The following is a 70,627-nucleotide window of genomic DNA, read 5'->3' as shown; positions in this document are numbered from 1 at the left end:
CTGACAAATAATAATGTACAACTGGAACCTCACAATGTTATAAACTATTATGACGACAATAAAGACAATAACAACAAAAAAAATTATCTGAACTAAATATATCCGTAGGCTAGACATGATCATGGTCCCCCATGTGCAACTTTTGGTCAGCACTTTCTTATATAACTAATCTGCAAATATAGTGGTGGACATGTGAAATGGGACAAAAAATGATTCACTTTTAAGTAGCTAACTATTTGAAATAAATAAAATTAAATTTCTATTTCTTACATTACACCAAATGAAGTCCACAGGGTAAAGACTTAAATGTGAAAAATGAAACTAAACAAGCACTAGAAAAAATATATGGCTAAATATTTATACGATCTCGGGCTGGGGACAGCTTTCTAAAAATAACAACAGGGGCCTGCCTGGTGGTGCAAGCGGTTAAGTGCGCATGCTCTGCTGTGGTGGCCCGGGGTTCGCCGGTTCAGATCCCGGGCGCGCACAAACGCACCGCTTGGCAAACAATGCTGTGGCGGCGTCCCATGTAAAGTGGAGGAAGATGGGCATGGATGTTAGCCCAGGGCCAGTCTTCCTCAGCAAAGAGAGGAGGATTGGCAGATGTTAGCTAAGGGCCGATCTTCCTCACAAAAAAAATAAATAAATAGAATAAAAATAACAACAAACACAGAAATTATAAAAGGATAAGACTGACCTTGATTACATATACTTTTTAACCATTTCAAGTCAAAAAATAAATGGCCAGTGGCAGACTAGGAAAAATATTTAAAACACGTAGGATCAACGTCCCTTCTATAGAGAGACTGGTCTTAAACATCAATAACAAGCACCTCCAGAAAATATCAAGCAGACGATGTGGAGAAGCAAGTCACGAAATAAGAAATGCCAATGGCTGATGAGTATAAGATAAATGTTCAACCTCACTAGTAATGAAAGAAACAAATTAAACCAATGACGCAATGTCATCTTTCCCTATTGACTTGACAAAGATTTTCAAAAATTGTTTTTGAGGGTCAGTGTTGACAAAGGTATTTATTGTTGGCACATTGATTTATTGTACATGAATACAACTTGTAGAACAATTTGGCAATATGTGTCTGAACCCTTTGACTTAGCATTCTATTTCTAGAAGTTTAGTCTAAGGAATTAAGAATATATACAAGGATTTAGTTGCAAGGATGTCATTATTGATATAAGAGCAGAACACAAACACAATAACAAAACCAGAACAATGCAAACACTGATTGAGAAATAGCTAAATTATTACATTCATACTGTGAAATTCTTGGTAGTCATTCAAAGTCTGAAGAAGTCTTGAAAGATATTTATTATTATTGAAAGATATCCACAATACATTGCTAAGGATTTTTTTCTAAGTTTATTTTTAATTAAATTTATTTTAAATTAAAACAAATAAAATTAAGTTTATTTTAATTTTAAATTAGTGTGATGCCAAACTACACAGTATATAGAAAGATCAGAAAGGATATATACCCCAAGTGGTTATCTCTGGATTGTGGCGTTATGATTATTGTGTTCCAAATTTCCTGTTTTAACATTTTGTTTTTGTTTTTCTATAATGAACATATTGTTTTGATAATAAGGAGGAAAACTTTATTTATTTATTTTTGTGTGTGTGTGAAGAAGACCATCCCTGAGCTAACATCCATGCCAAGCCTCCTCTTTTTGCTGAGGAAGACTGGCCCTGGGCTAACATCCATGCCTATCTTGCTCCACTTTATGTGGGATGCTGCCACATCATGACTTGACAAGCGTTGCCTCTGTGCGTGCCCGGGATCCGAACCCGGGCCACCAGCAGCAGAGTGCATGCACTTAACCGCTACACCATGGGACCAGCCCAAAACTTTATTTTTAATTAAGAAATAAAGAAAGCTGAGGTCCTCAGGTAGACTCATTTAGTTCCTTAGCTGTATTAGGAGCTAGATATAGTTCATATGGTTTAGTTTGCTCTGTGTGTGTGTGTGTGTGTGTGTGTGTGTGTGTGTGTCTGTACAAATATATATACTGCATATAATCAGCAGGCTTACCTTTCAACTTATGTTTTGCTTGGACTGCTTTTAAAATAAAGTCATATGCTAAACGCTGGTAAAGAAAGCCACCCCAGAAATACGTAAAATGCTAGAAGAGAGCTTAGGCAGATTTAATTGAACACTCTGAAAAATTAAATTTTATTGCAAATAATCCACTAAGTGGATATTCTTATTAGAGCTGCCTATAAGTACCTGGTTTATATGGCAACTTAATACAGTTAATGGACCTTATACAAATATTTACAGGCCCAGAGAGAGATTTATTGGCAGACTTGGCCTTCCTTCCAGACTCATTTAACAGTGAATTCCTGCCAGTCCCTCAAATACACAGAAAGAGAAGCTGGAAAGATTTTGCCAATGATTTAGGCAAGGAGAAGTGTGGAGCTATGAGTGTGACATTTGCTAGATGAATCTGAGAGTGTATTCATAAACAAGAGAGCAAGTGTCCAAAATAAACTCAGAGGTACATGTAGAACCTAAAAATTAAGAGTCCATGCTTTAAAAATAAAATGGCATTTCTCTGACCTAACTGACCACTCCTCATCTCCTCTGCCCATTGCTGCCCAGCTAGATTTCCTAATGTGGGAGCGCCCAGGGCTTGGTCTTAGGTACCCTCCCAAGCCACGTCAGCCTACCCCTTGTTTTAGGTAGCCTCTGTAATCTGGTGGCTTCCAGATACATATCCTGCTGCCCCATGACTTCCCCACTAAGACATCTAACATCTCAAACTTGACAGATCGATTCCAACTCCGCCTTCCTCCTGAAATCTACTCTCTCCCTCAGTCTTCTACAGCTCAGTAAAGGGCATTACTGTTCTCCTAGATGCCCAAGCCAAAAGCCCAGGATTTGTTTCAGATTTCCCTTTTCTTCTCCCCGACATCAAATCATTCAGCAAGTACTGTCAATTCTCTCTCCAAAACATAAAAATACCTACTGAATCCATTCATTCCTCACCATCTCTAGTACTACTACCCTGATTCACGCCACCACCGTCTCTCATCTGGATTATTGCAATAACCTCCTAGTTGGTCTTTCTAGAATCCATCTCCACTGAGTTGCCAGAGTGATTTTTTTAAAATGCACTTTATATCTGCTTAAATCCTTCCAGTGACTTTCTTTGCACATAGGGGGATAAAACCCTTATTTCTCACCATGATCTATAAGGTCCATGAATGTCCTTCTTCTAATTCCCACTCCTGGCAAATTATTCTCTAGCCACAAAGGCCTTCTTTCTACCTCTGGGATTCTAAGTTCATTCTACCTGAGGGCCACTGCAATTTTTGTTTCCTTTGCCTGAAAGTTCCCCCACTGCACTTCCACTGTCCCCATAATTAGTTTTTAAAACAGTAAGGAATTAAGAATATGCATGGAGGGCACACGGTGTGCAATCAGAAGACTTGGGTACTCGTCTCCCACTGTTTTCAAGATATAAGACCCACTCCAAACCAATGATGATCATGACTGCGGTCAACAACAACTGAGGTGGTTTCTTAGCTCATAGTTTCCTCTTCTCTTGGACTGCCCCAACAAGGAACTTCTCTCTTGGAAATTTAAAACCTAGACATCGAGATCCAGAGACTGGAGGTCACTGGAGCTGGTCACCTGCTGTGGAAGTCCCCAAACGGCCCAATTTATTGCATCCCTAGACTTCCTCGTTCAGCTCTGTCCTTGGAGTTTATGAACTACCCAGTATTCTTTAAATAAGTCTTTAGATAAAGTTGGTTTCGGTAACTTACAACTGAAATGATCTTGGACTAAAACAATTGAAGGACTCCATCTTAACTGCCTATTCTGCTTCCTAGAACTCAGCCTCACAGAATCTTTCTCTTACCAGTGACTATTGGCTCACCCCGGGCATCTTTGGAATCTAAAATCAGACTGATTTTGGCATACGTAGAACAATTTAATATTCATCCTTTCCCCTCTCATGCACATGCGCGTGCGCGCACGCACACACACACACACACACACACACACACACACTCTGCTGCATTCTCTCCAGGTTCTCTCATCACCCTTTGTAACTTTTCTCTAGCATCCTTCAGGCTGAATTCTGCTCTGCCTTAATGTTTGCTCATGGCTCAGCTCTCCACTGCATGCTTACAGGTACATGAAGGGGCCTCATGCCTGCACAGTAATTCTGAACTCTGAAAGGGAAACCTCTCCTTCCTAGGAGGAACTCACTTCCCTTGCCTTACCCAGGTTATCTTCTTTCTATTTCATTGTCCCCAGTAGCTGTGTTTCAATCACCAGGGCAGGAGGCTTCACATTTTGGAGGTCAGGGACCCCTTTGATGAAAGCTACAGACATTTTCCACAAAAAATACGTACACGCACATACATACAATTTTGCATGCAACAAAAGTTCTTGGATCTCTGATTAAGAACAACTTCACTAGGAATAGTATTTCTGTGACCTCCTTCTGCCCCTATATACACACACCACCTTTAATTCCCACCCTTCTCTATCAATGACTCATCCCCACCTCTGCTCTGCTGCCAGAAATACCAGTAAAATAAACCTGACTCCTCCCTCCTAGAGTTTATTGTGCTGAGTTAAAAAAAAAAAAAAAAAAACACCACACAAAGCATCCTTAACAATTATAGGCAGTTACACTTATGAGTCACTAAAAGCTTCCCCCATTAGAACACTTGCCCAGGACAAACATTTTAAAATTTCCTAGATTACAGTTTATCTCCTACAAGTTACATTTTAAATGCTTTCCTTCATGGGGAGGTATTCTTCGAGCCTGGCTGAGATTAGGAAACAGCCAACTCTTATCAGCAGCACACTTGTCAAGAATTTCTTAGATGGGTTATTTCCTGGGAAGATTATCACAGTGATTAATCTCATCCATTTTTTGTTGTCAGTTTCCGAAGCTGCCATTTTTGGCCTTGTTTCCAGATTCTGGAGATGTTGTCAATTTGAAACCTTCTTATATACTGACTTCTTTTATACTGACTTCTTATATACTTCTTATATACTGACTCTACCTTCTAATTAGGAAAGAGGTCTGAAAACACTGGAGCTTTCTGGATTGCCTTCTCCAAGCTAAATCAAAGTCTACTGAGGAAAAGAAAAAGTGGAGAAGAGAAGAAAGATGGAAAGAAGAAAGACTGATGGATGCAGTAGAGATAGAACCATAAAACTGGAGGCAGGTCAGGGATTGGACAGAAGAGTTCTTTTTTCCTCCCAATGCCAGTGGCTCATGACTGGTCCCAAGCCCCCAAGTCTTCTCTGTAGTTGGCCTCCTGCTAGATGCATTTATTTTGTTTGATTACTTTTCAATAGAATCAACATGGTCTAGAGTAGGGTTTCTTAACCTCAGCACTATTGATATTTGGGGCCAGATAAGTCTTTGTTGTGGGCGCCTTCCTGTGCAATGTAGGATGTTTAGCAGTGTACTCGGCCTGTACCTACTAGATGCCGGTAACATCTCCCAGTTGTGACAACCAAAAATGCCCCCAGAGGGGGCAAAATTGCCCCTGGTTGAGAATCATTTAATAGAGGAAAGTTTCAGAGTCAGACAGATTTAGGGTCCAACTCTAGCTCCATCCCTTACAAGCATATGACCTTGAAAAAAATCTATTTGAGCCTGTTTTCTTGTCAGCGAATAATATTTATCTCAAAAAGTTGTTTTGAGAATGAAATGAAATATGTGAAAAGCATATAGGTTCACAATAAGTGCTCAATAAACATTTGTTCCCTCCCAACTCCAGCTTCATTTATTTAACAAATGTTTATTGAGGACTTATGCTGTATGCGAAGGATATAAACACAAAACACAATTCTTGTCCTCTAGGAGCCAACCGACTCTGAGAGAGAGAGACAAAGGCACCAACAACTGTAATAGAGCAAATGCATTAACAGAGATTACTTACAAATCTTACAAATCTGACCCTATTTTTCTTAATAGTTAACCTATTGCCATAAAGTCATCTTGCAAGCCTCCTAATAGAGGAAGGGGCCTGTGAGTTGCGTCTTGAAAAATGAGTGGCAGGAGAAGCACAGTAGGCTTAGAAACAGCATGAGCAAAAGCTTAATAGTGTGGTAATTTCAGGAAACTAGGCATTACCCTATGGGCTAGAGTGAAGATGAGTAGGAGAAATTGGTGCAAGTTGGAGGAAGCTAAGGAATTTAGAGTTTTTCTTGCAGGTCACAGAGTCCCCTAGGATGCTTTTATCAAGATGGTGACAGGATCAGAGCTGCTTTAGAAGGCACACTCTGACAGCCGTGGGCAGGATAAATGAGAGGTAGAATGGAGGGGGAGGGGGAGTGGAAGCAAGACCAGTCAGGAGCTATCGATTCCAGATGAGAGATAATGAGGGCCTCAACTGTAGGATCAGCAGTGACAATGGCATGATGCCAGTGGGCTCCAGGGACATTACAAGGTAGAACTGACAGGATGTAGTGACTGATGGGGAGGTGGTAGCAAGTGAAGAAGGAATAGGAAGTGATTATAAGATTCTAGCTTAGAAAACTAGGTGGATACTGATGGCATTTAGAAATGACAGGCACCCAGAAACTGCTCCTTTTCTTTTTCACAGCTGCCACCGTTGACACTGCGCAAAGGAGCCCACATCCTCAGCTCCCACTTGACAGATTCGTGTACAACTCAGTTCCACAAACCTAGGAGAATCTGTGCCACACCCAGCAGCTCAAGGATGTTGGTTACTCCTGTCCGTCTTTGCTTGGTTCTGGGGAAACCCCAGGAAAATAATATCAATGAATAAGAAATCACTGTCCCTAGGGCGCTCACAGTCTAGATGGCAGAGACACACAAATGGGAAATTACAGTACAATGTGATCTGCGCTATATAACAGAGGTACTGAATCAGAGAATGTTTCACAAAGGTCATCCTTAAACTGAACAGGAGCTGGTGACAGAGACAAGGTTATGAGAAGGACGTTTTAGCCAAAGAAAGAGTAAATGCAAAGGCATGAAGAGATGGTATGATTTGGTACGCCTGTAGGGTGGGGTGAGGTAGAAGATGAAGCTGGAGATGCAGGCAAGAGCCAGATCATAAAAGGACTTGTGAGTGAAGCTAAAGATTATCAAAAGCATAATTAATCACTGGGTGATTTTAAGCAAGAAAGTTTCAAAGAAAGCCCCCAGCACTTACTCAGTATAAAAGAAAACAGGTAAGATAACCAGTATCTCAGTACCTAGTGTTAAAAGATAAACTGAGGCATATTAAAAAATATTAAGAGTTTATTTGAGCAAAAAATCTATTCCAATCGGGCAGAGCCAAACTGGAAGTGGTCAGGAACACTCCACCAACAAGAGCTAAGAGAAAGACTTATAGGGAAGAGGCAGAAGCAAAGCAAGGAAATGATTTGATTGGCTATAGTTTGTTTGCCTTATTTGGGAAAGCCCAGTTGGCTGTTTATGATTGGTTGCCCTGAGGTTTTGATTTCTTAACCTTGAGGCATTCACAGGCTTAGGTTTTGGTTTGCTAACATAGGCTGCCAAGGTATTAGAACCACCTCAGTCTAACAGCCTCCTTCTTTAATTAATTAAGACTAGCATATGCCAAGTTCTGTGCTAGCTTTGTCCAACTGATAGATTAGTGAAGTGCTCCCAACTCCTTTATATGTATTTTGCTCTAGCCATGGTCACATTGAGTCATTATCACCTGTCCATCTGCATCCTCTGTTAGACACTGTGAGTTCCTTGAAGCCAGGACTGTCGTCACCATCCTTATACCCCAGCCTAGCTGAGTGCCTGGCACAAAGTAGGCTCTAATAAGTGTTTACTAAATGAATGAATGAACAATCCATCGGACACCTTTTTCCTGAATTTTCTACTTTCTAGGGTCCAGGGGTCATCTTCTCACCATATCTAAAGGCAATACAGGGGCCGGCCGTCGAGTGTGCGTGCTCCGCTTCGGCAGCCCGGGGTTCGCGGGTTCGGATCCCAGGCGCGTACCAACGCACCACTTGTCACACCATGCTGTGGCAGCGTCCCATATAAAGTAGAGGAAGATGGGCCCACATGTTAGCTCAGGGCCAATCTTCCTCGGCAAAAAAAAGAGGCAGATTGGCATCAGATGTTAGCTTGGGGCTGATCTTCCTCACAGAAAAAAATTTAAAAATTAAAAAACTAAATAAAGGCAATACAGAGAAAGGGGTAGTAAATTTGGCTCTGGAAGATCCGGGTTCTGGCCCTGTCTCATGTATTAACTCTGACCTTGGGCAAAGTGCAAATATTCTAAGCCTTAGGGTTCTCACCTGTGAAAATGAGATTTTAAAATATCCTCACATCTCAAAATAATGTGTGAAAGTATAGCACTGCTCAAATATAAGTTGTTTATACATATATATATCCTCTTCCTTACAAATTAACCTGTGCTCGAAAGTCAGGAAAAAAATAGGTTGAGCCAACTTATTGCATTACAGGCCAGTAAAAATACTAATGTTAATTGTATTTTTCAACTAGCATTCATGCTGTTTTACTAGAAACTGTGATTTATACTCGGGTTGCTCTTTGCTCACTCCAATCAGTTATACTCACCTTCTTGCTGTACTTTAAACGCACCAAGCTCATTCCTATCTCAGGGCCTTTGTACTGCTATTCGCTCAGCAAGGCATACTCTTCCCCAGATAGTTGCATGAATGTCACGTCTTTACTTCCTTCAGGTCTCTGCTCAAGTGCCACCTCATCAAGATGCCTTTCCTAACCACTTTATCTAAAATAGCACCCACTCCTCTCCTCACTGCCATCACTCTCTGCTTCCCTAGTGTGCCATATTTTTCTTTATGACAATCATCACAATCGTGTATTTGCTTATTCTTTGCCTCCCATGCAAACGTAAGCTCCAGGAAGAGTCTTTGCCTCTCACAGCTGCATCCACAATGCCTAGAACAATGCCTGGCACAGAGAAGATACTCTGGGCCATTTGCTAAGTAGTTTGCTAAATAAATGACATTTGGCAAATAAATGGAGTTTTTCACTGTAATCACCTGTCATCATATAGCATTAAGAAGGGCTTGCGAAATACAATAGAATTAGAATCAGAAGACCTAGTCTTGCCATTAACAAGCTGTTTGACCTTGGAAAGTCACTTGTTTCTAAGCCTCAATTTTTTTACCTGTAAAATAGGAATAGTAATAGCCTCTACTTACCCATTTTACAAACCACATAATTGTTGTGGACCTTAGTGGGGTCTCATATAGCTTTTTGTTAATAGGGTATGTTTCTGTCTTTACTGTTACCTCTTGAAGAGCATGGACCTTGTCTTATTTATCTATTACAGGACTTGGCACAGGGTCTGAATCTATAAATAATTGCCAAAAGAATGGAGAGCAAAGAAGGTTAAAAATTTCCTTTGCGAAATGAACTGAGCTTCAAATATTCATGCTCCAAATTATTTTTAAATAGTCACTCTAAGTGTCATTTCATTTTATATAGCAGACATAACAATTAGCAAAGTGTCTAAGCAGCTAGAAATATTCCCATTTAGTCTGGTTTTTGTTCAGGATAATGAATATGAATGCTTGTTTTGATTAAATGAATGGTTCTCCTGGATGAGCGCTGAACAAACGCTTGTGCTATTCTGATGCTTCTGGCCCAGGCAAAAGACTCGTGCTTCTATTGACAGAGCACCAACCCTTGAATGACCCCTCAACACAATGCAGAAAAGAAGTGCTGTGTAACTTAGCCGCCTGAGCCAAACCTCCACTGCTTCGAGTCAGCTAACGTGTGACAGGACACGCAAACACAAAACTGTCAAGCCAGAACCAGATGTCTGAAAAATCTGTACAAACAGTTTCACATATAACTACTATCTTTTCAAAGAACCAGATTATTATGAGAAGAAATAAAATTTATAGTAACAGGTAGTTAAAACAATTATTTAGTATGAATCCAGGTTCTTTTCCTATATCCATTAGACTGGGGAAAAAAGGCTAAGTCCAGACTCCAAAAGCCTTCTTTAAAGGCTTGTAAACAGATGTTAAATCTGGGCAGGCGACGGGGAACGGCTCGTCTTGTGCCAGCATAAGCACTTTGGGTATATTAACTATTAATCCTTACAAACAATACTTTGAGGATTATATTATCATCCCCATATCACAGATAGAAAACTAATTTATCTAGATAAAAGGATCATACCCAAGGTCACACACTGGGATTTGAATCTAAGCTACCTGAATCTGTGCTCTCTTATGCCATATTACCAGTCTGGGTCATGAATTTTAACTGTTTAAATGCACACTGAAGAATGTACACTCTAGAGCAAGAGAAATTTAACAATAAGCATCTACATTTTGGAAATTATGGTCACATAATTTCCATAGCTTGATTTACAAACAGCTGGGCTAACATGTGGTTCAGCAAATCAATTTTTTAGACCAGGCTATGGAGGGAAAGGGTATTATGAAGTCAGCAGTAACAAAGCAATTATACAATTTGGTGAGAGGTTTAGATGTGGGAGGAGGTTATTAAAGGTCCGAATCATTCAAAAGTTTGGGAATGAGAGACTTGCACAACTGCAAGAGAACTGCCCCTCAAGCAAATACCTACCCGATTAGAAAGGGCACATTGATAGGCAAGACATTTGTTAGAGTTAGTGCCAAGTTCCATTTATTTTGTAGCATAATATAATTGGTCTGGGAACCTTGGAAAAATTCAAAACATAATATAGTGGAAAGAGTATGACATTTAGTCAGGCAAAACTCACTTCAAATTCTAGCCCTGCCACCTATTAGTCAGTCATTTAATCTTTGAGCCTCTTTGTTCATCTATAAAATGAGAGTATGATTATCAATTCTAAAGTGTTGCTGTGAAAATTAAATGAAACCATATATGGCAGAAGAGGTCTCCAAATCAGTTAATCATGAAAAGCCAGAACTGACCATCATCAAGATGTAAAACCGGTTAATCAGTTGTTGTTGGGAGAAGGGGGTGGATATTAAGAATCCAAACACATATGATTCTTTATCTGAAAAACTTCTTAGGAATGATTACTACCCTATGTTTTCCCAGGAGGGAAACAGAAAGACTCGCACAAAAGAATTATTTGTTCAACTTTGATGGTAGGTAAATCCCTTTAGTTCTCACTTTGTTTCAAAGACCAGGGAAAGACTTAAAATTCTTCATTATGGATTATCTATCATGCTTTCTTTCAGGGAATCTTTGAGATCCAAGAATGTCTGTTCTTTACGAGTAAACACAAAATAATTAGAGAAATTTGAAAATGGATGGGATGTTAAATTATATTAGATAACAATATTACGGTTTTGTAAGAAAAGACTATTTCTAGGAGATGCACTGATGTATTTAGTGGTGAAGTTCAATAATGTTTGTAACTTCACACAGTTCAAAAATTATATACATATAAATAAATAAAAATAATATATAAATAAAGCAAATATGGCAAAATGTTAATTCTTGAACTTAGATGGTAGGTATACAGGTAATATTTAAAACTGTTCATAATAAAACATTGGAGGAAAAAAAAAACAAGAATTTTCATTTAGGGACTGCCTCATGTGAAATTTCCCATCTTTTCCCTTTTCCATTCATTGTACAGATGGTTGAGGTGGGGGTAGTAGTGTAGAAAACAACTGATGGAGGAATATATTCAGCTATAAGTCAACTAACTAAAAGACAAGTTCTACACAACTTTTGAAATAACGCTGTCACTTACAAAGTCAGTCAGCCAGATGGTGAGAAGTCAGTAACTAAAATCTGTGGTTTTAAGAAAGATTCTTTTGTATGGGGGTAGGAGGGAGTATTAGCCTTTCCAATGGACCTAATCCAGGGAATTTATCTAGGGATATTTAGGGACCACATTTTGAAGACATTAAAGCAACTACGGAAGAAAAACAGTTATGTAGTCCCCTCTAGAACACAGATAATCTTGAGAACCATCCCTCGAAAGCTAATAATTAGTGCTTATCTGTGCATGGGTATATGATCTTAAGGGATGGTATAACAACAAGAGGAATTATGTAGGAAATAAGCCAAAAAATTGCTATATAATTTTAAGGTGTTATTAAAGGACAAATAAAGAAATCAAAAGGATTGCAAGTGAAAAGAAAACAAAAAGAGATTTTATAAAACCAGAAAACAAAACTAACTGAAAAAAAATAAAACCTCCAAGAGAACAAAAAAAACTCATTTCTTGAGTTAATTTACTAAATGTTTTGCAGCATATAACGTGCAAAATACTGTCTGTGTCTTTTAAGAAATGTCTGCAGTCCTTTGGTAGAGAATTTCTTGCAGGGCAAGATCTGGATTTGAAGGTCCCTCCAAAGATCCCAGCAGAACTCCACTGACTTTTAAGAATGTTAAAGGAATGATCTAAAACATGAAAAATGTTTAAAGTCTTATTTAGAATATTAAAAATTAGAAGCAATCTTAAAGGTCTAACAGTGGAAGAATGATGCATTTATAACGTGAACATCCATGTGATGGAATATTATTCTGCAATTTCAGCATAAGTATGAAGAATAAGCCACAACAAAGAAAGAACGTTAAAGTAAAGAAATTAAGGGATTTATAAGTAAATACACTTACGACTATTAAAAAAATAGTCAGGAACACCAAAAAGACAATTATATTGGGATGTTGGAATTCTATTTGTTTCCCACTCCCCTCCCTGCCAGCTCTATCAAAATTTTTTAAAAATCATAACTATAAAAGAATGAAAAAGGAAGGTAAGAATGCCATGGCTGGAAGGCCACTCATTAAGTCATATACAAAGAGTCCTCAAGATAAGACCTAATGTGAGATATGAGACTAGATATTATAAGAAAGGTCACTGTCCTCAACAATTAATTGTCTCTGCTATTTTCACCCAAACAGCAATCCATGAAAAACCACCCATTCTTCCCTTCTTTCTAATGGCAGGTCCCAAAAGGTATCCATCAAAGAAGTACTGCCAGTAACAGCATTATTAATTATGACCAGCCTACAGACATCTTATTCTCAAAGGCTTTTTTAGGCCTGAATTGACATGAAATATACTACTTCTCTGGAGCACTTTTTTTTTTCCTTTGGTGAAAGAACAATGTTGTTTAATTACTCATCTTTTAAAACCACAATCATAAAATCCAACTCATATATTGCTACTGCATTTTAGAGGGTTAGGGGGTACCCAATCCAGATGCGCTATGTTAAAAAAAATTTTTTTTAGGTTGCTTGTTTGAAACTCAGAGAGCATTTTTCCCCAGAAATATTTTTTTTCTTTTTTTCCCCAAAGCCCCAGTAGATAGTTGTACGTCATAGTTGCACATCCTTCTAGTTGCTGTACGTGGGACGCGGCCTCAGCACCGCTGGAGAAGCAGTGCGTCGGTGCGCGCCCGGGATCCGAACCTGGGCCGCCAGTAGTGGAGCTTGCACATTTAACCGCTAAGCTACGGGGCCGGCCCTCCCAGAAATATAGTAATAAAGGAAATGGATCTGTCCACCAAAGCAGATAAATCTCCATAATCTCTCCCTCAATTTCCTGGTCTAGAAGACTAATGGCTACCTAGGATGCTTCTTATGCTTTCCAGGAGCCTCCTATGCAGGTCTCCATTTCTATCATGGAATTTTCATAAGTGAGGTATTTTTAAGCTTGCAAATGCCTACTAACAATTTAATTTTTTATCATCTAAAATCTACTAATATTCATTTTCACAACACAGGTAACACTTGATTAACTTAAATTCTAGATGAAAAGTATTTTTTAGCAATCAGAAAATTAAAAACCAAGGGGTGTAAGAGAGCACTAAAATGTCCTAAAAGTTTGTGGACTTAAAACATCAACAGCAAGATGCTATTTTAAAATATGTAATAACTCAAGTTTAAAGATGGATGAATTTAAATTTAATCCTTTTTGTATAAAACCAAATAGTACTCTAATACTACTGGGACTAAGTGCTGAAAAACTAAGTTATAAAACAAATACATGAAACATGATTACAATTTAAATTCTTTGGATTCTTTATCTTCTAAACCCCTACTTTTAATGCAGAATTAACTTTCCCAATCTAAGCACAGCAGTATTCTTTAACACACATAAAGTGTACTGTAACAGCAGTACTTTAGGAACACTTTGTGAGTTTTCAACAGCTATCAGGAAAGCTTTAGAAAGAAAAAGTAGAGGTTAAAAGATAAGACAACTTCACACAGTAGCAGAGTATAAGTGGAACAAAAACTGGCTTAGACCTTATGACTCGGACTATATTCCTCTATTTTTCTACAAAAACCTTTTAGCATCTGATAGTTTCATCAGCCTTTCCATTTTTAAATCAGTAACCTTTACTTTCCATCATGTCCAAGATAAATGAGCCCTAAGATTTCCTAAAGCATGGACCTCAATCATTGAGTCCCTTTTATAAATAAGGCAAACATTTGTTTTAATTTGTTGGAACAGGGTTTTATGCTCCGAACTGAACTTGCACTAGAGTGCTTAGGATGTTGAAAAATATTTTCCAAAGCTCTCTCTTCTGGCCCGTTCAGAACAACCAGAATGTAATTGATAGAAGCAGCAGCAGAACTAGAGCATATATTAGTCATATTTGATTCTCTCTGTCAGAGGTTCCTCCTTGTAATGGGAAATAATTTGAATTAGGATGGAACAGTTGATAAGAAGGAAGAACAAACCAGCTAACCAGATAAACAGAAAGGTGTTCTTTCCTTGAAACTCAAGAACATACGCAGGAGCCAGCCATAAGGCCTGCCCTATAAACCACAACACTAGGAGAACTACAGCTCTTTTCCAAGACATTCTCACTAGTGGCATCACAAGGGGCAATAGGCAGAGGTACCAAAGAAAGTACTGGGAGGTGCAGACTTTGTTAAAAGTCACAAAAATGGACGTATGAAGAAAACAACAAAAGACAAGGTCTCTGTAATAGGCAAAAGACACTGCTGAAAGCAAGATAAACTGTGGTAGGAACGCAGCAATTCCCAGCGAAAAACTCCACTTGCTCTCTGCGGTCAAATACAGCATGTAGAAGTATGGAGAAAAGTTGTGACGGATATCCCGCCTAGTCAGGTGATACAGGTAGGTGTGCTCCAAAAATTCCCAACCATATTTATAATAAAAACCGAAGCTCAGGGCAAAAAAGGTGAGTCCAGCAACTGCTACGAAGAGCAGCACAGCCCGATTACACAGCCTCTTCAGGAATTCGTACAAACGAGCCTGGAAAGAATATCGAGATTGGCGGAGGCCCTCGTCATTGTCGCGTTCTGGAAGCAAGTGGAGGGCTATGGGAAGAATATAGGTCACCGGATACATCTTCATATGCACGGCGAAACCATAGAACACAGCAGCACAGGCGACGAGTCTTTTTTCTATGAGGTACAGGGCCGTAAGCACCAGGGAGGCGACGATCGAGTCCGCATTGCCCCGGCTGGATACCGCCATGGGTAGGGGGTTGAGAAGCCAAAAGACACAGTAGCCGCAAGCCTGGCGACGACCCAGCCCCTTGAGAAGCAGCAGGCGGTATAAGAGGAAAGCGGTGAGGAGGTCGCAGCTGATGAAGAGAAACTTTCCAAAGAGTTCGTTGAGATAGATGTTGGGAGTGAGGAGCCAACCCAGCAGCGGAGTGTAACGGTACGTCGCCCTCAGGTAAGGGGAGCGCCCTTCCGTGACGTAGCGCGCGGCGTCCGTGAAGACCTGGTAGTCGATGTCCGTATACCGCACGAGCAGGGTCCGGTCCTGGAAGACCCCATAGAAAACCAGGGCGACTCGGGCAAGAAAGGCCACCCCAAACACCCCGACGGGGGGCACCCGCAGGTTCAGGAACCATTCTCCCCAATGCTTGGTCGGGCCCATGATCTGCCCGCTCGACAGCCGCTCAGCCCCAGCTACAAACAGCCTTCGAATCTCTAATCTTCTCTTCGGTTCCTCGCCTCAGGTGGCCGGCGCATCTCCCACCAGCTAAGCTGCCAACCGAAACGACGGGGGAATGATCACTTCCGGCATGGAGCCCCGCCCCCGTCCTGCTTCCGGTCGCAGGTCCCGCACCAGGCTCTCAGTCGCCCCGGCTAGAGAATTGCCTTCTTCTGGATTGGCTGGCTCGCTTCCGCTTCTTCCTCCGGCGGGGGCGGGATTTCCGGTCTTTGGGTAAGGCGACTTCCGCTTGCCGGGAAGACTTGCACTGGCCAGCGTTTTTACGGCGCGGAGTGTGTCTTCTTTGGGAATGGCCCCGTCTTTCCCCCACCCAAACCCCGGTCGGCAGAGACGGACCCCTGAAACGAAGCGAGCTTCAAGCTACATCCTTCCGGCCTGGGCCGGAGACCCGAGAGTGAAAAATGTAACGGTGAAGGGAAAAGAAACCTGAGATAGTTTCTCAGGCTTTCCTCCGCCGGCTCGCCGGTCATCCTGAGGTGGGGCGCGTTGTGGGCCCCGGAGCCGGGCTGAGTTGAAGGGGGCCCAGAGTGTGTATGTCCCATGCAATATTTGGGACATACTTATATTTTGAAATTGTTAGTGGTTTATCTAAATTCGAATTTAACTGGGCAGCCACTGTTTTATCCGCAGCCCTAGGTGGAGGGGCGGAAGGGGAGGACACGGAAGCCTCATAGAGTTCCTGAACTGTGTCATGCTTCCTTGCCTCAGTGCCATTGGCCTCAGTGCCATTGTATTTGCTATTCTTTCTGTCAAGGTTGCTTTCCCCTCTGCAGTCACTACTTAACCCTTTAGGCCTTGGGCTCGAGTGTTAACTCCTAAAAGCGTACCCTGGCACTTAGCTCACTTTTTCATCACCCAATATGACTGAAATGCCGGTTCTCTCCGCTGACTGAGGGTAAACGAACTGGGGCGGAGGAGCTCCAAGCTCCAGAAAATCATTCACACAGAAGACCTGCTTCAAAAAGTCCTGTCCAGTGCCTGCCATCCTAGTGCTGCAAAACTCCCTTTTGGAATGACCATTCCTTTATTATAGCATTTGTCATAACTGATTTGTAATAACTGATGTTTTGTTTGTTTCTTTTTCGTAGTGTTCCATCAGGACACTTTGAGGTCTTTGAGAACAGATTATCTTGTTCTTTTCTGTACCTCAGCCTCTAACACATTACCAGACTTACAGTAGGCGTTCAATTAAGGTTGAGTTGACTTTGGATGTTCCTCTTACCAGAATACCTCTAGAGTGGCATCCTTGGAGTGCTCCCAACTCCCGGCCCTCTTCTCTCTCAAATATCCTTTACCTGTCTCAAGTTCCACCCCTGTTCACCCACCCTACTCCAACCCTGCTTCAATGAATTTCTCACCAAGGACTCCAGCCCATTAGCTCTTTCCCTCTGTGGGTGCTTACTGCAGTTATAGTCTGCATTGCAGAATTTCATAATTTATTTTAGATTGTATTCATAACCGTTTCAATGAGATTATAGGATTTTTGAGGTCAGGAATTTTATCCTTAATTTTTTTCAATTACTCGTAATTTATTGCAGTCTTAAGTACATGGTAAATGTTCAGTAAATACTGACTTACTTGATTTTACAGACTGATCCTGCTTCCTAGAAGTGGAAGTCTTCTAGGCTAATGTAACGAGAGGAGATGATTCTGTCCATTCTGAACATGCAGCTCCCAGGACTACCTCCACTCATCCATCACACAATTTACATTTATCCTTTGGGTGAACCATGTTAACTTTATACATTCCATATTCATATTCTGATATCTCTCTGTCCTTTTATGTGCCTTGGTGTAATTATATGCCTTATATTGATATAATTACTTTTAACCATTTTCTTTTTGCAGTACGTAGCTATGTGTACAGTGGCAGCACATCACTATGCAAATGATGATGATGATGATTTCTAATAGCAGCTTTGTTGAGGACTTATTTGCAGTGTGTCAGGCATTGTGCTAAATATTTGTCATGTAAGGTAGATATTCCACCTTCAAAAATGAAGAAATCAAGGCTTATGGAGATTTTAAGTGATTTTCCTAACTCACATAGTCAACTAATGGTAGAGCTGGAACTTAAAAGTAGATCTGTCTGACCCAGAATATGCTTAACTGCTATGTGGCTAACCTGCAAGTACAATATTGATGATGAATTCTAATTCCCATCTCTGCCTTCTCTTGTTGATCTCTCGTCTGAATCTTTCTGATATTCTCTCTCACTGTGACTTCCCTACTGTCACAAGGCTCTGAGTGTTGGTTTATTAACCCTGCCCACACCTTTGTAAAGAATTCCTTCATTGTGTCTTGTCTAGTTAGCCCTTTGAGTGTGCCATCTGTTTTCTGCTGGAACCCTGGCTAATTTCAATCACTTTCTTTTTTTTTGTAGATCTTGCTTATATTTCCTGCTTTGTAATTTCTTTTGGATCTATTCCTAATTCTTTTCATACTCAGCATCTTGCACCTTAGTCCAGACCTTCAACAACTCAATAATATATAATTGAACAACTATACTATACTAGGATCTGTGGCAATTACTTTTCCTGCAAGCCTTTGCAAGTCTCTTAACTGGTTTAGTGTCTCCTGTCTCTCAATTCTACTGCCAGATCGATATTCATAAACAAATTTAATTAGCTTCTTTACTTCCTTAAACCTCTTCAGTAGCTCCCAACTGCCTATAGAAAAAAACAATAAACTATTTAGCCTGACGTTCAATCCCTCCATTACCCTGCCTTTTCAACCTATTCACCTAGAAAGCCATCTATTCTAGGTTTATCGACCATCCTTTAAATATGCCTTGTGTTTTCTTCCTATGATACTTTTGCTCATGGTATACCACCTACAAAGAATCCTATTTCTCTTCACTTGTTTAAATACGATTTATCCTTCAGTGCTGGGCTCAAACTTCAACTCTTCTGTAAACTCTTTCTAGACCTTGACTAGTGGAAGTGATCTCTTTCCCCAAAACAGTGGTGTTTATTGTGTGTTCTTTTTTTTTTAACAGTTAATTATGTCATGCCTTATGAAACATGTTATCTAAATCTTTTATGGTTAATATACCAGCTCCACTGCATACTAGCTGTGTGAACTTGAGGCAAGTTCCTTCCCTCCCTCTTTTCTTCCCTTCCTTCCTTCTACATTTATTGAGCATCTTACATGCTGGGTGCTGTGCTAAGTGCTGAGCTGTACTGGTGACCAAACACTGACACGAATTCCATTCACACAGCACTTAAAGTCTAGTGAGCGAAACAGACATTAGTCAAATAAATTCACAAATGATGTAAAATTGCAGCTGTGGTAAGTGCTATGAAGGAGAGGTACATGGTGCAATCATAGCTTGTAACACGAGGGTTTGGTCTAAGATGGGTGTAGTAAGAGTTACGAGGGGGTTGGCAGGCAGTAGGGAGAGTTCCACAGAAGGAGTAGCAGGTACAAAGCCCAGAAGACTGTGTGTCCCTCGATAGCGTGTATCATGTCTTCTGTTTCTTTGTTACTTGAACGGCATATCATAGGAACTCATTAAGCATTTGCTGATTTTTCTTGAATTGTGTGTGAAATGTGTTCTAACCAGACCTCTTAGATTGATACCATCCCTTGCCTAGTGCCTGTCCCTGTGAAATGATTTCCACAGAGGTCTCACTGTTTAGAACACGTTGTTAATGGGATATCTGGCCCTTCGTATGTGCTACTTGTTATTTTATCATGTTTTCTTTACATGTTTGTAAGTTTCTTCAAACTTTAAGGGACTGTATATTTCCTATATCTTATTTATCTCATATATCTTATGACTCATCCCTAGTGTTTCCTAAATGTGGTAGATAAGTATTTATTGATGATGGTAAGAATCTGAGTTTTCTCCCTCTTCCTCCCTCTGTACTTCCATTTCTTGGGAACAAGAATCAGTGACTGTGGGATCTGTTGCTTCTCATCAGAGAGAATTCAGGGCTAGATATTGACAACCAGGCCTTTTTCAGGCTAATGATAGATAAGAGTAGAAGAGAAATCCATTTCTTTGAGAGTTGGGGGAAGAAATGCCCAACGATTAAATGAATGGGCTTATAGAGCCTTGAGGGTATATAAGGAACGTCTAAACGGTAGCATGGAAGGGAAATTGGGCTCATGAGCACTGGCCAAAAGAGACCCAATGCCCAGGATCTAAAGCAACTTGACTTACCTGAATTAAGCTGAACCAATTTTCAGATTCTGGGTCTTAACCTTTTTTTAAATCTTGTCCTTTAAAACTGAATTTGAAAGGTATTTGCTGAAGAATCCTAAAGTTAACAAGGGGAGGTGTGGGAAGGGAGTAGATGGAATAGATGATAGCAATGAAGGGGAGAGACCTGGCCACATGGTCAGAAATTCTTCCAGCACCACCTCATTCAACCCTCCCCATTGGTAGGCCTATGAGTTCAGGCCTTAATAATAGGATTGATTTGGCTTTCTAAAGGAAGCTAGAGTGAAGAACAGAGATCTATCCATTTTATTTAGTAGCTTGCTCTGAACAGACAAAAATAAAATAAACCAAAAAAATCTCACACATCTTTTTCCTAGGTGAATTTGACCTGGTTTAGTGTTTAATGCTGTGAATGGAAAAGCCATCCCTAGATACTTCTGCTTCAGTAGAGTTGGCCATTACTGAGCCTGGAGGCCCATGCTAACTGTACAGCAAAGGTAGTGTGTTATTTTACAAATAATCTAGGTTAACTAGCAGGAGTAAAGGACCAGGGGAGCAGCCTTGGGGAGGGGCAGTGTCCCCGGCTTGTAGCAGTAGTATAACTGGCTTTCTTTCTCTGCTCAGGCCTCATAAGGAAATCCTTGGATGGTCGTCTTAGCTGACAAAGGTCAGGGGGATATTGAAGTGAAGCACAGAGAAGGGATTTCAGAAGCCTCTCCTGTAACTGCATCATCCCCCAGGGCAGGTGGTAGCCCCACTCCTCATTTTCATACAGAAGCAACAAAGCCAAAGCACCACCCCTCCCCATGCCCACATGCCAGGATTGGGACTTGTAGCATAGAGAGCATTCTCTTTGGGCTGCTTGCAGCCATACAGAGGGCTGGGCCTCTGCCTTGGGAGTATCTTGGGCCCAGTAGCTCTTTCATCCTGGCCTTTGGATTCTAGGGTTTAGGCTTCCCTTTGGTGCCTCCCACACACCAAAGAGTTCGGCTTCTCAGTTTAGTGGCCATCACTTCCAAGAGCTAGAGCTGCAGTTACCCCCAAACTGTGGAAGAAGGGGACATACAGGGCACTTCAAGAGAGGAAAACAGCAGGGTGCTTTTATTTTAAAACAAAAAAACGTGCTGCCGTGACATGACACTTCTGGAGATGGGAGCACACAGCATGAGTACTGGATTCTCCTACATTTCCATGAATGGAACGTCTCCCCTCCTCATTTTCCTCCTCTCTCCCCTCTTCCTGGTCCTACCAGCAGCACAGGGTTTATCAGAAGCCTCAATGGATGACTCTTTATTTCTGAAGAGCAGCTTCCAGCCCTCCCTTTCCCATCATCACACCTGAAAGACTTCATCAGGTGTCTCACTTCCATACTGAAACCAGGAGCACTGGTTTTAAGTCTGGAAATCTGGGGAGTCCTACCCCAAAACCAGAGCAAGATATCTGCCCCATGCTAAGATCTCTGAATATTTCTTGTCTGTACATTCAGTATATTTGGTCCTATATACATCTATATACATCTCTCTACATATATATATTATCTCTGTTTCTTTCTCCTTAGATAAACCTTTCATATATATCATATCCTAATTCCCGAGCCTCCACCTACCTCTTGTTTGCTAGCCCAAGGAAGACTCCAGGGTTTTATCGATTTCACTAGGTCCCCCAGCACCACCCTTTCTCGTCTTCACACCCTGAGTATCCTCCCCCATCAGTTGTTTTGCCCATGCTCTGAAATCTCCCCCCTTAACATCTGTGCCTAGTGCTTTCCTGACATTCCAAGTCTATGGTTTGTGTGGTCAGGGGGCCCATTTCTCACCAGACCTGGCTGTTTCTAAAGCTTGTCCGATAGCCTGAAAAGGGATTTCAGCTCAGAGGAGATGGGGGCTGCAGTCTAAAGCCATTTAGGGTTGAGGGTGGGGGCGTTATTCTTGGGGCGGGGGGGGCTTATGGGAGGATAAGCTAGGTTGCATTAAAAAGACAGTATAATTTAAAGTGCAATTTAGAGCAAAGTCTGGGATCATGGAGGAGAATCAAAAAGAGTAGGTCACAAAATGCTCTTTTCTCATTTTGTTATCCAAGAATCTGAGCAGGGTCTGGGGGCTTAGAATAGACAGCAGGGTAATGGGAAGAGAGTAATTCCCTCAGGAGGGATGCAGCTGTGTGCAGAAAAAACTAGATGGAGGATAACTTGCTAATGGATAAGAAGATATAGATACACACACACACACACTCTGCAGTACTTTTTGCCCTCACGCATTGAAAGAAATCAGGTAAGTCTAATGTTAAATAAAGTCGAGACCCCAGAAGCTGGCTCTTTGCCTTCTGTCCTCTGTTTCAGATTTTCAGGTTTTTCTGGTTCTTGTTTTCTTGAGAGCTAGGAAGTATTGGGCGGGGGTGGGGGAAGTGGGGGGGAGGGCACTACAGTAAGTAGAGAGTCAAGGGTCTTCATTTTTAAGATATAGTTAGTTGAGTTCAAGGACAGATCAATATAAGAGGATCTTGTCCAGTTATAGTGAGTGGTGACTGTGGGTCCAGCCTCAAAATTTTGTGTTTCTCTGCAAAACTCTGCACACAGATGCATGTACACATTCTATATAAGCATATAGCTGAGTCCATCTTAAATATACTGCCACTTGATTGATACAGGGACTTTATGCCAAAACACTTTGAGGTGGGGGGGCGAGGGGTGGTGTCCCTTGGTACCTAAGTGAGACCACGAAGCACTCTTGAGATTTGGGGCTTTAGAGAAAGTTCTGGTACCCATACGCACTTCCTGACTCCTACCACAGTCCCCACCAGGGAACAAGGAATGGCCTGAGTCTGATCTCTTAAAGTATGCCTTTTAACTCACTTGAAACTGGCCTCATGGCAGAGGAGAGTAGAGATGAGACTGATACTCATTTTATACCAAGTCTCAGGAATGGCTGAGGGAGACCATGGTTATTTGATCAGGAGGTATAACTTCCTTCCCTCCCAGTATTGCCTAATGAAATAGCTGGCACTTTTTTAGAAGGGCACTGGGAGGGGTAACAGGGAGAATTGTGTCTGCCAGCCACAGAGTTCTGCCTTTGCCCAAACCTTAACAAAACATCCCCAATTCCCAGAGGCTCCATACAGCAGTCTGGAAATTCGAGAATTTACTCATCCCACTTGGTGGGGTTGGTTTAACTTTCCTAAGGAATTTGTGCCCTGTGAATCTAGTTTTAGTAGAGCATCAGTGTTGAGAGGGAGGTCCTTGTATTTCCCCTCTGCAAAGGGTTGTGGTTAAGGGAAGAGAGGGCTAGGCTGGGCAGGAAAGAATTTGAGAAGCCAGGGACAGTGTAATCTGGAACACCATTTCCAGGCCTTTCCATGGGGCTGGGTACTGGACTTTTTCCAGGGGAACATACTGGTGAGAGTCTTCCCATTCACAGGACACGGAAACAAATCCTCCGAGGGCTGCCTGGAGGATAGGTTCATGGTTTTGGACCACAGCTCTGCATTATTTGTTCCACACTGAAGAGTTCAAAATCCAGGATGGGTGCAGGTGTTATGGCTGTGACTATATGTTTTATATTTCTTGGGTCAACCCCAATTCTATGGAAACACAGGCATCTATGAGATAACTGGGAATCCTAAGAAAGGCTCCACTTGAGAAACTGGAAAGAGGACAACAGTGGTGACCAAGTCCTAAATTATAATCGGGAGTTGCCAACAGAAATTATGCCATGAAAAACCCTAACTTCTTTCAATGGGTTGGTAGAGAACCCACAATAAATTAATCCCAGATTCCTATATTTTTGAGGGCACAGACCTCACAGGGACCGTCAGAGAGCCTTGCCTTAGGGAACTTGCTAGGTGGGAAGATGGAGAGGAAGGGGGCTCCAGCCTCAAGTCACCCAACTTTCTGGTGGTGGTGGGAGGTGGGGGGAGTCTATCCATCCAACTGCATGGTCCTCCTAATGTAAGTCTCCAAGCATGGCTGAGGCCTAAGGCACTTCAGCCTAATCTTCCCTCTCCTTCCCCCATCCTGGCTTGAGGGAGGTGTGTATCTTGGGGTGGAAGTGGGAGGAGGTGAGAGGGGACAAGGGGAGGAAAACGTGGACTCCAATTGGCCTAGACTACCAACAGGCCACTGGGTTAAAGAAGAGGGAGTGGAGAATGGGTGCTTCTGGGGCTCTCCAGTAAGCCTGGGTGATATCCCTTACCCAGGGTACCAAAAGAGGAAAAGAGACCAGAGGGATGGGGAGGTGGGAAACCAAGCCATCAGACATTGCTGATGCGCACACTAACGGCACCTCCCTCCTTCTCAGCTTGCTCCCTTAATGACTCCTCCAACTTGAGCTTCTCAGGGTCTCCGTAACGTACAGTGCTGTCACGGAGGCCACTGGGAGGGGCCACTTTCACAACTTGGTCAAAAAGGCTGAAGTCAGCTATGTATTTGCCACTGGCTGACAGTGAGATGGCAGGTGTGAACTCGTAACCCCAAAGGATCTCCTCTGGCAGGTAGGAAGTGCGCACCTGACAGGTGGCGCTGGTGGATTCCACTGTCCCACTTAGGATCAGCACCAGCTCAAAGTCACCCTCGCCACTGCGAAGAGGGAGATCTTTCAAGGGACTGGTCTCATCTACCACATGGTAGAAGGTAAGGGGTAGAATGAGGAAGGGGCTGTCAGAGGCCGTGTCTACTTGGAAAGTCACATTGACCTGGTTGAGCCGGATGTTCTCACCCTCCTTGGTCTGGTGGGTCTGAAGCAGTTTGCCTGTCACCTGGCAGCCAATGAGGAGGCTCTTACGCATATTGGCGACTCGGATCATAAGGCAAGGCTTCCCATTGTGGGCAGCTACGACCGCATGCTGGCTGAAACGGATGGTCTCAGCCCGCTTCTTGGGCCGGGCAATCTTCGCCAGGAAGGTACCTGTGATGAAGATTTCCAGGATGGTGGTGAGCACCAGCTGGGCAATAAGAAGCACGATGGCCAGTGGGCATTCCTCACTGATGTAGCGGAAGCCATAGCCAATGGTGGTCTGGGATTCGAGAGAGAAGAGGAAGGCCCCAGTGAGTGTGTGCACCTGTACCACACAGGGGGTGTGGTTGGCCGGGGGGCCCAGCTCCAGCAGGTCCCCATGGGCCACAGCTACCAGATACCACACCACACCAAAGAGGAACCAGGTGCCTGCAAAGGTCGCAGAGAAGAGCAGAAGCTTGTAGCGCCACTGCATGTCGATGAAGGTTGTCCACAGGTCCTTGAGGTAGAGGAAGCGCTTGTCGGCAATGTGCTCCATTCTCACGTTGCTGCGACCATCTTTTGTCAGGACTCTTCGCCTCCGTATCCCTGGGCCCATTAGGGGCCGGCTTTCTGTCTGAGTGGTCTGGCTGTAATACACCTTGGCAACTGATGTCATCTGGAGGGAGCAAGACAGCATAATGGAGGTTATAGCAGAAATCCAGCCAAGTGCTAGCCACCACCCAATGGGAAGGAAGAAGTAATGTTCATTTTAGTGCCACTGATTTGTCCTTTTATTAGCAAATAATTATTGAGCGCTTGCTATATGCCAGGCACTGTGCAAGATGCCAGTGACTCAAAGATGAAAATGACATCATCCTTGCTCTCCAAGAACTCACAGCCTGGTGAGAAAGACATGTTCAAATAATTGCAGTACAGTCTGATATTTGTAATTCTTAGGAAAGGCAGAGAAGAGTAGTAAGTGCACAGTTCCTTGAAGGTTGGGGTAAGAGTAAAGAGGGCTCTACTGGTCTCCATTTGCCACAAAACCAGTTCTGTGAAGATCTCTAATTCTGAAATAAGATCTCTCCCCACCCTCATGAATGGCATCAGCAAGAAAAACTGTCCCATGGAAATCTTTCCAGGCCAATCCCCCTTAACACACACATACCCTTAATTTCTCCATTCTCTCCCCTAGCCCCAAGTCAGTACTCACTGGTGGTACTAAGATATTCATCTGGCTCAGAAAATAGCAGAAAGTGCCCATTCTTCTACCCTTCAAGATGTTCTCTGAGCCCATTCACTATTATTATTATCATCATCATTATCTATTTGCATCATCTGGGGAAATTCGGTCTGGGTAAGAGCCTGGGGTGGTGCTAGGAAGAGCACAGACAGGACCAGAGCAAAAAGAAGTAAGCAATGGTGGAAGAGAAACAACATGCTGACACTTCCTGGCTGCACTGGAACATTTTCCCAGGGATTGTGAGAAATGCCAGATTGTAGGTGGAAAAATTGTCTTGACTGAGTGAAGTAGGAGAGTTAGGAGTGTATATTAGTTATTGGCTATGTCTGCACAAGCTCAAATTCAGGATTGCTATTTGTCCTGATAGTAGAAAGTGGGACAAGGCTCTGAAATAGGAGACAGCTCACTTAATACAAGGTGCCTGGCACCCCGCCCAAGGAGTAACTTGTACTTTTCCAGCAGAGAAAGAATTTTAATCACTTGAGCGCTCAAACTCTAGATCTGATGGCCAGATCTTCTGGGAAGGAGCAGGGTGATCTCTGGGGAGTTCGGTCCCTCTTGGAGAACAGAGAGGCTCATCACATTCTCCATTCCGAGAAGTCCGAACCATTGCATTTTCTCATTCTTCACACTGTCCCCCACCCCTTCTTCCCCAGAGCCTTATCCCTGGATAACTCTAAATTATTTGGGTACATTCATATACTCACCCAAGTCGGTACTAAATTGGAGATCACCAGTGGATGACAATCCCAGAAGGTTCAGAGGCAACCAGGAACCCATTTTACCAGCCCCCACCCACCTGGAACTTTTGTACAAGTGAGACTACTCAGCCAGACTTGGATGTCATCCACTTCCCAATATCCTTGGCTACTTTGGAGCAAAAGGAAGCTCTGTAATAGTGAAGTTTGAAGAACTCTTATTTACAGTTGAAGTAAAGCCCCATTCAGTACTCAGTAGTAGTAATAATAATAATAACAAACCACCACAATGCCTGCACCTATATACCGTTTAAAGTTTACATGTTAGCATGCCTTCTCATTTGATCCTCCAATTCTTAAAAAGACGTGAAACCTCTATAAGAGATTTTGAGGAACTATTAGAGAACAGAGAAAGTGCTGGAAAGTTGTGGATGAGTGAACATAATTTTAATTTTCAAAAAGAAAAATGAGGTACATTTTATAAACTACAAACAGGTAAGATGTTGATTGTAGGCAGGATTCTAGAATGAGCATTAAGATTGTGAGTACTTGGGCAGGGTGGGAGAAGCTTATCAAAACAACCCAGCATGGGGTTCCCAAGAACAAGTCACATCTAGCTCACCTGATCACCTCCTGTAACGAGGTTACTAAATGCAAATCAGAGAAATGCAATAGGTAAAGTGTCTAAGCAAGATTTTTGACAAGATCTCTCATTATTGGGCCGGCTCCGTGGCTTAGCGGTTAAGTGCACGCGCTCTGATGCTGGCGGCCCGGGTTCGGATCCCGGGAGCGCCCCGAGGCACCACTTCTCCGTCCAACGTGAGGCCGAGTCCCACGTACAGCAACTAGAAGGATGTGAACCTATGACATACAACTATCTACTGGGGCTTTGGGGGGAAAAAACTGAATAAATAAAATCTTTAAAAAAAAAAAAAAAAAAAAAGATCTCTCATTATGTCCCTGGGGATAAAACAGAGAAAAATGAACAGACTGCTAATCTAATTCGGTGACTTAAAAATAAAAAAGCAGTGGTACTGGTGAGTGTATCATAATAGCCTGCAATCTGTTTTCTAGTGATATACCAGAGAGCTTTATCTTTGGTCTTGCCCTATTCCATGTGCTTCACACTGATTTTATTCAGAACTATAGAACACATGGCCATCAATTATATGGATGACGCAAAGCTGGGACAGATCACAAAGGCAAGGTCTGGGTCAGAATTAGGATCCAAAAGGAGCCAGAAGTGTGCCAAATCTAACAAAAAGGACAAATGTTGTGTTACATACTTGGGTCCAGTAATTACCTGAGCAAGTTCTGGTTTGGGAAGATGTGATTTAGTAAGCAGTAACATGAAAATAAATTTATGTATTTTAGCAGAAAATATTCCATTATGAGTTATCTTTGTGTTTTGGTTGCCAAAAAAGCAATGCAATCAATCTTAAGCTACTTTAGTTGAATTAAAGTATCTAGAATAAGGAGGTAGTTGATTCTGCTCTGTTCATCCCACACCTGCAGTATTGTGTATCAAGGAATAATCAGGATATGAGAGGATTCAGAACCAGATCAGGTAAGAAATGGTTGGAGGAAATGGGGACGTTTAGTCGGGAGAAGAGACGATCAGAGGGATATGATGGCTGCGTGCAAATGTTTGGTTTGAAAGGCTGTCATGTGAACAAGGGTTTGGACTTGTTCTTTGAGTTCCAAAACGAACAAATAGGACCAGTGAGTTCAAACTACAGGGAAAAAGATTCCAGATTGCTATGACAAGGAACATTGTAACAATCAGGACAGTCCACATGTAGAAAGAGCTTCTCAAAAGGTAGAGAGTGCCGTATCCCTGGAGGTGTTCAAAGACAGGTTGACAAGCACTTTGCAGAGATTCTATAGAGGAGATTGAAGCTTTGGATGGGAGGTTAAAAGATTGTCTTTGAGCTTCCAGCTACAGTCATGGAGGATCAAGATGCCTGCCTCCTCCTCCCCATCTCTACCCTCCTGCACTTTCTTTTTTTTTTAGTGAGAGAGATTAGCCCTGAACTAACATCTGTTGCCAATCCTCCTCTTGCTGAGGAAGATTGGCCCCAGGCAGACATCCGTGCCCATCCTCCTCTACTTCATATGTGGGACGCCTGCCACAGCATGGCTTGATGAGCGGTGCGCAGGTCTGCACCTGGGATCTGAACCCGCAAACCCCGGGCTGCCGAAGCAGAGTGCGCGAACCCAACCACCACGCCGCCACTGGGCCAGCCCCATACCCTCCTGCACTTTCTATGGTAACATTTGGGGATCATTCATCAAAGTCCTAGCTTTGTTTGTGCTGAGGAGAGATTCTGCATATCTGGGGGGAACGGAAGCTCTGGGGCCCAAAGAAAGCCTTGCTTACTATTCCCAAAATAAGAGTCTATGATTATATCTCACTTTACAGTTTATAAAATATGTAATTTGACCTTCAACCATGAGGTAAGTAGGAAAGGCATCACTAGAAACTTAGGCTCAGAGAGACTTGCCCCAAGTAGATTAGTGGGAGAGTTGGAACCAGAACCCAGGTCTTCTGGCTCCTGGTCCAGAAGTTTTTAATTGTAGCAACTGCTTCTGTGTACCCCAGGTTCATTCTCATGGGTTTCATGTTCTCCGGAGGCGCCTCTATGGTACGTTGTATAGAGGATCACAGCTGAGACAGTGAAGACAGAGCCTGTAGCTTTGAGAGCCCAGTGTTAAGGCTATAGACTCATGGGCACTGGAGATTTTGGCTACTAGCTAAAACTCTTTGTTGTGATTGCCACCTCCAGCTGTATGCCTGCTGTTGCTAACCTTTATAGCTGCCTCCTTCAGCTGTTATCTGCTGCTCCCAGCTGTTGTGCCACCTCCCACAGCCAGGCAGCTTTGTTCTCGTGGTGGTCAGAGTCAGATGCAGATAAACAATCAGCTATGCTCCACCCCCAAGCTGGCCAGGCCGGGGGGAGGGCAGCAGGCCAAAGCTCTGGGTTTGCTGCTGCCCCAGCTGAAACACACATACTCTTTCCTCTAGAGGGTGCTGCTTCCCCAAAACAGTCCCAACCAGATACCAGGGACTGTATCTGAAGAATTCTGAAGATAAGACCAGCCCCCAAGTGGTTAAAAGAGACAGAAAGAGAGACAATTAACCTTTCTTCTCTAGAAGAACTAATGATTCTTTCCCTAAAACAAAGGCCAGTCATACCTACAGTGATGTCCAGCATGTTCCCTCAGCAAATACCACTCCCACATGCTGCTTCATGTCTGCAGAAGGACCTAACGCTCTCCTCTACCTGAGAGCTCACAAGTCATTTACTCTCCAGAAGGAATGGTTTATTAGAGCCTTTCGTGAGTACAGGACTGCTCTGGAGTAAGGACACTGCTCTTGTGACTCGCATGACTAAAACTGGTCCCTGGCTCCCTATTGCTTTCAGGATAAAGTGCAAGCCTCTGAGCCCAGCATTCAAGGCCCTTGAAGATTTAGTCTCTGCCTACTTCTTGGCTCTAGTCTAGCCACTCTTCTACACCTCCCTTGGACTCCAGCCCTGTAAAGAGCCTCACTGTTTCACCCTTTCTACCTGGGGACCTACTTTCACACTGCCTCGCTCCATGCCTACCTGATAACCTCCTGCTTATCTTTCAAAACTCCACTCAAGTGTTAGTTACACCCTTTGAAGCCTTCTGTGACCCTCAGAGAAATAGTTCATCTTCCCTATCTCCCCGCCCCCACCGCAGCATGGGTTTACTAAGCATGGTCTTGTATGCATTCCTATTTTAAAATATCATCGTGATTTGCGGTGGTTAGTTTACCATTGTTTGTCATCTATGAGTTCTTAATTTGAGGCCACGGACTGTGACTTTCACCTGCTCCCAGTACTGGGTACAGTTTGTTAAGAAAGACTGAGTAAAGGCATGACTGGAAGGCTGACCTAGACAGGCCGAGGCCGAGTGAGGGCTGCAGCCTCAGTCTACCTCACAGGAGAGGCCGAGTTCATGGAGACCTTCAGGCAGAGCCACGGCAGAGTGGGAGGGCCCCAAGTTTACTGCTTAGGGCTCCACTAAGGCTGCAGATGTTTACAAATCCTTTTTTCAAAAGGTGGGAGAAAGCAAAGCGCAAGGCATCAGTCCCAGCTCTCCTCTGGGTCAGCTGTTCCCTTTGCAGGAGGCTGGAGAGGGAGGATGAGCCTTTTAAATAGCCATGAGCATTCGAGTGGACTATGCCAAATTACATGACTAGAAAGGATGCTTCAACCCCTCCAGGAGCAGAGGTGGAGGGGGCAGGGAAGAGCTGTGCACCTTCTCCTAAGTAAAAAATGAGGCTTGTTTACAGGGCTGGAGTCCCGGGCAGGGAAGCAACCCTGAGCAAAGAACTCTGTTTTCTCTGTGGCAAGAGCAACCTGACTGAAAGGAGCTTTGGGGTACTAATACTAAACACATTCATCTCCAAATGTGAAAGAATCCTCTTTCTTCTCCTACCTGCTGCCCCTCTTTGGTTTCCTAAATTGCTTATGGTGCCATCATCCTCTGAGTTACCACACTGAAAATCTTGGGATCTTCTCAAACTCTGCTCCTTCCTCATCTCAACACTCATCTGATGCCACGTGCTGTGGACTTGTTACTTGGGCCTCTTCCCCTACTTCAGGTTCTTAATGCCTTTTGGCTGAATTGCTACATCAGCCTCCTACTCATGTCTTGTCTCCATTCTTTCTCTCCTCAAATCCTTCCTACACTGCTACTGGATTACTATTCCTCAGTTACACCTCTGATCACGAATCAATGAGCATTTATCCAGGACTTCACAAAGCACTTTCACATTTTATTCCCAGGGCATTCCTATGAGGTATTAAAGTTTTAATCCTCATTTTATGAATGAGGAAACTGAGTCTCAGAGAGATGATGTGACTTGGTAAATTTGGAACTGGACTCATGCTCGGGTCCTCTGTCTCTCAAACCCATCCACTTTTCATCATACCATAACTGTCTCAGTTCCTTCCCCAGCTCAAAAAGTTTTAATGTCTCCACATTATCTATCAAAGAGAGGCCAAACTCTGTCTGGCACATATGGCCTTCCCTGGTCTCCTTCTAAACCTCTCCTACCTTACTTTTCTTGTCTACAGCAAGCTTCAAGCAAACCGTCTGTTCCTTGCTCCCTGTTGTACACACCCATGCTTTCCTCCCTTCACGTGATTGTTCATGCTCTTCTCTCTCCCTGGCCTCCCCTTCCTCCTTGTCTCTACATATCCAAGATAACTTTCAGAGCCCAGTTCAAGTGACCCCTCTTCCATGAAGCCTTCTCTAATACCCACAGCCTTAAGTAAGTTTTCTTCTGAGTTTCTTTCTATCTATCTATCACTCTGTCTGTCTATCTATCTATCATTTATCAATCTATCCCTCTATACCTTTTATGGCACATCTATTTGGCATATCATGTGTCTTCTACTACAAATAAGGTTATTGAAATAAGGACTCAGACATAATATATTCTGATTAACCTGATGTGTGACTAGCACAATGTCTGACACATAGTAGATGCTCCAGAAGTATTTCATGAGTGAGTGAATGAGCAGAAGGGGGTTCTCAAACCACTCCAGCTACAGGGCCAATCTAAGAGAACTGGGAAGGGACTCCAACCTCACAGTAAGGCTAAGGAGGTGTGAAAGCTCTTGCCTGGGTAGAACTGGTGGAACTTCACCCTGGTCCAGGGCCTCTCTCACTTTGGGGCCTTCTCATTCCCCCTTCTTGTTTGTGTCTTCTCTTGATTTTTCTTATTATATTTTCTCTTTTTCCTTGTACATGCAGAAACCCCAATAACTAATTATCAACACTAATAGATATGCAAACAAACCAGAGGTTCTCATCTGCAATGAGGTTGCCCACCACATAGGAAGATCCATGCAGTTTCAACTGTGTTTTCTTGCATTCATACAATAAACATTTTTTTTAGCATCTACTGTGTGTCAGATTCTAAACAAGACACTGGAATTATGGAGATGAATTAGACATAGATTCTGGCCTTAAGGATGTTGCGATCTAATAAAGGAGACAACCATAAACAGGCAGTAAGTGACAAATGCCATAGAAGAGTATCCGTGAAGTGGCAGGGGAGTTTGCGATGGGAAAGGTGACATCTAGCTCAAGGGAGCAGGGCTGGGAAGGTGACTAACATGTATTGATTGAGCACCATTATGTGCTAGGCTCTGAGCTAAGTTGTTGGGGATTTTTAAATGTTACCTCATATAGTTCCCCAAACAACCTTGTAAGAATGTTATTATCCCCATTTAGACCAGGAAACATAGTAAGTAACAACCATAAATTGAGATTTTTCCTCCATGCCTGACTGTCTCATTCAGGGAAGACATTATAGAGAAAGGTGGCATTGGGACTGGGCCTGAAGAACAGGCAAGATTTGACCCTTGGAGACTGGGGTGGGAGGTCAAAGAGAAGGCCTTTTTAGGGAAGGAAGCAGTATGAGCAAAAGATACAACACTGAGGAAGTCCCAAGCCAGCCAGCGGGTAGGAGCCATTCATTTTAAAGTGTTGGGAGCACATGAAAGACCTTAATAGGACAAACTGGGAAAACAATGATGTGCTCTGATCCCTCAACACCCTCCTGCTTTGTGGCCAGCTTCATGTGTTTAAAGACTGGGTGGCTAGATTGAGGGACAACAGCCCCAGCGTGGATGTGGAGCCCTGTGGCTCCCACAGGGATCAGATGCAGGGCCAGGGCCTCTTCCCCACGGTGCTCTAACCTGCTGGACATCCTTTTACAGAGCCACTAGATGAGTTTGCTCTTTTGACTGTGGAGTACTTCTTCTTCCTAACATTTGGTTCAGGGAAGTGGAAGGAGAGTGATGGAGGGGAACTATCATTTATTGAATGCCTACTTTAGACCAGCACTTCACATTTCATCTTTGCAACAACTCTGTAAAGCAGAGTTTTTATCTTCAAATGACTGATGAAACTGAGGTTCAGAGATCCCAGGTGACACAACTTCTAAGTAGCAGAGCTGAGATTTGTACCTAGTTCTGGCTGCATTTCAAAGTCCTTTCTACTATAGCTTCAGGTTAACACTATAGTGAATTTGCCTTCACTGAGCAAATTCAACACTCAACAGCCAGAGAAGATGACACCTAGAGCGTGCTAGAGGGCTAGCAGGAGCAAGCCTCGTGTGAAAATCCACTCTCAGTGGTGCCTAGGGTGCATCCGATGGTTGGTGGTGATGCTCTTTTTTGTGATTGCTTTATCCCATTGTTCCTTCTCCTAGGTTTGCATGGCACGTCTTTATTCTCTCCATTTCCTTCTCTTGGGCTCTGCTCCCATCTTTCTTCCCATCTCTTCTATCATCTATGCTGCCTTGCTTGCCCTTCTCGTATTTCATGCTGGCTGTTACTAAAATGTGTTACCGCCTTCTGTCCTCCTTTTCACATCCTCTTTGTCTTTTCATTCCCTACACATGTGTCTGGATCATGCCTTCTTCTCCTCATAGTTTCTTCAGCCTCCTGTATCACATCATGGACATCTGATTTTTGAAGATGGTGACATGGAGGAATAGTATGCTACCCATCTAATCACAACTCTGACCTTCAAATTCTGTATCACTCTTTATCCTCTTTTTCTCCATCTATATCCCAAAGCCTAGGTGCCCACATTAATAGAGGCATTCTAAGCCTAACAGCCCCCTATTCTCCCTAGTTCTTCCCTCCAGAAGAGGGCCTCTTGATTTAGGGATTTGGAAATGGGATCAGAAAGGGAGGGAGTTTCCAGGAAGATAGGAGGAGTTCCCACTATGGATATTAAATAATCCAGTTTTCTCAGGTTTGAAGGTATTCCTGAGCCAATCACTGGGGTATAGACAGATGAACAGGTGGAAAGAAACAGGGAGTTGCAGTACCAGCTCACTCTCTGTCCCAGTATCTGCCCATCATGCTCAAGTGCTGTGTGGTAGGAGAGCCCTGAACACAAACAGGGATTTTGAGCACTATCAGCCTCAGAACCTGAGGCTAGGCTGGTCTCCAAGCCCATACTCATCTTAGACAGCTGAGCTGGGTACATGTCTAGCATGGCATTTTGGAGATGGGGGGAGAGAATCAGGCACAAGGATGTTTTAAAACCCTGCCAGGAACTAAGAGGCAGCATTGCCTGGTGGAAAGTTGGCTGGACTGGGAAGCAAGAGACTTAGGTGCCAGTCTCAACTCTGCCACTAACTAGCAGTGACCTTGGGCAAGTCTTGAAAACTCTTGGACCTTTATTTCCTTAATTGTGGAATAAGGGCATGGTATTAGTTCCACACTTAAACGAGTGTGCCAGGAGGTGCTCAAACCCACAGGATTAAATTTAATGTATTTGCCTGAGATATCAATTTTACTCAAAGATTTTGAGGGGAAAAAAAATCTTATTTTATTTATTTATTTATTTTTTTTAATTTATTTTTTCCCCCAAAGCCCCAGTAGACAGTTGTATGTCGTAGCTGCACATCCCTCCAATCGCTGCATGTGGGACCCGGCCCCAGCATGGCCAGGAAAGCGCTGCGCCCGTGCGCGCCCGGGATCCGAACCCCGGGCCGCCAGTATCAGAGCGCGCGCACTTAACCACCAAGCCACGGGGCCGGCCCAAAAAAATCTTATTTTAATATGAAACAATGTATGATGGAGTAGAATGAAAAATTTATATAATTTAAATGACAAAACAGATTTCAAGGATATCCAACGTGTGGCAGCTTCTGGCTCATCCCTGTATCTTGTGGGGTATAATTCCCTCTCCTCTGACTTTCAGAACACGTTGCTCGGTCAGTTTGGGAGGCGCTGTGTTCGAAGATTATCAAGGTCACTTCCTGCTTTAAAACTCATGTCCAGCCTGAGTCCCTCCCACTGCAGTTTGGTCCCATCCCTCCTCCCAGCCTTGGTGGAGAGAGGAAACAGCTACTCAGCCTTCTCTCACCAACCATATTATCTCTTTTTTGGATACCAATTCCAACTTGAATAGTGACCTTGGAGGCCTCCAGAAGGAGCTCAGCTTGCACTGGGGACTGAAAAAGAAGCATTTCTGGGCTTCCAAGTGTTCTTAATGAGAGAGGGGAAGAGAAGAGAGAGGAGAGGGTGTAAGAGGAAGGCCAATAAGAAAAGCACTGCAGGATTATGTAAGCCTCAAGGTTGGAAGAAGAATGGCGTTGGGTTTGGGGTTCTTTTCAAACTTAATGTCTTTATTCATTAATCTCCCTCCTGTCCTGCCCCAGAGAAAACAAACAGAAATGGAGCCAGATGCACACAAATCTTGAGGTGGGGAAAAAGAGGGCAGTGTGTGTGACCGGGGGCCTGCCTTGCCAGCTGAGTCACTGTTGCCTCTTCCTCCCACTCCCGGGTCTCCTTCCCCTTCCCTCCATCCTCTACCCTCGGCCTGACACCAAGGCCCTGGCCCAGGGAAGAATAGGCTTTTCTTCCCTTGTGTCAACGTTTGGAAAGTTCTCATAGTCTGATCAAAAGAAAGGATAAAAGCCTTCAAAGCATTTCCTGGGAGCCTATGACCTCTGTCTGGCCCCTCTGACCGCCCTGTGTGTTTTCCGGTCAAGAGAAGGAGGGACACAGAGATGGGGCCATGTCAGATGTTCTCCTCTTTTCAGACACCACCCCTGCCTGTCAGTGTGGGCTGATCAGGACCACTGCCCCTTCCTCCGCCCCAATCCCCAGCAGTGCATTCCCTCCCCTGCAAGAACGGAAGAGTGTGCCTGCAGAGAACTGCCCAGAGGGTGGCATCTCGGGGACCCCTTTTTTCCCCAGCTGGAGAGGGAAGATGACTTCCTGGCGCATGCAGCAAATGGGCACTGCCTCTTTGATGCACCTGCCTCCCCAGCCCCAGCACACTCCCTCCCCAAGTCATCACCCGGCCACAGTGTCTGCTCCTGCCCCTCGTCTGGGGCAGCAGGGCTGCACATCCTGGGCTGAGCAGGGAGTTGGTCCTGTCTGAGGAGCCTGGCACTGTGCAGAGTTCAACTGAGGACAAAGGATGCACGACTGCCTCCTCAGCCCCAGCTTCAGCAATCCTGAGAGCCTGGACTGGCCCTGTCTGGGTCTTCACCTCAGAAGAACATCTACTTGGAGATGTTAACCCATCCCTTCACAAATCAACTGAAAAGGCAGAAAAATCAGTATCAGTGCTAAGATTCAGCTGGAAACAATGACATTAATATGAATAACTTATATTGTCATTGTTATTCTATTGTTATTTTATTGTTATCCTATTGTCATCAGTAAGACATGAGATACTGAAAAGGTTGCAAGGACACTGGGGGAGATCTCAAAGGGTCTGGGCTGGGTTAGGAAGAAGCAGGGTGATGACCAAGATGTCTGTTCAAGACCTCTTCTACGTGTGCCAGGCTGCCCTGGCTCTCTAATCACTCATCACCTGGCCTAGGCTCCTGAGATTCTCCATAGTGGGAATCTATACCCAACTGATCCCCAAAGATATTGATTGAGGAGATCATCCTAATTTAGAGATTAGAAGTATTCTTCCAGACAGAGTCCCCTTGGGAGAGTTTACCCCCATCCCCAGCCTCAGCTGCACTTACAGCAGAGGGGGCTGGCAAGACTACAGATGGGGGGCAGAGGGGAGCCAGGAGATGATGGGGAACTCTTGCCAACTTCAAGCTTTACCAGGTGTCTCTGCCTCAGCCCTCTGCTGAAGATTACCTCCCCACCACCAGGGGGCAGGGCTCCCCAGCCCCACGGAGCTGCCCTTGCCTGTGAAGATTGCCTTCCCTCCTAGACTTTCCCTGCCTCTACCTCCACCCCAGCCCACTCCTTGTATTATTAGGTTGAACCATATGAAATTGCAAGTTAAAAAAAAAATGAGTCCCATGTCAGCAACAGCAAATGGTTCAATCTACTAATATTTAATAAGAATAAAAATAAGAGTAACAGCCACCTTCAGACTGTGAGGCTCTGCAGTCTACAACACACATTAGGCACAATTCCACTTGATCTACACAGCCATGCTGGGTGGCAGTTAGAGCAGCAGGAAACTCTCTCCAAGGTCACAGCTGACCTTCCAATCATTAAATCCAAGGGCGTTTTCTCAGTCCTTCACCCTAGCAGTCTCTCTGCAGCATTTGAGACTGATGACCAGCCTGTTTGTTCTTGTCGCTCTCTCCTTGGGCTCTTACTGCGATGTAGTGGGGATCCACTGATTTTGGAGACCTCGATTAGCCTTTAAGTGGCCCTGCCACTTCTAGACTTCGTGATTTGGGGCAAACCACTTAAACTCTCTGAGTTTTCATTTCCTTTATCTGCAGAAACGGCCTCCCTCACAGTGGTGTTGGAAGACTTGGATGGGATCACATATGTAAGAGCACTTTGTGGGCTGTGAAGCACTAAATATGTGGAAAGTTCCACTGCTCCTCTCCGACACTATTCTTCAGGATCTCTCTCCATTTACTTTTTTTTTTTTTTTTAAAGATTTTATTTATTCATTTTTTCCCCCCAAAGCCGCAGTAGATAGTTGTATGTCATAGGTTCACATCCTTCTAGTTGCTGTACGTGGGACTCGGCCTCGCGTTGGACGGAGAAGTGGTGCCTCGGGGCGCGCCCGGGATCCGAACCCGGGCCGCCAGCATCAGAGCGCGCGCACTTAACCACTAAGCCACAGAGCCGGCCCCTCTCCATTTACTTTTGATCTGCCTCTCTTGCTGTGGTCTCTCCTCTGCCTCTTAACTGTTGGTGTTTCTCAGGGATCCACCCTTGGTTCTCATCTCTAATCACTCTGCTCTTCATCCTCAGCTGTTCCAACCACTCCCATGGATTCCACCTCACCTCTGCCCTGTATGTCCGAGGACTTCCAGGCTCCCTCTGTCTGGAGCATTCCAGTCTTAACAAGTTCAGACTTATGTCCTCTCTCCTCAAAAGAGAGTCTCTTCTGTGTTTCCCCTCTTGTTCACAGAATTACCATCCATTCAGTGCCCAGTCTAGAAACCTCAGAGTCACTCTTGGTTTCTCTCTTGCCCCTCATCCAGTTGGTCACTGGATCTTATCGATTCAGCCTGCGTGGGCTTCTCTCCTTCTCCTTTGAGGCTGCCGCAATTCAGCCTTGTATTCTCTTTCACCTAAAATGTTGCAATCTCCTCCCGGTCTTCCTGCCCCCAGCCTCACCTTCCTCACCTCCACCTCGCTCAGCTGCTGCCATGCCTTTCTACAACACAATCTGATACCATCACTCCAGCTTTGAATCCTCGAATGAGTCACACAGCTTTTGTGATGAAACCCAAACTTCTTGACATAGCATTCAAAACCTTCACCATCTGATTCCATCCTAATTTTCACAGTCTCTTTTTTTGATATTTCTCCCTGGGTACCCCATCTTCTAGCCATATAGAACAACTGCTCTTCAAACATGGCCCGCATTCCATTTGCACGTCCCTCTGCCTTTGCTCATGCAGTTCGCTCTGCCTGGAATGCCTTCTGGAAGTATTTACTCTACCTCTATGCTCCTGGGACACTCTGCCACATCATCAATCTAGCATTCCTCTGTCCTTCTCAAGAGATTGTTAAGCTCTTTGAAGGCAGAGACTATATCTTAGTTATCTTTTTAAGCTGGTGCCTTTGAATTTAGCCTAATTGATTAGTATAGAGGAAAGACTTACACTTGAAATCCTGGGCTGGGAATGTCAACTATGCAGCATGTGGGCTGTCACTCACCTCACACCCCACCCTTAACAGATACCACTAATTTATCACAGTACTTTTTTTCTCACTGAGCCTCAGAATCTTTCTTAACATGGTGAGACAGAAAGCCACTTTCAATCAAATGGAGTTAGCCTAACAAATGAAACCTATTTGTTATCCTAGCATGTCTGCGTCATAGCCAAAGTTCCCTATCTACTCTTCTTTTCTACTATTTGCCATCCTGGTCTGTCATTTAAGACATTGACTAAAGTTCCCATAGCTATTGGTAGGGTGAGATTTACTGTAGCCCCAGCATTGGAGGAGGCTTCCAACCCACTGTTCTTCATCCCACCTCCCTATAATTCCCAAGATGAGGTTCCCCCAAAAAACTCTTTCAACCTGCCAAGAGGTGGGGAAGGTGTGCAGTGAGGGATGCAGGATAGAGCCAAGTTCCTCAATTACTGCCCTTCGGCCCCTTGCCCTCCTGCTTGCCCCCAGCCTTGGTGGCTCCAGGCAGCTGGCATGCTTTTCAAAGCCAGGATGGCCAGGCCCCAGGAGATAAGGTTTTTAGGGTGGAGGCCAGTGAGCCACTGAGCTGTCACCAGATCTGCCACCAGAGTCTGAGAAACTAGAGAGGGGCCAAGCTGATGGGACCTGCTCCTTAGGGTCCCGGGGACCAGTGGGGTTCCCTACCTGAAAGAAGAGAGGGAGGCCAACTAGACCCCAGCTGAGGGCCCCTTCTCTATATACTTTCTTGTCTGTGATTTTAGAAGTTGCTCTGGCTAGTGATGAGGGAGGGCTTGGACCTAGTCAGTGGACGGTCCGTGAGGCAGTATAGGGGGCAGGGGTGGCAAAATAGTCACTCCCCAGTGTGGAAGCACCTTCAGGAGCAGCTCCCATATGGGTCGTTTTATCTGCCCCACTCCTTCCAGGAAGGACCATGCCCACCTTCCCAAGCAGGAGAATCTGTTATGAACTGATTCATAACCGGTATTTTGTTCATCTTTGTGTCCTCCTCAGAGCCTAGAACAGAGTTTTGGCTAAGTAATTCTTGGCTTAAAAGAGCCCATAGGACTGATATTCTAAATTACTTTTTCCTCTCTCAGGTCCCCTTTTTGGTATGTGACACGCTTCATCCTTGGGAAGCCCTTCTTCCAAGCTTCCCATTGAAATTTCAACTTTCGAACAGCTAGGGGCACCGACTCAGTCTCCCCGTCAGCCTTTACTCCATGCTGCCCTCAGCCCACCTCCTTCAACACTCTCCAGACTCTCTATAGTGAGGGGGCCAGATGGGGAAACTGAGGCTCACAGTGAGTGCACAGTGCTTAGCAGGAGGGCCTCAATGCCAGAAATCCAGAGTCTTCTGTTGGGGAGTGGATCCCTCTTTCATGGTGGGAAAAGGGAAAGGCAAAAACTTCAAACCTGGCCGACGACTGGCCCAGAGTCAGACAACTCTGGACTTGAGCTTCTCCCTGGACAGACCAGGTCCTCCTGGTGAGCCCAGTGCTTCCTTGCCCCTGTGTCACCAAGGACAGGAGGACTGAGCTTGGGAGAAAAGGAGAAAGAAAAGTGGGAAAAGGAAGATGGAGGGGAAGCAGAGGGACCCCAATGCTCAAGCCCCTAGAACTGCAGGTGGGACAGAGTCTATAATAACCTGACCTCTGCTGACCTCTCCAGGTCAGTGTTCTCTATCCTCTATCCAACCCCTCACAGGCATACTCTGTCCTCCAGCCACACTAAGCTGCTCTCAGTTCTTGAACAGGCCACACTTTCTCTTAGCAACAACAGTTCTCAGCAAATGATGGGGCCTCTTCCATGGAGCACTCTGACCCTCCCCACCTTGCTTGGTTAATTTCTACCCCTCTTTCAGGCCTCAGCTTAGGTGTCACTTTCTCTAGGAAGCCTTTCCAGATGCCCACACTCCCCATGGGAGTCGCTGCCCCTCCTCAGTGTTCCCACAGCCATGGACTTCTCCACCTCAGTCCTTACAATGAGCCAGGCAGCCTCTCCTCCCTGAGAGGTGGGTAATGTCATTGCCCTCATATCAATGATGTGGAAACCAGACTCAGAAAGGGTAGCTGACTTGTCCGGGAGAACCACTTGGAAGGGCTGACTGCAAGTTGAACCCAGGCCTGCTTACACCAAAGTCTGCTCTTTTCATCTGGCCACCGTATTGTCATAGAATGTCTGTGCTGGGAGGCCCTCATGGTCATCCCATTCAATCCCCTCATTTCACTGAAGAGGAAGCCAAGGCCTAGAAAAGTTGAGTAACTTGCCCACAAAGCCTACAGCTGGCTTGTAGCACATGTGATTTTATATTAGAAGCAGAGCAATAACCCCGGCCTTCTTCCTCATCCCAACCTCTCTCTCCCTACAAGATCCTCTCTTGACCCTGGGGTCCTGCAGGGCCAGATGGTATGGAGCCAACCTGAGAACGTTAGCTGCTGAGCTCTTCCTTTGCCCAACTGCAGCCACAGCTCAGGAGGTAGCCAGTGTGCCCCTCCCATCCTCAGGTCTCAGGAATCTCCCTCACCCCAGCAGAAATACACAGAAATACGCCAACAAAAAGAGCTAGAAGAAACAGCAAATAGCGGGCCCACTGGGAGGGGACAGATTCAGTGATGCTCTCTGCTGGGGGCTGTGAAAATGGTCGAGGCAGTTCTTTAAGACAGTTGAAAATCCTACGGCCCACAGGAGGCTCTAATGAGCCTCATTAGAACTATCTCCCGGCCACCCAGCCTTTGTTCAATAGGAGACTAAAGACAGACCTCTCCTTCTCATCAGGGAAGGTGAGTCCTCCTCTTCCATCCTTCCCCTCTGCCGAGTAAGACCTTATACCCAGGAAATGCTTCCTGTTATGTCAAAATTGACCTGTTGCTACCTAAGAAACTTATTCTTATTTTCACCCTTGGTGGAGATGGAGACCCAAAGGCACCCTGTGCTCATAATGCATCTTCAGGGAGCTGAGCCACCTTCTCTGACAGGTGTCCTCTCAACTCCCTTTCCTTCTCAGGGCTCCTGGTTCCATGTTTGCAGAGCAAGCTCTGATCCTCACATGGAGAAGTCTAAGGGGGTCCACTGTGACCCTGGGAGGGAATCTCTCTACCCTCTCCCCAACTTTCCACTTATTCCTTATCCACATTCCTTGTTTGAAGAGAAGGAGGGGGGTAGGTGTTGCACAAAGACATTGACTAGATGCAGAACTAGATTCAGAGGTGGCTGTCTCCCTGTCCTCCCTCTTGCAGTAACTAATTGCCTGAGTACAGATGGAGGCCTCTTTCTCCAACAGGGGACATTTGAAGGGGATTTGGAGGCAGAAGAACCACTCCAGAGTATAAGGGCTGGGGGAGGTGTGTTTCTGCATGAAGGAAGACAGATGGATGAGGTGGCTTAAGTGGAATCCGGCAGCCAGAGGGGGAGCATACTAGGTGAGGAGTGGGGTTAAGGAGTAGAAGGGTCCTGCAAGGGTCTGTGCAATTCTGATGTAAGGGAAACATCGTGGAGATCGGCGTTCAATATTTGCAGGTGATCAAACCAATATCAGCTTAGCTCTCCATCTAATGGAGTTTCTGCAGCTATGACCCATTTACTATCCCAGATCCTAGCACACCACTGTGCAGGCAGCCCTCAAATCCTTGGGATCCTGGTAGGCCCTCCATCTCTTCCTCTTCTGGGTACCTGAGCGAGGCTTCCAGAAGATGCCCCAGACCAGAATAATAGACACTCCCTACAGATCCTTATACAGACATTGGATATTTCCGGGAAGGTCAGAGCCAGGTATCACAAAGGACTTGTAATCAACTGAGATCTCAAACTCCAATCCCTAGCCAAGAAGGCCATGGAGTTTCTCTCTCCAGGGCTCCAGAGTCAGGAGTGGGGCTGATGGGAGGGTAGGAAGTGAAAGAAGGTAGGCTCACCCTGCATACAGGCAGTAGAAGGGTCAAGGTGACCTTTGAGGTTCTTTCTAGACACAGAATCCTATTTAAGGTCCCTGTACCTGTTGTTCTCCCTACCTCCCACCCCACCATGCCCCCACTCCTTCCCAAGGAAAGTGGGAAAAGATAGCTCTGTTAAAATTCCACATGGGGTGGGTCATCTGAGTGAAGCCAAGAGACAGGTAGTGACCCCTCTCCCCCAAAAACAAAAAAAAGACACCTAGGGGCAAGAGATCTCCATTCTAGTCCCAGCCTCGCCACCTGGACACATCGCGTCACTCAGAGCCTTACTGTAAAACAGGGAAATGATAAATGTCCCGTTCACCTCACAGGGCCGTGAGGGGCCGTGACACCGAGTGTACTGGGCAAACACAAGGGGTGATCACCCTGGGCCTGTGCCGAGGCAGGCTGGGGTTTGGTCATCTGCACATAGCTCCTCCATGTGCTTGGCTCAGCTCTGGAGTGGGGGTCCCGGCCCACCCAACTCCTCAGGGTCATGGTAGGGTGGGGGCACATGCTCAGAGTTCAGCGGAGGCTGTGTCTGTGGTTAACGTATAAGCAGGTGTGGTCTGGGGCAGCGGGACATTCCCCGCCCCAGGGCCACATTCTAGAGGTCACAACAAGTGCAAACTTGTTATAACCTGTGTCGGAGCAGCAGAGGGCAGCGAGGGCATGGGGGGGATGGTGCTGAACTGCTCCAGGCTGGCGGAGGGGTGCAAAGGGAAAAGGGGTGTAGGGTTAGGCCGAGGGCGGGTGTGCAGGTGCATATGTGAGTGGAGGGTGGCGTAGACATGCGGGGCTGTGTGCCTGGGTCGGCCTACTGTGTCTGGGCACATCCGCCCCAGCATGCGTGTGGGAGCCGTGTGTGGAACTGCATAGATGAGCTTGTGCCTGTGTGTCTCTGCATATATGAGCCCTGTGCTGGGAGGAGGAGGGGAGGCGGCAGCTAGGGGCCTGAGCTGGGCATGTGGAACAGAGGAGTGGGCAGGCTGAGTGCCCCTTCCCTTTCGCTGGCCTCACAGAACCTGCATTCCAACTCCATCCACAGACTGCCCCCGCCCACTGTGGGCTGAGGCTTCTCCCCTCCGTGTGTCCCTCCAGCCTGCCCTGTCCAACGCCCATCTCCCCAGCCTGCCCAGGGAGGGGAGGGGTCGCCTCCTGCCCATCTCCCCTGGCCCTGGGCCCACTCCCCCACGCTCTCTGGGCCCTCCGGACACTGGGGCGGGTGGAGGGTGGTAGGGGGGTAGGTTCTGAAAGCAGGTGACTGTTTGGGGGAACTCAGGGACAGAGCCCCCATTGTGCCTGCCCCGGAGCCGCCTCAATGGAGCTCTCTGGCACAAAGGGGCTTTGACAATGGGCAGGACATTAGTATGCAGAGCCAGCCCCTCAGCCCTCTCCCTGTCCCACAGCCCAGGGACGGGAGCTGGGGAGCTGCTGGCCTCGCTGGTGGAGGCAGGGGGGTGGGGCAGGGCTGAGACTGAAGAGATCTTAGCCCACAGGGGCTCCCCCATGGGCACTGCCCAGGAGACAAGGGAGGGAGACTAGACCAGGGCCCCCAAACCTGCCACTTGCCAGAAAGGACTTTCCAAGTGGAAAAAGCCACAGGGACTGGTACGGATGGGAGAGGGGGGGCAGTGGGAGGCCAGGCCCCTTAGTCCCAAGCTGAGCCCTGAAAAGAAGCAGGTGGGCAGTCTGAGCCCACTCACTGTTTGCCTCAGTTTCACCATCTTTTCAAGGGAATTGTGTGGGCAGGAGAGGAGACTGGAGCAACAGAAAACAAGATCTCAAACCTAAGCCTGCTGCGTCTCAGAGCTGTCAGGCTTGGGGGCTGTGGGTGGGATCTGACCGTCGGGAATGGAGAAAGGGTGTGTGCTCAGGGTTCGGGGTATTTGGGCTTCTGACGAAGGTGGCGCCTACAGCCCAGCTCGGGGGAATCTGGGCGTCAGGCCAAAGAGCCAGGACTAGCTCTTCCCCAGTGTATGTTTGTCTGTCTCCCCCATCTGCCTCATCCCTTTCCTTCTCCTGCCCAGGGGCCCCCTAGCACCCTTCCTCACCCCCACTAACACCCTCAGAACCACCTGCTGCCTTTCCCAAGGCACCACGTCCTGCCCTATGGCACCACAGCACAAAGGGCAGGGTCGGGAGGCAGCCCGGGGAAAAGGAGCCGGGCCTGGTGTGGTGGAGAGCTGAGAGGGGGCACGGATCTGGGAAGGCACTGCAGGCAGTGAGCAGGGAAGAGCAGTGAGCAGGGAAGAGCACCCAGGAGAAGCAGTGTTGCTCAATCACAGACTTCCTTTGCCCTGGCCCAGTAACCCCCAGGAGAGCGGGCCGGGGCCACCCTGCAGAAGTGCTCCCCACAAGGCAAGACAGAAAAATCTTCTAGGCTTAGGAATGTCTTACCCTGGCTTTCTTCTCTTCTTTTCAGTTGCTGTTGAGGTTGGGAAGTCCTCCCTGCTATCTGCCCTCAAGGCCTCCTGCTATCTGCTGTGGGCCCTGGATGGCTAACCTCGGATTGCTGGGGCAAAGGTAAAAGTCTGTTTCTTTCTCCCTCTCAAGACCTTGTTTTCTTTTTCCCCTACTGAAGAAGTCTGGTGGGGAGAGCATAGAGCTAGGAGTTAGGACTCCTGGGCTCAGGGTGCAACTCCTGGGTTAACTTTCCCCGGGACTTTGCACAAGTACTTTCCCTCTCTGCCAAGAAGCCCCATCTGTAACGTGGGAAGGGTCACCTCTGCAGCACCCTGCCTTTCGGGCTGATGGACGGTGAATTCCAAGGCAAGGCTCTGGAATTTAATAAGAGCTTGCATTACTCAGCACTCTGCTAAGCCCATTCGTAGTATTATGTCATTTAATTCTCAGCATCTCTAAAAAGTAGGCACTTTTTTAAAGCCCTATTTTATAGATAAGAAAACTGAAACACAGAGATGTTAATAATCTGCTCAAGGTCACACAGCTAGTGATGATAGAACTGAGATTCAAGCTCAAGAAGGCATTCTGTCTCCAGAACTCATATGATTAACCACTACCCCACACTACGTCCCTAATGAAAACATTCAAAAGACCATGGGCAGCTGAGGGAGATCAGCCAGGACATTCAGATTGGCCCCGAGGTTTTTTGAAACTGTTTTCTGAGGTTCCTCTAGACTAAAAATTTTCAAAGTGTGGTCCAGGGACCCTGGGGGTTCCTGAGACCCTTTCAGAGGCTCTCTGAGGTCACACCTATCTTCATAATAATCCTAATATGTTATATGCTTTTTTGACTTTAATTCTCTCTGAGTGTTTGGCGGAATTTTCCAGAAGCTACATGACATACGATATTGCAATATATTGAATACAGAACCAGATATGAGAAATCAACTGTCTTCTATTAAGCCAGACATTTAAAAGATTTGTGAATATGTGAGACAAAGGCAATCTTCTTACTAAACTTTTTGTTTGTTTTTTAAATATAGTTATTTTTCATTAAAAATGTCATTTATGTTGACATGCAGTGGGTTTATTGTTGTTATTTTTAAATGAATTAATAAATATTTTGTCTCCTCAGTTCTCATTTCTAACGTATCAATGGCTATAACCCACATAAACAAGAGCTCTTTGGAGTCTACAGGAATTCTTAAGAGTGTAAAGCGGTCCTGAGATCAAAAAGTTTGAGAACCACTTCCCTAGACTCAGACATCCTTGCCCTCTCCTCTTCTCAGTTGTCCATGTCTTTTTTATCAGAGGATCAACCAGGGAAGTTTAGACGTGGGGAGAAGGTGTGTGCCTGGCTCCTGTGTTGGGACTAGGATCGGGGTGAAACAGAGGGGACCGTCCCAGGGAGAATGTAACACTAAGAGGTCAGGTACACCCCACCTGGGAAGTGTCCCTACGTGTCTCCCAGCTTGCAAGCTCCGGCTCAGAGGTATCTCAAGACAATGGGGCTGTCCCAGACTGGACTCTGACCTCTGCCCCTTTTCCACTCCCGACGCCTGCTGACAAGCCCGGCATCAGGTGGGAGCAGACCTTCCTGGTGAAAACAGAAAGGCTCTGTGGGACCTGGATACCTGCAAGGATTTTTGTGTTTGGGCCACCACTGTTTAAAGGACTGGAAATTGGGGGTTCTAGGGTCTGTTGCTTATAATCTTAGGATGGGGCAGTTGGTAGGAGAGGGATTTCTCTTGGGGATCCCTGCAGAGTTGGATAATAGGGTCTTACATATACCCTTCTCCAGGACACTAATAAGCCTCTAAAGTCAGGGTCCTCTCCCCAGAATTAGCAATCAGAAAGGTTTCCTACCTAGAGTCAAGCTGGTCAGTGGGCAGTCCGGGTCCTAGGAGCCGAGGGGCCCAGGGAGGGAAGAGATGCCTTGTCCCAGGGAGTCGGCAATCTGGCAGGGCCATAGGCCCAACCCTGGAGGAGCCCCCCTATAATGAGGGAGACAGGATGTCCCCTCCAACATCACCACTGCATTCGGCATCCTGGGCAAAGTCACAGACACAAGGGACAAGGGACAAGCGGGATGCTGAGGAGAAGGAGGTACAAGATGACAGAGCAGATAGGGAAACAGGGAGACAGCGATTTGCAGCGGGGTAGGAATGGCTTGTCTGAAGGCCCCGAGTGGGAGAAAGAGCGTGGCTCAGAATTGCCATTGGATATGTTCCCCTAGACAAGGTCTGAATAGGGCAATCTCCAAAGATGGGGGTGCTGGAGGGGATAGGAGAAAACACTTATATAAAGCATCTTGAAGACTGTGATTGGGAGTTTTCATCTGAAAACCAATAGTGATGTCTGGGTAGGAAAGGGGCAAGATAAAACTGATGCTTCATGATGACAATTCCAGTGATAATTCCGTGTGGAGTAGAAGGAGGAAAGCAAGGAGAGAGAAAGGTTGGAGTCAGGGAGGTCATTAAGGAGGCTGCTGTGGGCATCCAGGATGATGGGATGGACAGAAGGAGAGCAGGGTACATACACCTGAGAGAAGTTGTGGGGGGAAACCTGGGCAGGGAGAGGGACAGGCAGGGTCATGGGGGGACAGGGGTGAGATGCGGGGGTAGAAGGCAGCTGGTGTCTTTATCTGAAAGAGAGAAGTTGCTCAGAATGGGGAAAGAGACTATTTAGGGAAGCTCAACAGCTCAGTTCACATTGCTTGAATCTGATTTGGAGACAGGACATCTGCTTGGTGCAAACTCACAGAAAGAAGGGGCCAGGGGTGTAGAGACCCGGGCTCCAGCAATGGCCAGCCTGTTGGAATGAAGACAGGAACCTCATCTTAAACTATTTGATAATTCTCTCACCTTCCCAAACTCTAGAAGGGTGGAGGGATGGAGACCTAGGACAGAACCTCAGAAAAACCACAGGCAAGGGCTGGGGCAAGGCCTAGGAGCCAGCAATGATGACAGAGTAGAGTCAAGAAAGGTGGGAGAATCATAAAAGCAAACAACGGCACCTTTTACATGCAAAGCATCATTCCAAGCCCTTTACAAATATTGACTCTTTTAATCCACAACTACTATTAGCCCCATTGTACGGACGAGGAGACACGTGTGGCTACTATGTGGGGAAACCAGGATTTTAAACCCAGGAAGTCTGACTCCTTAACCACTACGCCCACTGCCTCTCAGGCGATGCCAGAACAGAAAGGAGCCCTGGGACAGCACTGTGGAGTCACATCGTCCCTCCAGGAGAGGCCTCCTGACAGCTGTCACCATAATCCCTGTACTTTCTCAGCTTCACAGCTCCCCTCAGAAGGCTTACTGATGGACTTTTCTGTTTTTTGGGTTTTTGTTTTTGTTTTGGTCCATAAGGTGGTCTCCCGTTCTTTCCCAATCTCCACTTCAGATTTCTTTCCTTTTATGGGATATGCTTCCCGAAATCTAGCTCAAGAATGCAGCCTCAACCCTTTCCTCAGGTCTCTGCCATTGGAAGAGGAGCAGAATGGCCACACATACTCCTTCTATGTTACACCTTTTCAGAGGCCCGAAGTGCTAATTCAGTCCTCTCAAGCCCCTCCTTCTCCAACGTCTTTCTCCAGGCCGCACAGTTCAGTTCCTACTTCTCTCCCACATTCCAGAGCCAGCCCCTCCCTTCTCCCCACCACCTCAAATCTAGCTCCAAGCTGGCAGACACCCACGGGAGAGTTTTTCCCACAATCCCTTTCTCTTTGCCCTTTCAAGGTTCTGGGGGTGGGGGAGGGGATGATGAGGGGCCACCCAGACGCACTGTCTCTATGAAGAATGGTGGCAACACATATATTAAACCCCGATGAAGGCAGAAAAGCACTGAACTCAGCCTGTGTGAGAGATGGGCAGATGTGGTGAACTCAAAAAGCTCTGATTGCCGGGAGCTGCCCCTGCCAACCACCCTTCAGTGGGTGCTAAAACACTTGGATTCCAAATCTCCTTTTCTCCAATCTTTCTGCAGTTTCATCTCAACAGTGCACCTTGGATTATCCCTTCTCTCTGCCCCTTCCAGGGCCTCACCGCTATCCTGGACAGCTTGGCCTCAGCCTGGACAGTAGCACTGACCAGTCAGGCAAGAGAAGAATCTAGGCCGGGGAGGGGAGGGAGAGTGGAGGTTTTTTCCTTCCTTCCTAAATAACCCTTGGCAGGAGAGTTGAGGGGCTCCATTGCCCAATGTCTCGTCCCCTCCCCACCAATGCCAGGGGCTCAGCCTAGCTTCCATTTTGTGTTCAGAAACCAAGCATTTTGCTAGAAGGCCCAGGAGGCTCTCCTTTGGGGAAGTGGGTCTTTCTGCATGACTCACCCCACCCCCCAGAGCCCTAAACCTCGTATCCCACCAATCCCAGGATGACCCCAGAGGACTTTAGCTGAACCCAGCCAGATCCAATTGTCCCGGCCACTCTGTTCCTAGGGAGGACAAGGGAATGGGGCCCCTGGGTCTTCTGCCAGGCGCTTCTCTTCTAGCATGAATGAGTTCATGCACAGAGGTGCAGGTGGGGAGCACAGGGCACAGTTCAGTGGGACACAGGATGGAGATGGGGGATGTCAGTGGGCAGACAACTAATACTTCCACACAAACATATGTGTCCATAGACTGGATGTGGGGCAGATGTTGGGGAGACAGGTTTTTTCCCCTCAGGATAGGGGGCAGCAGTGGGATTCTGCATTAGAACCACAGAAGGAGTGGGACCATAACCCTGCCCCTCCAACCCCCCCTCAGTGGAGTCATTGCCATTTGATATCCACTGAGACAAGTCGGCTGCTCAGGCTCCGGGTGGGGGGTGGGGGGATGGCTCAGAAAACAGCAGCTCCTTTCAGGACCCAGGTTGGCAAGGGCTTTGGGAGGCAGGACTGGCCCAGATCAGCCCCCAACACCCGCTTTCTCCCTCCCTCACTACCACCACCAAAGGACTGGGAGGTGGGGAAAAAGGAGTTGGCACTGCCTGGGCTATGCCTATTGCCTCTGCAGACCAGCCCTGGCCCCTCTCCCTGGCATGACGCCTTCCCTCCCACTCCTTCTTCATTTCCTCCTCCCTGAAGGACCAGCTATGAGCCGGGACACCTGGTTCCTTCTACGCTTGGTCCCCCATACCCAGCCTATGCCCTGAGGAATTAACAAGCCCTACCCCTCAGCACAGGATGATGCCCACCATCACGCCAGAAACATGTTCAAAAATCCTTGGAGATTAGGGAGAAGGTTTTGAAATGGAACTTAGTGGTGGCTCCCGGCCCCTTCTCAGGCAGGTTTCTTGATACCCACTCCTGGCCCTCCTCAGCACCCCTAAACAAGCCGCACTCCTTACAGAAAGGCACCAAATCTCCCATCATCATCTCCCTCCCACCCAGAACGGCCTAGAGCAGTCCCAGTAGGGAAAAAATTCAAACACCACAGCCAAAGCAGACTGGCCAAAAATCTTTAGCCAGAATTTGTATTGATAAGCAACATAATCAGGCTTTAAGCCTTGGTCTCCTTTGGGTCCAAATTCGTACTGGCTTCCTCATCACCCCACTTTCCCATCTGCCTCACTCAGTCTAAGGCGCTCCATTAACAGGAATGAAATCTCAAAATACAAGAGGCCCTACTCCCACTTTTTCCCAGTTTCGCCCTTCTATCCATCCTGAGTTCAGCTCTCCTCCTCCAAATCAGGAAGTTCCAACCCTCCTCTCTTTCCTAACACAGGTGCCCTTGGTTAGTTCCTGGTGGGAAGAAGGGATGGGATGGGGAAGGGCATCTCCATCTGGAGGGTGAATGTTATGGAACCATAACATTCCTACTCTAGCAGGAGAGGCCCTGCTGCTTTCCTCCTGGGGGTCTCAGTGTGAAACAGCTGTGGGAGGGTTGGAAGTAGCAATGGGGAGCGGTGGCTTGAAGTGGGAGGCAAGTCGGAAGGGAGGGAAGAGACTGAGTGGTCAGGGGTCTCAGGCACACCAGGCTACTGCGTCTCTCACCTAAGCTGTATGTGTTTTTCTTCCAGTGTGTGAACGAGTGATCAGTGGGTGTTACTGTGTGAGTGTTACTGTATGGGGAGGAGGAAGGGGCTGGGCATGGGAGTGGGAGTAACCTGATGATCCTGGGAAGAGGGGGCACTGTCTGGAGTGCCTGTGTGTGGGATGCATAGTTATATGTGGTGGTCACTGCATTTGTTGGAGGAGCTGTGATGCAGCTGCAGGTCTGCCCAGTGGGAAGAGGCGTCAGGAAAGCCCCTTCCTCAGGCTAAAGGGCTGAAGTGACCAGCTTGGGTCAAGTTCCCTTCTTGGGGAGCTCTTCCCAGGAGGATCCGTTTGGGGTCGCCCAAGACGGGAGGCTGGGGAAGGATCGTGCCGCTGAGGTCAGCCAGGGCAGGAGCCGAGGGGTTGGGGGCCCCGATATTTCTGGAGAGTGAGATGGACAGGACCCCGGCCGGGGCGGCAGCACTCCTTCATCAGGGTCAGGGTCTTACCTTGGGTCCGGGGTGGAGTGGCCCCTCGGATGGGCAGCAGGGCAGACGGACGGACGGGGTGGGCAGGAGTGAGGAACGGAGCTGTGCGACAGGCAGGACCAGGATTCTTAAACCCGGAGCTGGGATCAGATAAGGGCTGGTCCGGGGGCTGGGGCCGGGGTCGGGCCGGCCGGGGGCAGAGCTGGGCCGGGCCGGGCCGCCCCCTCCCTCCGCAGCGTTGGAGCCAAACTTTGTGTGAATGGAGGGGCCGGGAGGGGGGCCGGCGGGCGGGGGCGGGGGGCTCCGGACAGGCCAATCGGAATGTGGAGCGCCAGGGCCGCGCCGCCGGGATTGGAGGGGCTTGGGAAGGGGGAGGGGCGTAGGGGGCAAGGAAGCGGAGACCCAGACGGATGGAGGCGCAGGGCAGAGAGCAAAGCCCAAAGACAGAGACCCAGACAGACTCAGGGAGAAAGAGAGATGAAGAAACGATCGGCGACGCGATAGAAGCTGAGCTGGCAAGATGACAGGAGAAGAGAGAAGGAAGAAAAAGGAGGCGATCCTGTCAGAGTGGGGAAGGAGAGCGGAGCGGCGGGGGCGGGCCTGGGGCCGGGTTAATGAGGTGGAAATGAATTCAGGACCGGCCCAGTGGCCCTACAGGCAGCGCTGAAGGGGCGGACTGGGGCCGGGCTCCGGGGACTACAGGCTTGTATCATTCAGCACAATTTTCATGTTGTTCACCGTTTCCTAAGTACTGGGTGAGGTGCTGGACGCGAAATGCGCAGAACATCCTTGGTCTGGACGGAGAGAGAGGGCTGAAAACGCAGCCCAAGTGTAGCGTGGGAGGCGCTGGAGGCCGCAGAAAGGGAAAGATCACTCTACTTAGGGGGTCCCCGCAGATGTGGGAGGACAGGGGTGACATCTGATAAGGGCCCTAAAGAATGTGGAGGATTCAGGTACTGGGAGATGGTGGGGAGGGCATTTAAGGCAGAGGGAACTGCATTCACAAAGTCCCAGGAGGACGAGAAAATACAAGTCTGCTTGGGAAACAGCAGCAAACTGGTCCGTTGGACTAGAGTACAAGGTCGTAGTTCTCAACCTTTTCATCACCAAGGACTTCTTTCATTATCTGAATCCATGTTTTGAGAGGTTTTGACCCACAATCTCACACCCGTGGCATTTATTAAGGAAGAAAATAATTATTTGCCTATTTTGGTTCATCATATGTATTTAACTACTAATCAGTAACCAGTATTGCCATATTGAGTTGATATACCTTTTCAAAAAAAAAAGCAAAGAAACTTGGAATTTTAGTTTAGTTCAGCCTCTAAAAGCCAGATGATGAGTAAATGTATATTTCAAATAGCCCCCATGGGGGGAGGGTACTGCATTAAAGGTCAGGCACATCAGGCATAGTGTTTGTGTTGAGAGGAAGGCCTGGAGTAAATATAGAGCTGTGCCAGTTCATGGTGAGCTTTGAGTTTCTGAAAGCAATGGGGGGCAATTGCAGGTTCTTGAGCCCAGGGAGAGGGGGACACAAAGCCATAGCAATTTCAGGAAGATTAATCTGGAGGTGAGCAAGATGGTTTGACTCAAGAGGAAACATGGTGGCAATCCTAGATTCTTCATTCTTCCACACCTCATCTCTCTTAGTAATCAATGCATCTACTTTCTAAATCACCTAAATATTGCTCCCTTCCTCTCTATGTCATCATCATGGCTGTGGTCCGGGACACCATCACCTCTCACCATGATTACTGCAATAGCTTTCTCACTAGTCTTCCTACCTCTAGTCTTTCACCACTCTAATAATCCTTCAGATCATGAATTCCTTCATTTAAGAATAAACACCAATAATGTACCATTTCTCTGAAACACAAATCTGACTGTGTCACTTTCTGACTTAAAAGCCTTCAATGACGGCCCATTGTCTAAGTCCAAATTCCTAACCATGGAACAGAAGGCCTGTTATGACCTGGACCTGGTGCCAATCCTGCCTCATCTTCTTCCACTGGCCCCACACACCCAAACCTACAGCTGCTTCCTCCTCCAATACCCAAGTTTCAGTCTTATGTTCTCTTTCCGTGTTCTGCCTCTCGAGCCTTCGTTACTTACATAGCTCCAACTGTCACCCCTGAGTTATACCCAAATCTCTATCTTTAGCCTTAGGCTCTCTTTAGAATGTCACCTCCACAGTTCCAATTGCCTGAGGGGGGTTTCCAGTCCAACTGGACAGGCCCCAAACTGAACTCACCATCTTCCTCCCCAAGGCTGAGAGTTCTCGTGACTTCCTTATTTCTGTGTTTCTCCTAGTCAATTTGATTTAAAAACTACAAGTCATCTTTGCTCTTCACTCTTGCCCTATCCCCTATCTCTTGACATGTCAACTAAGCCACCAAATTCTGTCAAGTCTCTCTTTGTTATATCTCTCTAGGATGTCCTTCTTCATTTCATGGCCACTACCAGGATCAGGAAGATCACTAGCAGCCCAGGACCTTGGTCTGCCCTTCACCTTTCTCTCCAGTCCCAAAGGAAAAGGCAACTTGGATTCATCATGTCAGTCCCTGTGCCCTTGTATCAAAACCCCAAACAGGTGCCCCTTACTAACTGGTCACAGTCCAAACACCTTAGCTCGACACTTAGGGTACTCCTAAGAGGCAAGGGAAGAAAGAATCAAAGGGGAGGACCGCAAAGAGATACCCTGTGAAGTCTCTGGAGAAGTTCCATCCAAATAGTCTTCACCTTTTCTGTAGAGCAGAAGAGCCATTTACTAAAACTCAGGGTGGAGTTGGGATTGGGCAATTAGAAAGACTTTAGAAGTCCAGCAGGGGTGCAAGATTGCAGAAAAGATAGCTTGAACAGCACTGTAATTTTATAATTTTAAAAGAGTGATTTAAATTGAGTTTTTGTTCTTAAATTATGTTTTATAACATATATACATATATCCATCATGTATATTCCTTTGTACATATCAAATGTCAGTTTTTAATTTTTAAATATTTTTACAAAAATGAAGTCCTAGAACGGTCACTAGGAACCCAATAGGGAATCAACAATAAAAGGCATAGGAAATTAGTATTTGTGAGTGTTTACTATGCAAGATGGATCTATTACTTGAGATGGGGAAACTGAGGTTCAGAGAGGTCCAGTGCTTGCCTATAGTAACATAGCTAGAGAGTGTTAGATTTGGAATTTGAGTCCATGTACATTTGACTCCAAAGTTTGTCTCAAGGTAATACTAGAGTGAATTTGCATGGTTTAAACATAATCTTAATTGTCAACATGAGCTCATGTTGGTATGAACAATTTGCCAGAGTTGCGATGTCCAGTGTCCACCATACAAAATGGCAGTTAGGGGAACCATCTTTCTTTGAGGACCTCCCTCTCTTCTCTCAATTTAGAAAGTTGTTTCTTTCTTACTCTCAGTTGCTGCTTTCAGACTCACTCCTTCCAACTTTGGCCTCATCTGTTACCTCATTTGTAATGGGGCAGGGGCTCCCTCAGAACACAGGAGGAAAGGAGGAGTGAGTAACCTGTTTTGGAAGGAGAATCCACAAGTGGGCAGCAGCATGAGGGGCTCCTGCTAGGAAAAGCAGGTGTGGACAAAAGGGATGAGGGAAGCTTTGGGTCAGGAGGTGGGATGAGGCTCAGAATAGGCAACACTTCACAGTCAGAGGAGTTGGCTGGAAAGAGTAGAGACACTAATAATGCTCATGGCAGGATTGCAAGTGACATTTCAGTGTTCAAGCCCCACAAGGCTGAACAATTTCCATGAGTAGTGGGGCACCTTGTAGCTGGATGGTTCAGACCACAGAGGAGAAATCCAGGAGAGGGATTGAGCTACCTCCCCTCAGCGGATCATTATTTAGATATACCACTTCCTTTCAGTAAATTCAATATACACAAACTCACATTTACAAGACATAAGTTAGGGGATGCTTAATCACATTACTAAAGGATTCTTTCCAGGATTTCTTTAACTAGGTGGTTCCTCTAGTACCTTTCCAATTGGTTCCAATGGATAGAAATTCCATTAACACTCAATACATCATGATAAGGGAGAGGCAACAGGGCATAAGGAAACAACCAGGGACCAGGAGCCTGGAGGCCTGGGTCTTAGTCCTGTCTGTTGTCTTGGAACCCATTCCCTAACTGTAAAGTGAGGACTAATTCTGGACCACCTCTAAATGCCTTGACTTAAGTCCTGGTCTACCTCCATCCAATCCTATAAAGCAAAATAGACCTGTGTGTGGAAGGCTTCTGATCCTCCTACTCTGCTGAAAACAGCCAGCAAGCCAGCAAGCCCCTCACCCTCAGAAGCCCAGCGGGGCTCCATCTGTCCTGGAGCTGTGCTCTGCTTCTCCCCATTCCACTCTAATCTCCAGCTATGCTCATTTGCCACATCCACTGCCTCAACCATGTCCTCCCTCTGCTCTGAGTCTTCTAGGGCTTCATCTCCTTTCAGTTCACAGAAATTGTTATAATCTACCAGAATGGCCTCTCTGTTCCATTAAACTCATATTGTCAACCATCTCCTATTTTCCCCATCATGCTTCCTCTCTCATCTCCAAGATTTTGCCCAAGAAGTCTCATGAGCTTGCTCAAGGAAGCCTTTCCAGATTGGTTGATTGCAGGGCTGCCACATACAGTTGTACAGCTTGTATACTGCACAAAAGCACCCTGAGGGGACAAATTGAGGGCTGAACTGCATTCAGCTTGCCAATGCTTGCACCCTGGCTAAGAGCTCTGTCTACTAGAGGGATTCCCCTTTTTATTTTTATTTTTTTGCCCAAAAGTACCACTTAATCTCCAAGCTACATGCCATAATAAATGCATCTGCCCAGAGAGGGCTGCTCTTTCTATTTGGTACCAGGGTTCTTTACAGACCAGCAATGTGGCCCCAGCTCTGCCCCTCCTGCCCTCAACATTCTCCAGTTCCAAACCCAGTCTCCAAACCCATCGTCACAACTGTACTGACATATTTTATTGATTCCTTGTAAAGTTGTTTTCTTTATCTCATAATACCTGAAAGCTGGGATCTTGCCTATTTTTCTGTATCCTGGTACCTAAGAAAACTTTTTTTTCCTTATTCTGTTCAAGCGCAATGATAAACAAGGAATTGAGGTTAGATACGAGGTAAAGTCCAGGACCTGCAGGATCAGTAAATCAGGGGAGGGGTGGTGGTCCCTTCCTTGTCAGCGAGGCTAGGCTCAGGGCAGCCTGGACTGAGGCAGGGGGCTGGCTGATACATCTTGAGGAGGGCCCTGCAGCCCTGTGATTTCCCCCTCCAGGAAAGGGGGCCAGTTCTATGCAAATGTGTTCTTGCCCAGGAGTTTGGTTTCTCTTCTCTGAGCTCCTGGCACAGTAGAACCAACGTGAGCAGCCGCTTGGCAGGACAGAGAAGGGCTAGCAGTCCTGAGGCTCAGGTGACAGGGCCAGGCCCAGGAGACGGGGATGTTGACTGGGGCTTTAACAGCCCTCCTGATGCCAATCTCGGGCTAAAAACTTGATATTTCCACTTGGAACAAGAAACATGGGCAAGAGGGCTGGGCAGAGGAGGGCAGTGTAGCAGGAGTGCCCCCTGCAGGTCTCACTAGGTGGCGCCAGAACAGAGGACTGAGGCAAAGCCTGGGTGGGGATTTCAGGAGATGCCAAGGATGAGGCTGATGATGATGAGAAGGAAGATATAGCTACCATTAACCGAGTACTTACAATGTGCCAGGCATTGCCTCATGTAATCCTCATGACAACCTCCATGAGATGGATAATATGGTTATTCTCTTTTCTTAGATGAAGAACTGTTTAGAGAGGTTAAGTACCTTGCTCAAAGTCACCCAGCTAGTAGTGGACAGAGTTGGGATTTGAACCCAGGTCACTGCCTGAGTACCACATTTCCCACCTTGCCAGGTCATTCCAGGAGCTTCTAACCCTCCAGTGTCCATTTCTATGTCTTCCTGCTTCCCTGGCTCATATCTTCGTGTTCCAACTTTGAGGAATCTGGAGAAGAATAGATCAATATCTTGAGTATGGTAATGCTGATAAAAACACCACCACCCGGCATTTGTGTACCACTCTCTGCTTTTAATTGTTTCCCTGGGGAAAATGAACATTGAAGTATTGCCATCTCTCCAAATATTTTATGATTTTTATCAGTGTTCCTGCAGCTATATCTATACAGTTCTGACCAATGTATAAAAATATTTTATGCTCTTTTTTATGTAACAGTGTGCCTACGTGCACATTTACATATACAAACATAGTAACTGATTATATTGATACACCACAGACACTACATTGCTGGGGCGGTCTGACTTTGTGAAAGAGCGTGGAGGGGGTGACACAGATGTGTGAGTTTGACTACTATCTCTGCCAATATCCAACTCTGTGACATCTGCTAAATCACTTAACCTTTCTCAGTTTCAGTTTTCTCATCTATAAATGAAGAAAATAATACCTATCTCATAGGGTATCACACAGGGTTGTTAAATGAGATGCGTGTCTAGTTCATAGCTGAGGCTCAATGGATTGTTATAAGCAGTGTTAGTTTTATGTGTCTATGTGCCTTTCTTCCCCACTGGACCATGAGCTCCTCTGGGCAGGGACTTATTCATTTCTGTAACCACCCCTACCTAGCACATTGCCTGGCACTTAGGCTCCAGAAAAGTTTGTTGAATGAATAGTTAGTAAGCCTTAACCTAGCCTTTCTCTCTATTGGCCATTTGGGTTGTTTCTAGACCTTTGCTATTAACAAAATACACTTCAAAGCCCTTCTATTTATATTGCCTCATTTGATCTGCACACCCTATGAAGTAGGCAGAAAGGGGCTTTTTGCACATGGCCACACTCTGTGAAAGGTGGAGCAACTATGGCTAAGGGAAGTGAAGTGACTCCTGTGGGTCACATCGCAAATCAGGGAAAAAGATTAGAACCCCTGACCCTGCCTCCCTTCCTTGGGTGGATCTCTTTTCCCTCTAGCTACCTCTTTCTGGATCAGGGTGGCCTCTCCAAAAATGGAGACTGTGTTGGTGGGCCTGACCTGAGAGCAGCATCTGCACCCAGAGGCCCCTGTTGGAGGTGATGAGCTGCCAGCTCCCAGATGGCCTTCTGAATCCCCAGGAAACCAAACACATCAAGGCCCGTATTTTCCCAGAGCCAGGAGGTTCTTAGGAAAGAGCCAGTGTGCCAGTTTTTCTTTCTTTTTTTCCTGATGGGGTGAGGAGGCGAGCTCTGAGTTGTCCAGGAGGAGGGACTTTGGCTAAAAATAGCTATAGCGTGTGGATCAGTCTCTAGTGGTACCCAGGACTGGGGAGGGGAGGGGGATGCTCTAGAGCTGTCGCCAGACTGGTTGCTGTGGAAACAGGAGAGGAGCAGGGGAGCCTGGGAAGTGGGGATGACACAGATAGCAAGTCCTAGTCAGAGCTGCCGCTACATTTAGGAGAAACAGCAGTGCCTGCGGCTCCCACCCTCCAAGGGGGTTGGGGGGGGTGTCAGGGGCATGGACGCTACCCCCCAGGGGTCTCTGCTGCCGGCTACTCTCCTCTCCACACGCTGTGAGTTGAGTTGCGGGGGACTTGGGTTTGGGCCCCTGTTTCCAAGGCAAGTGGGGGTTTGGGAAGAGCTGGTTCCTGAGGGAGTTTTCACCAGATCCCCTTCCAAAAAATAAGCCCCATTGCTGGCCAGCATTCCCTAGGGGGAGAAAGGAAGATCCAGGAAAATGTGGCCCTGGGGTCTTCTGGAGAAGGGGCACAGCACGCACAAGAAATAAGGAGGAGTAGGCTGCAGGAACAGGAATCTTTGGAGGGAAGTGCAGAAATCAAGTCTTTGATCCGGGATAGAGGGAACAATCTCACACCTTTCCTACCCCATTGAGAAAAATGCAGCCCCCACTCAGGAAGACAGGAGACAGGACAGAATCCAAGGAAGGCTCACCTGGATCCCTGAGGCAATGGAGAGCGAGAGTCATGGGGGCCATCAGATTCTGGGCTTCCCTCCCCAGCCCTGGGCAAAGAGATCTGTCTAAGCAGGCAGATTGGGGGTCAGGTCACCTAAGACCCTGAGAGAACATCTGGAAGCCCACCTGGGGCTGAAGGTAGGATGAGAGGGACCCAGGTACTCTTCTGCATGACCTGGGGTCTCTGAGCCAGTCAATGCCTATAGATCACTTCTCGAGGACATCCTGGGCTGCAGCGAAGGAAACGAAGCCCATTGTGGGGGAGGGGAAGACCCTAATCTGCCATTGCACTGGGGCTCCTGGACCCTGTGTCCCCTGACTCCTCCTGGAAAATAGATGTGAGGGGTGTCCCTAAGCTCCAAGCCATCTCTTTTTGGTTTTTCCTGCCCTTTACCCCAATACACACACACACAGACACATTCACACACACACACACTCACATTCACACAGACGTCTGGCTACAGAGCACGTCACTCCAGAACTGAAATTCTGGAGCTCTGGGTTTGGAGTTAGATATTCAGGTGGTTTCTCCCCAGGACCTGGTCAAACATCCAGGCCTTCTGTGATCCTTGTCACACTCCTCCTTTCTACCACCCCACCCCCTCCACCACCCTCCCCAGCCAGCCCAGGTTTCCCTGGAGTGAGGGGACAGGATGATTCCCAGGAAGAAGGGAAGGTTGAAGAGTCCTGAATCCTTCTTCCAAACTTTTCCTTGTAATGGTCTGTACCTCCTAGCAGCCTATGGTGACTAGGGAAGGCTCTGGATCTGTCTCTCAGGGCAGATTACAGCTCAAAGAGCTCCTCAGGGGGAAAATTTTGAAGGAAAATCAGGTGGGCTTTCCTTAGAATGTGAGCTTTGGGGCATATGGCTGGGAGCTGTTATAATCATAGTCAATGGGTAGTAGGAGGCTGGGGGAAAGGAATGCAGGGAGTAGGGAGGTCAATGTGGGTGCTTAGGCTTCACTTGATCTGATTTACTGTGTCTCAAGAAGAACAGGATACCAGAGGGATATGAGCCTAACTCTTGATGAACTTTGTACTTCCTTCACCCCAACAGTCTGTGTTGATCTCATATCCTCCATCCCTCCTGCCCATTTTCAGGCTGTCTCCACTGTGGAAAGAACCGAGGGGAAATGGGGCTGACACCACAGCAGCAATACTCATGGTTAGTCTTCAGGGAGGATTTCCAGTGGGAATTTCCCAATGTGGGAATGCTCAACCCTTGCTCACTGGCGATTTTTCACTTACTTTCCACGGCTTTCATTTCCTTCTCCTTCCTAAGCTTGCTGAGAGGAGGAAGATGTGGGAGGGGGGAGAGTAAGTGAGGTGCAGGGACTGAGGAAAGGGACAGACTTTCTGTGTCAGTCTTGGGGTGAACATCAGAAGAGCCTGGTTAGCCGTCAGGCTGAACTGTAGAGAGCAGTGATTAGGGCACGATCCTGACATTAGCCAGGGACGGGGCGGGGGAGGCCTTAGGGCGGGGAGGGCTACACACCTTACAGGAAGATTACCCTGCCTGCTTCCGAGGAGCCCACAGCCTTACGATTTCAGGAAACTCCCTCCCTGCCTGGGCCTTTTCCCGGGGGATGCTAGTGAGGGACTGCACGCCTCAGCGGTGGTAGGACAAAGATCCGTGGTACTTCCTTCCCCTGGAAATAATCATCCAACTTCCATAGTGCTATCCAGTTCGTATACATTATCGTATTGATCCTCACGATCTTGTGAGCTGGGGGCAACTGGGGTTGTGCGTATTATTCCCTTTCTACTGATGCGGAAAATGAGGCTGAGACACACGAAGGGACTCGCTCAGGGCCACCTAGCCACTCGGAGCTGGCCCGGAGGTCTCCGCTTCTCCCGCGGGTCGGGTAACCCGACCAATCTTTAAGTCCCTCCAGGATCCCCGACGCCGCCGAGGCGCCCAGCGAGAGGCGGTGAGCCCGGGCCCCCGCGCGTCTGCAGGCGCCCGCCGCGCTCGCCCTGAGCCGCCGCCGCCGCCATGGCGCAGGAGAACGCCGCCTTCTCGCCGGGGCCGGAGGAGCCGCCGCGGCGCCGCGGCCGCCAGCGCTACGTGGAGAAGGACGGCCGGTGCAACGTGCAGCAGGGCAACGTGCGCGAGACGTACCGCTACCTGACCGACCTCTTCACCACGCTCGTGGACCTGCAGTGGCGCCTCAGCCTGCTCTTCTTCGTGCTCGCCTACGCGCTCACCTGGCTCTTCTTCGGCGCCATCTGGTGGCTGATCGCCTACGGCCGCGGCGACCTGGAGCACCTGGAGGACACGGCGTGGACGCCGTGCGTCAACAACCTCAACGGCTTCGTGGCCGCCTTCCTCTTCTCCATCGAGACGGAGACCACCATCGGCTACGGGCACCGCGTCATCACCGACCAGTGCCCCGAGGGCATCGTGCTGCTGCTGCTGCAGGCCATCCTGGGCTCCATGGTGAACGCCTTCATGGTGGGCTGCATGTTCGTCAAGATCTCGCAGCCCAACAAGCGCGCCGCCACGCTCGTCTTCTCCTCGCACGCCGTGGTGTCGCTGCGCGACGGGCGCCTCTGCCTCATGTTCCGCGTGGGTGACCTGCGCTCCTCGCACATCGTCGAGGCCTCCATCCGCGCCAAGCTCATCCGCTCGCGCCAGACGCTGGAGGGCGAGTTCATCCCGCTGCACCAAACCGACCTCAGCGTGGGCTTCGACACCGGCGACGACCGTCTCTTCCTCGTCTCTCCGCTTGTCATCAGCCACGAGATCGACGCCGCCAGTCCCTTCTGGGAGGCGTCACGCCGCGCCCTCGAGAGGGATGACTTCGAGATCGTCGTCATCCTTGAGGGCATGGTGGAAGCTACGGGTGAGGGCAGGCCCAGGAGGGGAGCGGGGTGGGCAGGGAAGTGGCTTTAGAGGGTCCAGGGTCGCGGGAGGGCAGGGTCGAGAAAGTCGGACAAGAAGAGGGACCAGGGAGGTGGCGAGGACTGATGGAGAGGCTGGTGGAGGATGAGAGATTGAGGTGAGATGGGGAACCTGGGTTGGGAGGGGTGTGTGAACCGAGTGACCCCGCAGAGAGCCAAGAGAACGCTTGGAGGAATTCTCTGAAGTGTCCTCAGCCTGGGGCCCTGGGCTGAGAGGTCTGTGTCACTGGGACTAGGGGAGAGTACTAATAACAGCTGACACTCACCCAGTGCTTACTCTGAGCTGTTCACAGCTCCAAAGGACTTTACACCCCTGAGTTCATCTGATCTTAACAAGAACCTGATGAAGGGAACTTCTTGTTATTGTGCTCATTTTTCAGAAAGGAGATTGCCCCAATGATAGGTTAAATAAGTTGCCACAGTCATAAGCTAAATAAGTGGCCACACCCCTTGTAGGCATGGATAGGACATAGGCAGTCTGGCTTCGGTGTTCAGTGGTCCAGCATTGGAAGGAGGAGTTAGGTTCGGTGGTTTTCTCATTGCTGAGAGGTCTAGGGCCCTGGAATTTGGTGGTGAGGGTTTTCCATGACCTGAGTTATTCCTAGGCTGGAACTTAGGGAGAGGTCTCACTTCTGCCTCGGTTTCCCCATCCATGAAAAGATTCTCAACTTCCACTGACAAAGGAAATAGATGATCTTAGCATTTCTAGCCCCTTCCCCCAAGGAACTGGCCACGCACCTGTCATGTCAGTACCTCCAGCTCAGGCTTGCACAGTGAAGGGTTTGGGAGCAGGTAGGAAAAGGCCAGGCCATTTGCTGCCAGTGGCAGCAAATGTGGTCCTTTGAGACTTGAATCTAGAAGTGGGAGGAGGATAAGCAAACCACAAGTGGATAACCAAAGGCCCACGAGGGGGCCCTGCAGTTCCTGCCACTGTTGCCAGAGCTGTTGCCCTCTGCTGGCTTCTCCCACAGGCTATACTTTCCAACCCCTTCCCTGGCTCTTCACGCTGAGCCTCTACTTCACCACCCTATGCCCCAGTGAGCCCCATTCCTTCTTCACTCCCCCATGCCCCGTCAGCTCCTTCCCCTTCCCCCACTCACCCATTCCCTTTCCTCTCTCTCTCTCCAGTTGTCACTCCCTTGCCATCACCTGAGGCAGCCCCTCTCCTTACAGGGAAGCCCTTGCCCACCTGCCTTTCCCTTTGTACCCCCAACCCCTCCCTCTCCACCTCACAGCCCCTCTCTCCCCAGTGTCCCTTTTGCCTCTTCTTCCCCTCCTCCACTGGATCCTTCCTATTCCAGCCTTCACCAAAGGAACCAAGAATACCAATGTCCCCAAGATGTCTCGGGACGGGGCTTTCAGTATTGAGAGCCAGTCTCTCGTTAGCTCATGTTCACTCTTCCGTTCCTCCCTTTTCTGAGGTCACCAGGGGCTGGAGGGAGATCCTAGGGTAGGAGGAGAATCGCTTGCTTTGGTGGGTGAGCCAACCCAACAGGGAAGACAAGACACAGGCCCAGGGAAGGAGGACTGGGGGTGGGGGTGGAGGAGACAGGGATGGGAGTGTGTCTGATTTTTCTAGAGAGACAAAGCTGGAAAGGATGGTAATATTTTGGGTGAGAGAGTCAGGATCCAAAATGCTTTTGAAAAGCAAGTATAATGAGCCAAAACCCTTCAAGATGACATTTAAAAGGAATAAATATAAAATTCTACATTTAGGCTTTTAAAAAATCACTTATGTAAGCACAGCATGGAAGAGCTCTGGTGAAAAGAGAACTAGGGGTTTTAGTTGGCCACAGGCTTAATGTTGTAGCAATGTGATGCAGCTTCCAAAAATGTTTATGTAATGTAATCTTGGGCCCTATTAGCTAAAGCATCATGGCCAGAAAAGAGAGGTGGTAAGCCCTCTCTTATGCATGGATCAGGCCACAATTGGAGTATTTATCACACTCAAAATGTGTAAAGGATCCTCCGTCACCATTCTGGTTTGCAGTCAAGAAAGTAAAATTTTTGGAAGGCAGGTCACATGAGGAATGGTGGAGGGAGACAGGGATGTTCAGCCTGAAGAAGAGAAGACATGAGAGAACCTGAGACTCCTGTATTCAGATACTCGAAGGGGTGTCATATGGCAGGGGAATGAAACCAAGGGGTGGAAATCCCAGAAGGCAGATTTTAGCTCTTTATAAAAAAGAACAACCCAACCATTAGAGCTATCCCACAAAGAAGTGGGCTCCTTGTGAGGTAGTGAGTTCTCAATTCTGGGAGGTAATCAAGTACAAGCTAGTTGCCCATTATTGGGAATGCTCCAGTGAGGAGCCCTGTATGGAGAGAGAAGTTGAACTAGATCGTCCCCAAAGTCAGTTTCAAGGTTAAGCTTCTCTGATTGGCATCTCCAGTGGAGAGGAGGGGAGAGCATGGGCTGGAGATTAAGAGGAGTTGGGACAAATGGAGAAGAGAACGAGGGAGCTGGGCAAGTACAGGAGTTGGAAAGAAGGAGAAACTGGGCTGGACCAAAGTGGGGTGGAGGCCTTTGGGGAGAAATATAGGGCAGGGTGCTGGGAAGAGGGATATGGAATGAGAGGCGGGAGAAGGAAGCCCCTGACCCATGCCCCTCCCCCCAGGAATGACATGCCAAGCTCGGAGCTCCTACCTGGTGGATGAGGTGCTGTGGGGCCACCGCTTCACATCAGTGCTGACCCTGGAGGATGGCTTCTACGAGGTGGACTATGCCAGCTTCCACGAGACCTTCGAGGTGCCCACACCCTCCTGCAGTGCCCGGGAGCTGGCTGAGGCCGCGGCCCGCCTTGACGCCCATCTCTACTGGTCCATCCCCAGCCGGCTGGATGAGAAGGTGGAGGAGGAGGGGGCCGGGGAGGGGGCAGGGGGAGGGGCTGGGGCTGACAAAGAGCAGAATGGCTGCCTGCCACCCCCAGAGAGTGAGTCCAAGGTGTGACCAGTTTCCTCCAGACCCCTGTGGCAGGGCCAGACACAGGCACCTGGGGAGCTGAATATTGGAGGTGGAGAAGGAGGCAAGGCCCCTGGGAATGCACTGAAGCTGGAGAGGCCCCCTCAGAATCTCGAGTCTCTGATCCAATACAGAAAGGATGGCTCCTGATTTCAGGAGAATGGAGGGTGAGGATGAGTGAACTTACCAGCCTGTCTGTGTTTGACTTCACATCTGTTCATGGGTGGATGGATAGACAGAAGGATGGACGTATGTGGATGGGATGGGAAGGTGGAAGCAAATAGACAGCTGATGGATAGGTAATGGACCAACAGACAGGTGTACACTCAGGGCTGCTGCTAACCCACAGAGCATCTTTGTGCAAATTCTAAAAAGTCACCCTTTTCCTCCAGACCGACGCCGCCCCAAACCAGGGTGCATGGCTTGGGGAGCAGAGTGTGGGCTGGAGTTTAGTCCCCACTCACCTCCTCAGCCATCCTCCCTGTGTCTGGCACACCTGTCTCACTGGACACAGTAGCCCGAGCAGCCCAGAGGAGAGGAAGGTGGACAGAGGTGGGCAGAGATGAGGAGGACGCCCTCCCAGCTCCACCCCCACCACTGTGACACACTGAGCAGAGGATGAAAGGCTGCGGGGGTGGTTCAGCGGGGTGTGAATGACCTTGTCCACAAGAGCAGGGAAACAGGCAGTGGGGGAGATGCCCGAGCTGGGGCCCTGGAGCAGGACCTGGGAAAGGAGAACAAGAGATGGCTATTTTCTGACAGTGGAGTGAGATCTCATAAGTATCACTGCAGAGGCAGGAGGTGAGAGGGAGGTTTTGAGGAGGAAGAGCCAGGGAGAGATGGAGAAAATGAGTTCACTAGAGGTGGGACACAGGGGCCCTTGGGAAAGCAGAACTAGTCTTGGGGCACCATGAGAGGGAGTCATTCAAATCGTTCCTTGGGTGCCCAGTGAGTACAGAGCACTGACCCAGGCACGTGTGGGGTGGACAGTCAGAGACTTGATTCCTTTCCTCAGAATACAGTGTGCATGGATGAAACAGAGAAATATGCCCGTGGCAACTGAACAAGGTATGGTTGAAACTGAGAACCTGAGCAATCTCTCGAAGCAGGGGGTGGGAGGGTTTGGTAATCAGAAAGCTAGGGATTGAGTAAGCATAGGGAATGATCTGAGCCAGCAGTAATAAAACTTGAGTGGGCATCAGAGTCACCTAGAAGACTTGTGAAAACACAGATTGCTGGGCCCCACTCCCAGAGCTTCTGACTCAGTACGTCTGGGGCGGAGACCAAAACTTTGCATTTCAGACAAGTTCCCAGGTCCTGCTGATGCTGCTGGAATGGGGACCACACTTTGGAACCACTGCTCTGAGCAAAGACATGGAGGTCATCTCAGGAGGTGGGGCATACAAGCTGAGCAGAAGCTAGGGTCCTTGGGGGAGGAGACTGAAATATAAAGCGTGGAGTATTGGGTGAGGAGGAGGGACCCTGAAACCCGGGCTAAAGGGTCTAACTCTGGGCCCAGGGACTCACCCATCAGTGGAAATAAGGCAGTGACAAACTGGCGATAGTGTTTCAGGAAGATGAGTAGGCAAGACAGATAGGATGAAGCAGTCTGGAGGCCTTGAGGGGATTCCTAGGGAGTTGGTGGGGAGCTGGAACAGGAAAGGCATCAGTGGCAAGGGATCAAATCGCTTGTAGGGCTTAAGAGGCAGGATTCAAAGTGGGAGACAATGTGAGAGAGAAGCGAGGAGTCCAGACATCTGGATGTGCCTGTGGCCTGCTGTCCGCCTAGCTGGGACAGGAGCCCCTGGAGACACATATCCCCATCCCACGTCCACCCCCTTCCTGGTGTCATCCCAGTCACGGGGCAGCCCCCGGATGGTGAGGGGACAGCAGTGGCAAGTTGAGAGGGGGCAGAGGCAGAGGGGACCTGAGGCTGGCCTCCTGGGAGAAGTGTTATGTCCAGGCAGGCACACCCTCTGACAGCACTGGCCCAGCAGTGACCTCCATGCCTTGGCCCTGGCTACACCCCGCCCCTGTCCTTTAATAAAAGTCTGAGCCCCTTGGGGGAAAGCACCTCAGTCTGCTCCATTCCAGGCTGGGAAGCTGGGGTCCTGTGGGACACTGTGCCTCCTGGAAGCAGGAAAGGGGTCACGGAGGGAGCCTATGCCAGCTTGGGCCCACTCAGAGAGGATCTCTTTGCCTTAGGCCACAGGGCTAACTGGGTCACTATCAGTCAAAGATGAGGTCTCTGCACCCTGGTGTCGGCTGTTCCCCCAAGAACAAATGCTGAAGTGTGGGATGGGGAGTCATTTTGGTTTAATTCAATGAAAAAGGTAGAATCTGGACAGGAGGGAGTGGGCCTCCTGTCACACACACTCACCTAGTAGTTAACCCATTGTAACTGCACGGGCAGAGAAACTAAGGCTGGATGGAAGTCACTGAGACCCCACCACACCTCTCCTCACCACTCAGTCACCGCTCAGGGCACCACTGTGTACAGTGCAAGGAGTCAGGAGCCCTGGGTTCCAGTCTTGACACTGTCACTAATTAGCTCTGTGACCTTGGGCAAGTCACATCGCTTCTCTGGGCCTCAGTTTCCCCTTTTGTAAAAATAACACTTAGCAAACTAGTGATGCTCAATAAATGTTTAAATAACTGAATTGACAGAGGTAGACTGGGTGCCTCTTAAGGTGCAACGCAGCTAAGACTTTGAGGATCAGAGAATCCTTAGGCAGAGACAAATTCGGGGAGACGCTGGGGCACTGGAGAAGGGTGAGGCAAGGCTTGGGGGTGCATGCAGGCCATGGGGGCAGGTGTGTGCAGGGGCTCTGTGGACACACAGGCTTTCCCCTGACTGCTGTGCCACACAGGGGCTATGCTCTGGGGCTTCTATTCTGCTGCTGTCAGACAGAAGAATGAGGATCAGGAGGAAAAAGGCAGAGGCCCCAGGGCCTGGTGGGAGGAGTCAGGCCCAAGACCAGCCAGACCAGGAGAATGAGGTGGGCAGAGGGGTGCGGGGCACTCAGAAAAGGGCACTGGCCCTGGCAGCCCCAGCCCTGTGATGTGAGAGAAGGCTGGGAGAGGGGACCAGGCTAAGCTGGAACTCGACCCCCGTTTCTGTGCTCCCCTCCACGAGTAGGAGTCCCAACAGCGAGTGGCTTGGCACTGGCAGCTCAGGCAGCAGATGGGACCCAGGTGTCCTCTCCTTGGGTGGGTGGCATGGCCCACGGAGGCCAGATGGTGTTTATGGTGGGAAGGGAGGCCCAGGTCATCCAGAATAGGTTGTCAACCCCCCAACAACCTCCCTGCCACATATCCAGCCTTTTACAGCCTCATGGCAGGGAAGACACAGCCAGCCCTGGATTTTATAAAACAAGTTTATTCACATTTTAGAAAAACTAATTCTAGGTCAGGGAATGGCCTCCCTGTGGGCTGGGTATGAGATCAAGAACAGAAGGCCAGAGGGAGGGGTTAGGGAAGGAAGGAGTGGGGTATGGGGGCCATGTCCCCCACTCTGGGTAGGGGTAGGTCAAATAAATTAAAAGAAGGGCAGACAGAGGGAGAGGGTATCCAGGCAACCAGAGCAGGCTTGGAGCTGGGCTGGAAGACGGTCAATACCTGCAAGAACTGGAGAGAGAACCCTGAGTGGGACTCCCTCCTGGCCCTCACCCCGTCAACAGTCCTGCAGAACTGAGAGCTGGCTGTTCTTCCTCCAGGTGGGGCCGGGGGGAACAGCTCATCTCAGGGCTGGTGAAGACAAGGTGGGGGGTCTTCTCCCTCACCTGGGGAGCCAAGGATCACCGTTTTCGCAGCCTCTTCATGAAGCAGCAGGTGATGGTGCCGAGGACGATGGCGCCGGTGACTAGGGCAACCCCTGCACCCACCAGCAGGGGCACGAGCAGGGTGTCCAGGGCTGGGTGAGAGGAGGGCTGTGTTCAGCCTGGGTGCCACTGCCCTCCAGCCACTGTCCCACTTGTGTCCCAGCACCTTCCCTATCGAGTTGTCTGCACCCACCTCCTCCCCCATTCATAGACAGCCCTCCCCTGTCCACTCCCTGCCCTGTCCGCACTCAAGTCAGCCTCCACCACCAAGGACACTGGGGCAGATGGGCACTGAAGGGCTGAAAGCTGGATTCCCAAGGCCCTTCGTGTGAAGTGGTGCAGAAGAGAAAGGGGATAGTAGCAGAGGGTCAGATGGAAAGGGAGGCACAAGAGCATGGAGCTGGAGGAAGGCGGTGAGTGAGGAGGGGGAGGGCAGGGAGTCTCTTACCGTGCATGTAGGGGTAGACCGTGACAGGCCCCGAGCGGGCACTGCCCGCCTGGTACCAGCTGTAGTCAGCATGCTGTACCCAGGCGCTGGGGGCACAGTGGTACACGCCTTCGTCCTCCGGCCCCAAGCCATGTAGTCTCAGCCGATGGCTTCGAGGTCCCACCAGCTCCACGCTGACAGGGCCTCCTCCGGGCCGGACCCCCAGCTCTGCCACACCATCCTGGCCCATGCCACCCACCAGCTGGGCAGGGGCAGAGCTCAGCTCCCCGTCCTCTAGTCGCTCCACCCACCAGCTGGCAGCCAGCCGCAGCCCCGGGGGACCACCCCGCACAGAGATGTTGCAGAGCAGGGAGGCAGTCTCCCCACGGTACACTGTGCCTCCTGCTAGCCAT

General features: G+C 47.6%; 4 protein-coding genes across 8 annotated transcripts in view; 1 reads left to right on the top strand and 3 right to left on the bottom strand.

Annotated features, from left to right (window-relative positions):
- Positions 1-12,533: 12,533 nt before the first annotated feature.
- PIGM (phosphatidylinositol glycan anchor biosynthesis class M) lies at positions 12,534-15,979 on the bottom strand. The gene has a single exon (XM_004442772.3). The coding sequence runs from the start codon at positions 15,824-15,826 to the stop codon at positions 14,555-14,557; it is 1,272 nt and encodes a 423-aa protein (XP_004442829.1). The 5' UTR covers positions 15,827-15,979; the 3' UTR covers positions 12,534-14,554.
- Positions 15,980-20,244: 4,265 nt separating this feature from the next.
- On the bottom strand, positions 20,245-52,319 carry KCNJ10 (potassium inwardly rectifying channel subfamily J member 10). The gene is made up of 2 exons (XM_004442773.3): positions 52,174-52,319; positions 20,245-25,457 (listed from the first exon to the last, which is right to left on the bottom strand). The coding sequence occupies exon 2, from the start codon at positions 25,455-25,457 to the stop codon at positions 24,318-24,320; it is 1,140 nt and encodes a 379-aa protein (XP_004442830.1). The 5' UTR covers positions 52,174-52,319; the 3' UTR covers positions 20,245-24,317.
- A 9,347-nt stretch (positions 52,320-61,666) lies between these two features.
- KCNJ9 (potassium inwardly rectifying channel subfamily J member 9) overlaps positions 61,667-70,627 on the top strand; it is a 9,997-nt gene continuing 1,036 nt past the window's right edge. For 3 of the 4 annotated variants that reach the window (XM_087440987.1, XM_087440978.1, XM_087440975.1), the window contains exons 1-2: positions 61,667-62,946; positions 65,623-65,852. In XM_087440987.1, coding sequence (XP_087297113.1) covers positions 62,097-62,946; positions 65,623-65,852 — 1,080 coding nt within the window. In that variant the 5' untranslated portion in view covers positions 61,667-62,096. Of the gene's footprint in view, positions 62,947-65,622; positions 69,333-70,627 lie in introns of those variants that run through there. The other variant, XM_087440984.1, reaches the window with a different exon arrangement.
- IGSF8 (immunoglobulin superfamily member 8) overlaps positions 69,343-70,627 on the bottom strand; it is a 7,136-nt gene continuing 5,851 nt past the window's right edge. Inside the window, exons 5-7 of one of the 2 annotated variants that reach the window (XM_014797056.2) lie at positions 70,236-70,627; positions 69,749-69,879; positions 69,343-69,593 (exon numbers count right to left, since the gene is read on the bottom strand). The exon at positions 70,236-70,627 is cut by the window's right edge and continues 22 nt beyond it. In XM_014797056.2, coding sequence (XP_014652542.2) covers positions 69,764-69,879; positions 70,236-70,627 — 508 coding nt within the window. In that variant the 3' untranslated portion in view covers positions 69,343-69,593; positions 69,749-69,763. The remainder of the gene's footprint in view (positions 69,594-69,748; positions 69,880-70,235) is intronic. The other variant, XM_004442775.3, reaches the window with a different exon arrangement.

This window comes from Ceratotherium simum, chromosome 2, assembly GCF_057802395.1.
Source record: "Ceratotherium simum simum isolate JZ-2026a chromosome 2, ASM5780239v1, whole genome shotgun sequence".
Taxonomy (NCBI): Eukaryota; Metazoa; Chordata; class Mammalia; order Perissodactyla; family Rhinocerotidae; genus Ceratotherium; species Ceratotherium simum.
Note: the sequence above shows the minus strand (reverse complement) of the source record. Positions and strands in the feature narration are given on the sequence as shown.

Coding starts and splice junctions, on each gene's coding strand:
- PIGM (XM_004442772.3), bottom strand. CDS start 15,826: ATGGGCCCGACCAAGCATTGGGGAGAATGGTTCCTGAACCTGCGGGTG.
- KCNJ10 (XM_004442773.3), bottom strand. CDS start 25,457: ATGACATCAGTTGCCAAGGTGTATTACAGCCAGACCACTCAGACAGAA.